The 58857-nt window shown below is 39.3% G+C and overlaps 2 protein-coding genes across 2 annotated transcripts; one reads left to right on the top strand and one right to left on the bottom strand.

The window, feature by feature from the left end:
* Nucleotides 1-3664: 3664 nt before the first annotated feature.
* LOC119744919 (semaphorin-1A-like) lies at nt 3665-36463 on the bottom strand. The gene is made up of 19 exons (XM_038221118.1): nt 36154-36463; nt 28312-28445; nt 26181-26326; nt 25378-25449; nt 23230-23325; nt 21548-21653; nt 19787-19936; nt 19111-19247; nt 18022-18133; nt 16867-16924; nt 15858-16008; nt 13646-13856; nt 13056-13135; nt 12467-12663; nt 10578-10612; nt 8753-8893; nt 8227-8382; nt 7337-7437; nt 3665-5304 (listed from the first exon to the last, which is right to left on the bottom strand). Exons 1-19 carry the CDS (start codon nt 36165-36167, stop codon nt 5239-5241), a joined length of 2163 nt encoding a protein of 720 aa, XP_038077046.1. The 5' UTR covers nt 36168-36463; the 3' UTR covers nt 3665-5238.
* A 3759-nt stretch (nt 36464-40222) lies between these two features.
* On the top strand, nt 40223-41322 carry LOC119744918 (type-2 ice-structuring protein-like). The gene has a single exon (XM_038221117.1). The coding sequence runs from the start codon at nt 40254-40256 to the stop codon at nt 41037-41039; it is 786 nt and encodes a 261-aa protein (XP_038077045.1). The 5' UTR covers nt 40223-40253; the 3' UTR covers nt 41040-41322.
* Nucleotides 41323-58857: the final 17535 nt, after the last annotated feature.

Raw genomic sequence — 58857 nt, 5'->3', positions numbered from 1 at the left:
ACGGCCTATATTTAGAGAACTACAACGCCGATTGGGTTGAAGCTTTGTGTGTACATAGTCAGGAATGGTTCATATATGACAACTGAAGTGACATCATGAAGACGTCATCTTGTGATTTTGTTTTATGATTCATGAAATCTACGTATCTCAAGAACGGAATATGATACATTCAAAATCCCACTTGTACTAGGTTTGAAGGTCATAGATAAATGCAAAAAAATTTGGAAAATGCAAATTTGTTTGCTTTTTTTTGGCTCATTTTTACTAATTCCACTGCTTATTTGCTATTTTTAAAACTTTTTTGTTCCTCAGTTAACTCATTAAAAACTGTGGGCAAACGTAATCTTAAAAGAAACCCTAAAGGGCCTGTTATTTGCAATTTGATCCCTGATCAACATTTGCTTGAATTGATATTTTGCAGGAAGAACCAATAAAAAATCTTGAGTGAATGTTATGAATTAAGATGGGAAGAACAAAATAAAACATGTTAAGTTTGATAAACCCATGGAAGAGACGAGCATAAACCCTTCCTGGTAAAGAACCGTATAAAGAGTTTATACCTCTGGTTCTTTTCAGAACCATCTCTCAGTTGAGAAATTATTCGAACATGGTGTTTCCGCAAACCTTTCATTATTTAGTATCTCCACCATGCAAAGCCTCAAATCTTACTTGTATAAACAGTCTAGCATTACCTATATACATGTATACCTTTTTTCTGGAATCTGTTATCCAAAACGCCACCAATGCATATCTAAAAATTAACTCGTCTTCCCTTTCTTTTGAAATGGACACACAGACCGAATTGCACGAAGACTAGCATACGAAGGCTCAATGAAGGCGGATTCAACTTCATTAACATGGAAACCCAAATGCAACTGGATTGTTAAACTACTAAAAAATACGAGTATTAAATGAACAACTCTGTGAATATTTCCTAGACTCCTGTAGTCCTAAACTGCATTTTTTTTTGAGAAAAGAAAATATGGGTGAAAACACAGTGGTTACCACGAGTTTATAACGAGCTCATTCTGTGTGTGCACAAACATGTCAGTCCCACTGAAATAAAAAAACTGAACTTATAAGGTTTCATAAACACTGTACTCTGTAATTGGATAAAATCTAACATTAGTTATGTAAATGATTTGATTACTTTTCCATCTTGAAACAAAATTGGCCACAAACCATAACTGCAACTAGTAAGTCAAAATAATCATGTTGAGAAGGAAGTGTTTTACCAAAAGACCGCTTATCAATCATGGTAAACAATTAAAAAAAAATGATTTTGATATTCATGTTAATCCTAGTCTGAGTAATTTAGAAAAATAATCCTACAAGAAAAAAATTACGAAATCTCAAATTCAATCGTGGTGGGAAAACGGTGGGAAAATTGGACTTCAACATGGAAAAGAAAATAGTGGACATTTAACAAAAAGTGCAGTGCGCGTTCAAAACACGACCGTTTGGTATATTGCTTGGCCTTCGATATACCCGCAAAAGTGACGGTATAGCTGCAGCGCGCCGTATCTGCACCTTTCCGTTGCTCGACCGTGCCCTGAAAAAAAAAATTAGTCGAAGCCCACCTGACCGTTGCGCAACCTGCCCCCATTCAAGAATGGTACAGCCCGTACAGCGACCTTCCCCCATTCAAGAATGGTAGAGCCCGTACAACCCAACACCCATGGTTAACCGTACCCGTGGCGCGGAGAGTGCAGTGCCCTTTCAAAATGTGCAGTAGTGCGGCTGCGTGGCGCGGGCTGTAAACACGTTTGTAGAGTCTATACCTCTGGTATTGCTGCTTTTTTGCAGCTTATTTGACAGTCGCTATTCCAAACAACTTCAAACTTAAACACTGTACATTCTGGGGTCATGAGCAATACACCTGCCAATTTTCATACAGTGCCCAGTTCTGGAGAAAATTGAAATACACACAGACACACAGAGATTCCTGGAATTATATTTTGATTATCAGTTCAGAAACTTCAATTACAGATTCATGCATCGTTTAATACAAACGAAAGATTTGTTGTATACATGGACAATTGAGAAAAGTCCTTTATACTCAATGTGGGACACGATTGACTATACACACGCATTCTTAAACTGTTTACAAACACTGAATTCTAGAATTAATAAAAGGTTTACTATCAAGCAAAAACAAAAAAAAGTAGTTTTATCACACCAACATTGTTAAACACATTAACGGATCTTGATCGAAGACCTGAGGGTAGTAGTTTAATACTTATGATACCCGTGTTTTAAATATATAAAGCAAGAATCAAACGAGTATAGAAAATTGAAGGATAAATGTTTGACATTTTCATAAAATGTTATTATTCGGAGCAAAGTTGCTAAACTGAGAAAAACAAAGACTTTCGGCAATCCCTTATGACTACGTAGGTGTGTATATCGCCGTAATTTATAAACATACTGCTATGTACACTTACATGTAATTCATTACATTCTGTCACGATAACATAAGTTGATGATTGTATTGTTACACCTTTTTCTAAAAACTGTAATGCGAACCTTTTTTTAATATGCGAATGTTTAAATATTAAATGTCGTTTGTATGATTGTTCGCGCCAACTATGAGCCAGGTAAGATATCATATAGGGCCAACAAGTTTATTTCTCTCTGTTTCAATTTTATCAATAATATAAACAAAATAAAAGTCGTTTCCTGTTGTACGTTTGCTGCATTGGAAAAAATCTCGATAGTCTTTCTTATGTTGCCAAATTTGACCCAACAACATACGGGGCATAGACTAGTGTTTACCATCCAATATCGAGTATCTCAATTGGTTTGTAAGCCCTCCCTCGTGGAGTCTACCTATTAGTATTTGTTGTGTCCAACATCTCCGCGATGTTTCTCCATGTTTCCCTAAATTCCAAAGAGTGAAAATTCACTCCATTCGAGTGACTGAGATTAACTCCCACAGTCGGAAACTAGGGACTGGACGTTTTAGAGTGAAATTCCTTCCAGATTGAGTTTTCACTCGAGCTTTGACTTAAGTGGTTCTTTTTTTTCAGACTATTTCAATCAAAAATGAGAGTGATTTTCACTCTAAAACGTCTAGTCTCTAATTTCACTCTTTGGAATTTAGAGAGTGGCTTAATGTTTACATCTTTTTAATTCTCCCTCCGAGAGAGGGAAATTTCCTTTTTGAACAAGTGGCACTGAACAATTTGCGATATTGAAAACGATGCATATGAAAATATTATTTACTCGCTCTATGAACTGAAATTTTAATGTAAAATTTCATATAATAATAAAAGCAATGACGCTTAGGCCTACATGAGACTTTACAATAGAATCTCAAAGTGCTTCACATATTTTACAGGAGAATTAAAAAGTAGGAAGTAGTTCTTAAAAAGAACCTTACTAAAAATTAAAACTAAAATCTCCAAACTTTTGAAATACACACCCTTTTAATCTCACTACTCGGTGATTAATAACGATGCGGTGCAATAATAGGTCTTGACTGAGAATGGCACCTGTTTTTGTTGCTCAGTCTGTTTTAGTAGGCAACATCGAATGCCTCGCTTGCAGGATCTTCCCAGCAACTATTTAATCTGTCCACCTAATTCTAAATGGTTATTTGTAACCAGTTAACAGGACGAGTTACCACAATGACTAGTTTCTTATACCCTTACTATTATTTGTACGATAAAGTGACCATGGCTCTACGATCTATTGTATGCCACCTTCATGATTTACGGCGTAATTATTTTGCGCGACCACCACTTTTTATTCTGCATCAGTCTAACTTCAATACGACTGGTTAATAGACTGGTTAACTTTGTAGCAGTCACTTTAGCTGTTAATGCATTGCAATGGTCCGTTTGGGTCAGGTTCCTGCCTCTTCCGACACACTGCTCTTGCGCGCAACAATTGTTCCAGAACGCCCGATATCGCTTCACTCTTTGAAGGCAAACTTGGGATGACGCAAAGTCAGCTTGCCAAGACATGGGAGGCAAAATGGCCGCTCCTTGCTCAAGGGCAACCACATTATTTCTACAATGATTAGGATTGTGCTGCAATAGCCTCACACCAATTATGACAGATTTGATGACGGGTACGGTGGGACTCTTCACTCGGGTTTCTGCGTGGATCAATTACGACACTAACGCCTCTCTATACCGACAATCACGGCTCAGCCTCGACTCCATGGGCGCATGCGCGTTGTCGCGCAAGGCATGATGGGAAACAACATGGCGCAGCAAGATCGTACCCATGAGGAACGAGGTCGCTCACGGCTGCATTTTCAACTCAACATGGCTTGTCTACCACAGCATACGCTACAAATGAACGCGGAACGCCCAACATAATAGACAAAAAAAATTTAGTGTACAAAACCTATACATAGGGTTGTCTATTAAAGGGGCGTGGCCAACTTGCTAATGGCGATAGGTCAATAAAACAGGTTAATTCAACAGAATATTGTTAACAGTATTCTAAAGTAAACGTTCCTTTTACTTGTATGTAACCCTTTGGCCAGCAAGTGACGACACATGCAGTAAGTAATTTAAAGAAATATTAAAAGTTACATGGCAGAGGTTTTTGGATAAACTAAACAAGTTGCATTGAAGTATAAGAAGTGGTAAAAGGGCTGTACAAGAATGACGAAGCTATCAAATCAAATCAACAAAATCAAAATACAATCGCCAACAAATTAGATAATAGAAATCGGTGTATCATGGAAGGTGACGGTTTATGCATTTATGCAATCATCTTTGTGTACAAGCTGCGTTCTCTGCGTAGGCAATTTTTTGCAAATAAACGATACTTCCGACTATAGTTTAGTACTACTATAGAGTAGTCTGTACTTCATACTTTCCAACAGACTAAATTCCCAAACAAAAACTGAAAAGTTTAGTATATAGTATTGACTGTACTGAAGACTTTCCAATAGACCAAATACCCAAGCAATAACTGAAAAGTTTAGTATATACACAAATGTAGTACTAGACCAAATGCCCAAGCAAAAAAATGAAAAAATAGCCTACCACAAGTTGCAGCTTATTGTGAAATTGTGCATGTTTTTATCAATCAAAACAAATCATTTTCTGCGCTTGGCCAATTTATGTACAAGCAGCTCCAAAAAACTGATCTTTTTTTGTTGCAGTTCTGTATTATTCCCAACGATTGTGTTTGCGAATCAACTTAAAATTAAAGAAAACAAAATAAACATGCAAACCTTCACAGATTTATAAATGCACAATGTTGAAGAAAAAGTTATTAAGGCGATGTTGGACATGTTAAGTCCACAGTTGCGCAATCCTGGCGTTTTACAGAACACATTTCCTGGGGGGAAAACACACAGGAATCAAGATGTGAAAACATTTGCCTGGCCAGAGAGTTTCAAACTTACCGAAGTAAACACTAAAACTGTTTTATTCTAGTGACCGACAACAGTTTGTCACCGTTTTCAAGAAGAGCCACATTATTTGGATTTTGAAGAAAAAGCGTTTTCAAGATAATCGCAAAAGAAGTTCCTCATATTTTAAGACTGCACAAAATATCACTTAGCAACAACTTTTTGCAGCAAAGAAGCCATCACACGATTCTATGAGAGCTGAATTTTTACATGAACCCAGTAATTAGACTTAAAGGGAATATACATCATTTGCTTTTGCTGTAATTTTCAGAAATGGATGGAATTGGGGGGTTGGAAATATAAAGCAAATATAGTTACACTGACTTTTTGGAGATTTTGGGTTCGAAAATGCTATAAAAACCAAGAAAAACGATCATTTTCCTGTAGTCTGGTTCCCTGACTCCATATAAGAAGAAACAGAGCAGTTTACATACATTGGGGAATTGTAAGGTCAGGGAACCAGTCTAGCTTGCTCGTACCCGTTCATAGGTTTGTAATCGATTGCAAACAAGTGCAATGGTCAATTGGGGCCAGTATTTGAAAAAAAGCCAGTTGTTTCCAACGCTGATCGGCCGATCAGCGTTGGAAATTGATACAAAAATACCACTTTTCTTGAAAATGACAGTATACCAGGTGCCATAATTTTACAGGATGCTTTAGACTGTCATTTACCAACATCCTGTTAAGGTATTTCGCAAAAACTTGGTAGTTTTATTTTTCGATGTTTGCAAATGTTGTATATTCCCTTTAAAATAGCAGTTAATTGGTGAAAAATAATCAGAAAAGATACGTGGCTCTTCGTGAAAAGGAAAATTAAGGTTTCCGACATTTTTGCCCTTTCTGCTCAACGTGTATTTGCATAGGTGCGCGTGAGTACGCGCGCGCAGCTGAAAATGTAACAAAGATTGTGGCTCTTCGTAAAAACGGAAATCTCAGTTGGCCTACTTTTACGGATTTCCGCGCAATAGGTTTGTTCACGTCCAAGGAGCCAAAATGTATGTTGCTCTTCGTGAAAACGCAAAATGCATTTATCGAGATATCTGCCCCTTGTAACATTAATGTAACTTGGAAATGAATGATGTTTTGCTTACAGAAACATGTCAAAATGGTTAAGTACATTGTTTTAAAGCAAAATATTGAGGAAAAAAACCAAATCGAAAAGATGGTAATTTTTGACATATGTGGCTCTTTGTGAAAACGGTGACGAGTTGTGTACCATCAAAGGAGAAAGGAACTGTGTGCTGCTTAACCACCACAACAGGAGGCCCAACGTTACATTTTCTTCCACACCAATTTAGATCACAGGTCTATACTTAAAAAAGCAACTGCTGAAAATAATAAGTCCATAAGATATACGTGATATACAAGACCTACAAGATCTACAGCGCTGTATCTAAAACGCTATATAAGCACTACAATACTCTTTAATTTAGTTCAATTTATTTATATATTTAAATTACAAAATTCCAGGGGTTGAGATCGGGCAAGGCATGAGGGGACTAACTTTCTGTAGCAAGATCGTACCCATTGATCCACACTTAATAATGAATGTTGTCCCTATATGGGAAAGAGGTTAACCACACTCTCCATTATGTGGTTCTTACTTTAGTCATTTTCATAATTAACTGCTTTTATTAGGCAAAGTGGTCTTTTTTTTATCTTGGCTGAAGCCAAATCTTTCTGCTTAATACTTGGCCCACTGATCATGCAGTGCTTCCACACAATTTCAGGTTTTTTTTCCTCCTGACAATCAGTATACAGACAACAACATTTCTCTAGTTATTTTCCCCCAAAATTGGACATTTGGACAAACAGAAGAGAATAAGAATGATGGTCTCTTTTGAAGAATATGTTTAAATATTGTAATAGAGTTTAAATTAGAATTAGCTACTCTCTCCCCTTTTTAATAAAAAAAATATACATATACAAACAAACACATTTACTTTGAAACCAACTTACATTTCCGTTGCCATACATCACGTGCAAAGCCTCATTCTGCGATTTAAGAGTGTTATACTCTTTCAAGCGTGCACTTAGATTGTCACATGTTAAGCAGTCCGCTGGAACAAAAACCAGAGTTGTCAAATAGATCGGAGAATATTAAGTTAGGACAGAAGGAGATATGTATGCGAGTGTATTTTTATGGTGTAAATCGAGGACACACATGTGCAACATCATCGATATATCGAGGACAGAAACCGGAATGAGAACTCCTCGGTTGGAAAACGTGTACATAACCAATGAGAGCTATTGCAAAAAAGTTAGAATGCACACAAAGAAAAAGGGAAGAGGAACAACAAAAAATATCCTCGATTTACACCATAAACAAACGTGTGTGTCTGTGTAGGCCTATGCTAGCGTTTGTTTACGGTGTAAATCGAGGACACACACGTACAACATCATCGGTGAATTGAGGACAGGAACCAAATGGAGGACGACCTCGATTTGAAAACGTGTACAAAACCAATGCGAGCTGTTGCGAAAAAGTACTTACTAGCACAGTTACCCTTATAAAAATAAATGGGAAATTAAGTGAGAAATTATAACGTCTTGATATTATTTTAGGCTAAAAAATAAACAGGGGGGAAATTGAGGTGTCGGTAAATGGGCTAAAAATTAGGCGAAGGGTTGCCTTACGTTGAGGACTTTAACAACTTCAGCACCCCCAAATTACCAATTTCTACTCAAAAAATCTCTTCTTGCCCTAATTGAGCCCCTTTTTAATATTAAATATCACCTAGACTGTTGTCTGAGTTTATTACTATGATCACACATATATATATATCCGATATTTATGCTTGAGTAAATACATTTTGGAGAACACAGTGAGAAGCTGATTATTGACTTACTTTTCATAGAGAGTTCAACTTGTTTAGTCACCACTCTGCCTCCAACATCCGCCGTGCAGCTGTAGCTTCCTACGGTGCTGCTCTGCACAATGACGTCCAATTGAACCAGTTCCTGTATATCTTGTATGTTCGTCATCGTGATCTCCTCACTTGCCGCTGAAGATAATAATACAATTTAAAAATATTTATTAAGCAAGATTTCCAATACTTGACCAAAAAAAAAAATCGAATGTTGCGGGGTTTGAATCTGCGAACTCCAAATTACCATTCCGGTGCTCTACCAACTGACCTATGCAACCGAATGATGTTGGGGGCTCTGTCGATATGTCTTTTGTTCAACAAGTTTGCAGATGTTTTTCTTTTTACAATTTGCGTATTGAAATTTAAAGTTTACTTCATGCTTTACGAAGCAACAGTGAAGCTATTTTCAAGACGTCAACAATAACAGTTTCATTACCACATTTGCATGACCTTACGAATTTACTTTGCACTGAGATTTGTGTGAAATAACACCCTTAGTACGTACTTATATCCCATTGAAGAGTGAATGAAGTAGAACCGATGGCAGGGTTGTCAATGTCTAGATGGCAAAACCAGTACACGTGGTCGTTCAGGCAGGCCGATACATTTGCGTTTGGCAACACTGTCAGTACATCCTCAGGAAGTTCTATAAAAGATGGAACACATGACAATTACTGTAAAAAAGAAAACCTTTGGCAACATCTGTCATTATCCGATAAATTCTCGTTATGTAAGTTTCAAGGAGGTCAATGCAACTGTTTTTTTGGTTTACCTGCCGGTCCTAGAGGGCCAGTCTAGTGTCCTCTCTGTGCCTTTCTGACTGACTGCACTGGCAGACCGACTGACTGTCACTATAGACCTTTATTATGTTGCCACCATTTCAGTCATGTTCCCTGTATCCAATAACAGTACTTAATTATAATGTCTTTTGTGCAAACAGGAACCAGACTAATTTTCCTTCAATCTTTGCTTTGGTTGCGTTAATTTGAATGGGACAAAATCAAGATGGCCGCTACATGATAATGGTTTATAGTGACTCAGACTGGTTATAGACTGTTACCATTTTTGGGGGGCAAGAGTCTTCTTGATCAGAAAGGACATAATAATGGAGCTGTTCGGGTCAATTTTTTTACCAATATCATGCACTTTGTGGTAAAAGCATGACATTTGGCTTGCAGGGCTGCATTGTGCTACAAATAATTTGAAGAGGTGAACCCTTCTCGCATTCTTTTTTTCGGGGGGTGGGGTGCAGCATGATAAAAAAAGTGCAAAAATCATAAAAATTGTTTTTAACATATAATCTAGCATTTTGATACCTGTTATTTGTCACCCATTTTCAAAATGGTTCACATGATTTACAGCCCATTTCAGCCCTGTATGCCAATATTCAGGATTTTACCACCGAACTTAACAATGTTTTCCACATTTCAACCAATTTGCTCATATATACCGTCTCTCTTACACATTTATACCACGCTAATAAAATGGTTCAATGGGCCTATTAACGAGTTGGCCATTTTTGTCGAATTCCCTGAATGTATTTCATTAATTGTGAAATGTTAAATTGGATGGTGCCAAATTATTTATGCAGGCACAATGCAGAATTATTATACAGTCATTTTTTTAAAGAAAATATCACTGCAAACATTAGGGAATGTCTAATTACACATTTAAAATAATTCATTGAGGCAGACTGCCTGCTTTCATTTCTCTTCGCAAGCTCAAAAATTAACATGTTACCTAACTTTCAATTCAATATGGCCGACTCGTGAATAAGGCCCATAACAGTTGTTGAACCACTCCCCTCTTAAAAATGTCTCAATTCAATAAGGCCTCAGTTTCCCCAATAACATACTAGTATTTTTTTATTTTATGTCTAGGAATATTTTACAGCATGGTAAAACAAGGACAATGGATGTTAAATAATGTACAGTTTTTAGGATTTATTTCGTATACCCCCGTTTTAAAAAATCACGTTCCGCCCCAAAAATGGCAATACTCAATATGAGTCCACCTCTTAAAATGATCTAAGCCCATTGCGACCCTAGATGCCAAATTTACCACAAAGTGCATGATTTATAGATAAGCAGCTCCGCTAATATAACTACCTTCATTTAAGTCGGCCCAAAACTTTGCTACATAACTTATTTAAGCTGCATGCAATTAACATGCAAAGTGATCTTTCAGTACAAATTGATAATGCGGCTCCATTTTGACGATGTGTTTAAGTATACAATTTACTTTGTCATGATGTTATAGTTCATTATTTTAAGTGTAACATTTGACAAAACTAAATGTTAAAATTGCATACTGAAAAGGATTCGACATACCTGTAGGCGGGTCTTGAGGGACCGAGACTTTTGTACTGGGAAAGACAATAATTACAAACTGATTGACTAAGAAAATGACAATCAAATTACACTTTGTTAACTGGTGACTGGTGCTGTAAATAATTGGGCCAAATAACTTATTGGAATTTGATCACTGACCCGCCAATCAGATGACAGGGATTTATTCAGGGGTTATTGTAATTTGAAACAGTACAAAGGACGCTGCTAGCTCGATTCCTACGAAGTAAAGTTGTGAAGTTTATTTCCTACAACCTTTTTTTGTAAAGCCGCGAGTTAAACTGCTTATGACATAATAACAAAACTAATAATTACTCTAACATGCTTTAATATAGGACGACTTTCCCGTAGACGTACTTGAACACAAACCTAAACTGTCTCCTAACCCAAGTTTACCTTACCCTTTTTTTCCCCACGAAATTCGGTATTTTTACTAATTAGACCACGAGGAATCGATCTAGATGGTTTGCTGCGCAACCATAAAATTCCTTGTCCTAAAGGTCGTTTTCACAAAAGGGCGACAGTTAAAATGTCGCCTTAATAAGGTGTGTCGCCCTATTGTGGACGCAATTAGCAAAATCTGTTTCATATTTATAGCATACAGCGGAATACTACTACTAATAATTAATAATAATAATAATAATAATAACAATAATCATCATTACCGGCAATGGGTCATAAGGAAGACTTTCCCATGGACTTGTGCACACATTTTTTTCCAACATAAATGTGCCCTAACCTCATTTTCCCTTGTTTTTTTTTCCACGAATTTCGGTATGTTTACTAATTAGACCACGAGCAACAAATATAACCCAATTGCGAAAACAAAATTTTACCTTTAAAGGGGGCGTTAAGGAGACATTGTGTCTCCCTAAAAGCCGGTGTCTCCCTATTATCGAAACATAACGATAAGATTTCTCCTTAATGGTACATTTAGTAATATAATAATAACAACAGAGAATTTATAAGGCGCAGAGTATCTGGAGGACCATTCAAAGGCGCCGGTCACTAGAAAATCACTGTGGTTTAAATGAAAGATTGAAAAGATCAGTCTAAAATGGCGTTTGAATGACAACATATCAGTTGTGTCCTTTAACTCGTCTGGCAAGGAGTTCAAGAGACGCGGTGCACAGCAGAAAAAGGCCCGGTCCCCGTAGCTTGCCAGGCGAGTTTTGGGAACAGAAAGTATCTGTGATGAAGAAGATCTGAAGCCTGGTCGCAGGTTGCGAAGTTGTAACAGGTCTCTTATGTAGGATGGAGCTAATCCATGAAGGGCTTTGAATGTCAGGAGCAGGATTTTGAATTGTATTCTGTATTTAACAGGAAGCCAATGAAGATTTATGTTATGTGCTCGTATGATTTCGTTCTGGTCAGTAAGCGGGCAGACGGCGCATTTTGGAATTCCTGAAGGCGTATTAATGATTGTTGAAGCAGTCCTGTTAGTAAGTTGTTGCAGCAGTGAAGTCTTGATGAGATGAATGCGTGGACATAATATGTAGGGGAATGTGTAGTGTGATACATGAGGTCGAGACCTCTAGGAAAAAAACATAGTTGTGGAGGATTCTAAGAATAACGGGGTTATTAAATACAAATTGCAAAGGGAAACCAAACAGGTGCATTTTTACAATATCAATTTAAACAAAAACTTGACTGGAGGGATTTAAACCTGTGAACTTCGGATTATACCAAATGAGCTAGCCTCAAGGAGGCTCGTCTGAAGCAACAGACCTGAATATATGTATGTCGTGTAGCCGAAGATTAATAACTAGGTTTACCGCATGATCGATAATGCTGAGGATTAACTAAGTCGGTAGAGTGCAGTTAAAGCAAGATTGGGTCTAATTTGGATTAAGTACTTCAGGAGGACCTACCTTGTACATTCGGATTCGTTGGTGAAGTAACAGTAAGGGTACCTGAGCGCACACTGCTCTCCATTTCGTGCTGATTGGCATTTGGTGTTCAAGGGCCATTCAATGGAGGCTTGGAAATCGGATGTGCCCACCAGGAAAGTGGCAGCAGAATCCGCACTCCTCAACAATTCCAGCCCATTTATGGGACCGTTGGCATTCTTAAAAAAAAATAGTCACTTATTTATTTACATCTGCTTCTCACATGCGAATTCCGTGGAATCTGCTCGGTGTGCTGTTAGTTTTTTGGGGGGCAGAATCTGTTTTGTACTGCTTGTGTTGCAGGGGGAATCAGTGGCGTATATTGGGCGGGGTTGGGCAACTTGTTCCCGCCAGCATTTGGTTTTTTTTTCGATTATATTTCATGTGGATAAGCCCATTTCAGGCCCCACTCAGTTTTTAACCACACTAAAAATTCAAAATAAATAATTGACTTTAGTATTCCCTTCATTTAAACAATAAAATATATAAATGTTATCTGACTTTGTCTTTATGCTGACAGGAATATTCTGTAATAATACTGTGTACATTCTAACAAGATGGAACCACTTACTAATCCTGAAACTTCGACGACATTTGTTGTGTTGATACCGTCGCACACTCCTGAGGTAAATTTTATCACACTTCCAGCACCTATTAATGGGAAAGGGAAATAATAGGCTGAACATTTTAGGTTATTGCTCTTTGTAAAATCTGCGGCAAAACTAGAGCCTATCTTTTAACTCTCAGGCCTGCTGATATTATTATTAATCTTAAAGAAGTGGGCGAGTCATGAGAAATACATTTATTTCAGAGTTTGCAATTTTTAAAAACTTCCTTTAATGGCCTGGCTCCCATTTTAATTTGTTTTCATTGAAAGCTCCATAACTTGTAGGGCTTTGGGTCTTTGGTCTTCACAGTGTAATCTACTGAGGTCAAGAACAATATGAGCGCTTCACGTCCCCCCACCAAAATAAAATCCTGGTAATGCCATGTCTGCTATCTATCTTAAGACACTTTTGCTTCTGTTTTCAAGTTCGTGTAGCAGAAATCGTCAATTTCGGACTGAAACTAGGCGAAATCAATGATCCAATTAGGAACCCCATTTGCAGTACAGTTGCAGATAACATCAGTCATTTCTTGACGTTGATTACATGTACATACTTGTTCCAACAAAGTAGACTGGAGAAGAAAATTGCAAATCGACAGCTAGGCTGGTGAAGCGAACATCATCCACGTGAAGTATGGGCGGATCTGATTCGGGGAAATTGGCTGGCGGTGTCTGTTGAGTTCCTCCTGTTCGTTCCATGGCATTATAGCTGGGCACCGACTTGTGTAGCAGGGGAGGATAGTCAGTGGTGTGTATTGCACTACACTGGGAATTTAAAAACCAAAATAAACGCACTACAGATTTAAAAACAAATAATCCGAATAGTGTGGCAATGAGATGTGCTCTCACATTAATGGTACAAGACAAGGCAAGACTAGTTGTCCCCAGAATAAACATAATTTAATTCCATCGATTCAGAATGGACACAATTTTTTTTTTTTTTTTGAATCTTGCGCAAAGGAGATAAAAAGTACCCCTGCGTCTGATTGTCCCCCACAAGGAAAGTTCAGATGAAGAGGGATAATAAGAACAATGCAAGTGTCAGAGTTGTGACGAGTCACTGATTTTTATGTTTTGTGACTCGAGTCGAGTCATTTTAAAGAAGCGACTTGAGTCGAGTAGTCGAGTCATTAGGTCAAGAAGGTCGAGTCGAGTCGAGTCAAGTCAAGTCACAGTGTGAAGTCGAGTCGAGTGAGTCGAACCGAGTCCGATGGCGGACTTAGGCCCCTACCGGAATTAGCGTTAATATTTGTGTATACAATTGACAGCATTCATTCAGAGCAGGAGCAGTAACGATAAAAAAAGGGGAAATTGTACGTGGTTATAGAGTGGGCTTGTCAGCCTTGTCCTTGTCACTTTTTTAATAGCTGTTTCGGGATTTCAATTATTTTCATATTAATTCAATTAATTGTCCCTTCTTTCCATTTGGCGTTTTGATAGGGCGGTTGACATCTTGAATTTTCGCCCAGCTGCACTCCACACGCACTCGGGCGTTCGAAATCAGCAATCCGAGAAACACTGTTCGCGGGTTACTCGATACCAGGTCTTCGAAAACGCCGATGCCTTTGCTATCTGGTTTGGCTAGAATTTCTTTTTCGCTAAACAACATCAAAACCAAATTGCATTGTACAAAACTGTTTCTGACTATTGCATCTTTAAAAGGAGGGCATAAATTTAGCTGGCGTCCGAATCAAAGAGCTTAATAAGAAATCGCGCAAAGGCAATGATGAAACCACGAGTTGGAAAAGATGTTCGCTGTCGGTTCCAGGATAGTATTTTGTGCATTCCATAACCACAAGGTGTGAGTCTGTGGGTGGACATCTGTAAATAGGCCTAAATCCATCCGCCAAGCTCATGAATAATCAAAATATTCTATATTAGAGAGATCTGAGAGCTCTAAAATTGGGGAACTGAAGAGATATGACAATTTACCTCTGGCCTGGACTTAGGGCTTCCAATTCTGAGCATTTTGGATGCAATTGGGCTCGAAAGTGGCGCTATTTTGCCATGTCGTGGAGGGATCTTTTTCAAGATGGCTACCTTTCTGCTTTGGCCCAAATAGGGGTCGTCTTCCTTGGGTGAGAATTTCTCGAAAAGTAAATGGTTAACCCACCAAAAATGAAAAGAAAAGAAAAGATGACATGTTGATCATCTTTTTCTGTGCAGCTTAAATACCTCTGAGAGTTCTGAGTATATTAAAAAGAATTTTTGAAGTATGGGCATTTAGCACTAGTGTCTATTGGAATTTTAATGCAGGGTTGCACCCCTGTGACACATTGTATGTTTGTACACGACAAGAGTCCGCAGTGTACCATCCTGTAGTTGCAAAGTGCCGTGAGCATAAATATTGCACCGTAAATTATTGCAAATAATTTCCGCGAAATTTTGCTTCATTTTTGGGACTCCAGTCTTATTGGCCTCGAGTCGCATCGATTCATTTGTTGGCAGGGACTCGATTCGAGCTATTGCAAATATTGCATTGTAAAATGTTGCCTTTATTAGCCTTGAGTCGAGTCGAGTCGTGTTCTGATGAGGGACTCTAGTCGAGTCGAGTCATTTGCTCGCAGTGACTCGGGTCGAGTCGAGTCCTTTACCCAAAGGGACTCGAGTTGAGTCGGGTCACCAAGAATTGTGACTCGAGTAGGACTCGAGTCATTGCAAGTGTCCCACAAATGTATAGTACTGTGTGTTCTCATGGGTGACAGTGCAATCTGCAGCTTCTGCACAAAGCGTATTTTAAATTAACATGCACAGTGATGGACATACCTTCCCAGGCCTAGGGTTCGGTTGCGGATCCGCTAGTTTCCACAGAGCGTTGACATCGCCATCATCCTGTTCCTGGAAATAACCGTTATCGAACAGATTCATGATATCCTCCATCCTGTACTGGCAAAGGGCTGACGTCGCAGGTCCATTTCTGAAATAGTGATCATGTGCATGAATTACATAAGGCCTTGGGAAAAATACTCAACGTGAAAATAAAAAACATACCAAATGTATAATTTTAAAGGTAAGTAGTTGTTCTAAACAGTAGCCATTCTGAACAACTGGGACCTATACTTTCGACTGCCTCCAAAAGAACGATTTCAAAGAGGCATCGAAATCTGCTTGAATGCGTACTATGGAAATGGACAAGTCAAAAGAAACCTCCCCCACACACCCAAACCAGCACACAGGTTGGCTTTAACTAAGAAAATTGAAAGAAACTGAGACAACTGTTCTTCGGATATGCTTTCTCGACTCGGAAAGAAGCATCCTTGTATTACATATATACATTCTCTTTAATTGAAATCACGAACAAGTGTATATTTCTTGCTTTACGTAGTTCTAATTTTAATGTGGCTGAGGAATCCAGATTCTCAGTTGTTCATGCAAACTATTCAATATATTCGCACCGCACACGATAACACTTGTGGCATAGCATTCAGTTTTTTGGGGTGACAGAAAATTGCTATGCATTATTAGTCGATTATCTTGCTCACGAATCTGTGTAAGTGGTTTAAAAAGATTCGTCATGTACAAAGGAGTAACTTTGTTGACACTTTTGAAAAAAAAGAATAGCCTTTTTAGACTTCACCCTTCCAGAATTTTCCTTGTATCAAAATAACTAACTTATTTCATAACTAAAATAGTTGTGCTAATCCACTCCTTACTTCATAAACATTTAGACTGATCTCTTAATTCATCTTTAACTTTTTTCTTCTTGTCTTTTCTTGATAATTTATGAATAAAAGATGTGAATTAGTAAAATAAGCACGAAATACTTTGAACTTACTCTTGATTCGTGAATACCGCATATACTCTCGTATTATTGGCATCCCAGACAACATCCTCTGTATATTAGAACAAGTATATTGATTAACGTTTAATTATAAGTATATATATTGATTAATTAATATTTCCTTGATTTAAAATTAAGAACAAAAGACATACTACGTTAAAAACTTAAAGTTTAATAAGCCTAATTCGGCAACGAAACGCGTTTTGAACAAAATGCGCTTATGCGGAAAGAACATTTAAAAGTAGGATATAAACATCCACACAATTATCCTTTAAAAACTGGGCGGCGTTGTATTATTCTTGTGTTCGTGTGAGGACTAATTTCGGGGTCCAATTTTGCGACCCTAAAAAATCGGGCTCTTCAGCGATGGTTGTGATTCCAGCCGTAAAGTTGTTCGCCTTCTGAGGGCGTGTTAGAACCACATTATATTGGTGCTGTGTGTAATTTATGTGACACACACAACGTGTATCGTACATTGAATGAAAATGAAAGGAAAAACGTATGCGTATCCGTCGTGTCCGATGTAGACAACCTGGTTTTTCCCCGTCTTTTCTCGGGAACCGAAGACATTGCGTTAGTTTCATTTCAACTAGACCTGTTAATCCAAAACATGTCATCCAGGAAGAATGGCTTGTATTGTAGGTGTGTTCAACCACAACGTGTATTTATCAAACCACTCCTGCCATTTAGGCTCACGAAGAGAAACTGATCTGCAATACATGCACTGCACTAAGCTCAGGGGGTCTCTTCCATCTAAAAAAAAAATGAGAACCATCACTGAGCCTGTACAGGAACTGGTATTACTGGGAAACTATAAAACCATTTCTGTCGGTCAGTTTGAACTAACATTATCTGATTTATGTGGAAGTTAAAATCAGTGCAATTCAAATAACACTTTTCATCTCTTTACTGAAACGTATTTATTATTCTTCAAAACCCTCATAGATTAAGCTATGTGTAACAAGCTTTGGAATCTCTGTGTTCAACGAAAGGCATGTTTTAAAAAAGGAGTGAAATATTTCGATCCGTTTATCTGTTGATGTTGCCTTTCAAAAAGTGGTAATTTTTTTTTTTAGTTATTGCTATAAATTGAAAGCGAGGTATCGTTATGTTGAACTGATAAGACATAAGACTAACGTGAATACTTACGAATATAATCATATTCAAATGCTGGCTCATCGCCATTGGGTACGGAGCATTCCAAACGAGCCTTGATGAAGGTGACAAACTTCATATCGTTGACGGTGCCTCCTGTATCATTCTATACGTGGTGTAACAGTAAGTGGATAAGATGGGAATTGGGGAACAATTTCACAATGAAGTTTTTGGCCGACACTTGTTATTCTGTTTGACACTGCCCTGGTAAAAAAAAATGGAATTATTTAAGAATGACAAGATGTTTAAATGCCCTGGACCGTGCTACAGTTACAATTACACTCAGCCAACCGGTTCTTTTCGAGAACCACACTTCTTTTAAGAAGACGTTTCTTTCCACATGGTGTTACGCGCATATTTTCTATTTTATCTCATCCGCCATGCAAAGCTTCAAGTCATATATAACGAATGCTTGATGTTCCAAATTTAGTAAACTTTTTATAAAATCTTCGTCAAGAAAACCCAGACACCAACTATATCAATTGAAAAGTGTTTCTGCACACATATATTGTTTGCTCTCCTTGGGAATGCGTGCGCCATTCAATATGAAACCTTACATGAGAAACTGGTACTCCAACTCGTTTATTTAGGTTGGGAGATACCTATAAGATGTGGTGAAAACAGAAACTTTAGGCTGGTTGACTATGGGTCTAGGCAGGCTGAAGATAAACTTAAATTAATAAGTAAAGTCTTATACGTAGCTGCCAACTGACAGGCAAATTGTGAACTTGGCATATTCAAACTTATTATTCCACCCATCTTGTTGGGTTTATTGGGGAAAGTAGGCGTGTGGTCTAGTTCTTGGTTTGTGACTCTAATAGTGAGAGGGTCATTGCATCCTGGTGCTGGCCATATGTTGTGTCCTTGGTCAAGCCACTTCTCCCTCGCTTGCCTTTCTCCACACAGCAGCTAAGTGTACCATCATTAGCCGGGCAGTAACCTGCAATGGACTGGCATCACTTCCAAGGGGGAATAGGAATAATCTCAGTCATTTCATAGTATTAAAGAAACCAGAGATAAACACCAGACCGATGGGCCACATTTGGCTCACGACAAACTTGTGTCTCCTGGTAAAGTACGTACCTTGCACACTCTGGCTATGCGTGAGTACACTTTGGTTCCAAGGGTGAATTCCAGTGCAGTTTCACGGTAGATCAGGAACACGTACTCGTTACCGTCATCGTGAGTGTATTCAAAGGGTCTCCCTATAAAGGTTGGATCTGCCAGCGTACGAGAAAAAAAGAAGAATTTTTTGAGATGTCAAATTTGTATTTTGTCTGGCACCAACATTTTCAATGTTATCTCCTAGAATGTACACACTTTATTTTATATTGATTGCAAATTTAAAATATAATGTCATTAGTGAGGTTGCTGAAGTGAGGGCAAACAACATTAAACCCAATCTGGAAAACGCATAATGAGCGACCAATTTATTAAAACCAGGTAAAGGTCTTTAATGATTGCCACACTGTTATCAAAAGGTTTAAGTTTGTGGTGTCAATGAAGTATTACAATAGAACGCCATTATAACGAACACGATGGGATCTGTAAAAAAATTTTTTATAATGGTTGTTCATGATAGTGATATCGAAATATAATATATTTTAATATTTGGGGAGCCATAGGGGATGTTCGTTATAGCCAAATGTTCGTTATAGCGGCGTTTTACTGTATATTCAACTGTATACACGTGTGCACACTGAGCTACTTCACTGATTTCCTTGTCGTGGCACACTGAAAAATATCATATCCAGCTTACCCTTTATAAACCCTTCTCCAACAGTGACTGTATCTAGCTCAAACTCTATGGGGTCAGCAGTATTTAAATCTGCATCTACAGAATATCTGTTGAAGGTTTGTTTCCTGTCACTACCACCAAAAAGGGTATCCACACCTGCAGCATTACTGCCTGAAATGAAATAAACGTTATAAGATCAGAACTATGCAAAACGTATTTGTTTGTACTGTTTTGGGTTACCAACTCAAATAAACATCCGGTAACCGTATTCTAGTTGAAAATAATGTTATTATTATTATTATTATTTGTGGTTTATTAAAACACTGCTTATAGCAGCCAACAGGCTGAATTACAAGTCAGTTTACATACAAATTTCAATAAAAATTAGATGAGGTTAAAATCACAAAGAGAAAACGGTAAAAACAAAGGAAAATTGTAAGTACAAAAAAATATAGTATACATATCAAAAATTGCACAGAAAAAACAATACATGTACTATGCTAAAAAGAACCGGTAATTTCATTGGGCTGGTGGGAGTGAACTGAGTGCGCTATTAACAAGTCTGTTGAGATATGGGACTGGGCTATTATAAAAACGGGTTGTTTTACAAGATGGAACATGAAGCGTTCGTTTGGACCGGAGATTCATAGTATGGGTGCTTTTAGATTTGACAAACCACTCATTGAATTTGCTTGAGTTAAAGGATTTCATTGCAAATTTGTTACAAAGGGAGATTCTGCGCATGTCCAAGGGTTTCAAACCAAAACTAGTCAAAGCTTGTTCATATCCAGTATATTTTTGACCCAATATAATGTGGCACACTCTTCTTTGTACTGATTCCAATAGATTAGAAAGAGTTGTGGTGATGCCCGAGTGCCACAATGGGGCAGCATATTCTATAACAGGCCTAATATAACCTTTATACACGGTCACAAGCTCTTTGTCAGTTAACCCTGTCATTTTGAGTTTCCTAAGCATGAAAAGTTTCATGTTGGCTTTTTAAACAATCTCCATGACATGGGCATCCCATTTTAAGTTGTTTTGCAATGTAACACCTAACAACTTCACACTGGGAACCTGTTGAAGATGAACATTAGAAATGGAATATTGAACGAAGGGAGGATCTTTTTTCCCATAGTACACCTGCATGGTGTTACATTTAGAAGGGTTCAATTGGATTTTGTTTGCCAATGCCCAGTCATTGAGATTGTTTAAATCTGCCTGAATCCTGCTTACACCAGTAATGTGTCTATTTTCGCTGAGAGTGAGATCATCTACATATTTCCAGCATTTATTCTGAGTACAGTCAACGGCGTTATTAATATAGGCAAGGAATACAACAGGTCCGAGTTTAGTACCTTGGGGCACACCCCCAGAAAGAGTATGCCAATCAGAAAATGTTTGTTTATACCTAACCCTTTGTTGACGACCAGTTAGGAAACTAACAATCCATTGCACAATAGCAGGCGATACACCCAACTCCAACAGTTTGTCAACAGCAATTTCATGGTTTACCAAATCAAAGGCTTTAATAAAATCTGTGAGCACCAGGGTACTAACATTATTTGGAACACAAGCAACAGAGACTAGGTTATGATAAACATCAACCAGGCAATGGGTAGTGGAGATTCCTTTCTGATTGCCATATTGCCTTTTATCGACATTGGGTTGGATAGAGTTCATGATCCATGTGCATTAGGATCAGTACAATAAACCTATGTAAACTTCAAGAATCCTTTGTTTTTGATACCCGTACAATGAGTTAAAATGAGGGATACTTACTGAAAATAGCGGTCTCGGCGTTAATATTGTTTTGTTGAGGAACCACAGTCAGTTGGGTATAATTTGTGGACAATTCAGTGCACATGTTCAGATTCGATTGTGGGCACTGTGAAATAAATATATATACATGTGTATCAAACGGAAAACATTTACAAGTCGGTCTGCAAATCCTCAGCCTGTATAGGTATATTCACAGGGCATTTTTTTTTTAAAGAATTGTCACTCTGATCACAACTGACAGCATCACAAACACGTTATTATACTTCAAATCACCGTACCACACAGCAACCAACTGAATTGACTTCGTAGTTCCTGAAGTTTTTATAAACAATTAATCCAAAATGATTTTCTCTTCTCTCCCCCTATACCAATAGTGTTGATGTATGGAGTTAAAGCTCGCCGCACACGAGAGCTGAGCAACAGTTATTCGAGGCCGTATGCTTAGCGCGTAGCTCACAAAAATATCCCCGTGTTCAGTACATTTTTGCTCAGTTTTCTGGACGTTAGGCCGTGAGGCAAATTTGCCCGGAGCACACCTTTCCGATTTTCCCGGTTCACCGGATCATCGGGCTATCGTACAGTGGTGTGCGCTGAAAATTCGTACGTATCTGATCGTATACCAGGCGACCGATTTCACCGGATCCGTCCCGCCTCAATATTTGTGTTAACCAATCAGATTTACCAAGGAAGGCACGTGATTGTCATCATGTGCCTGGTCATCGTGTGACCGATTACATGTGTAGAACGGAGTAGGGCACGTGTGCAGGTAACGTTGCGGTCTAACCGCAACGGTGAAAAAAAAACGTTCGTGTGATCCGGTGATCCGGAGAACCAGCAAAATCAGAAAGTTGTGCGCTGGGCTTATCCCGTTAGATTTTTTTTCGCTTCACAAGGCGAAAAAAATTACTGTGAGGGCATTCTGAGGTACGTGCTGAGCTAAATAGATTAAAAACCCAATGAAATCACATACTTGATCCGTTCGCGTGATTTTAAAATATTGTTGTACAAACCTTCTAAATCCTGTTGACGTTTGTCCCCATTTTGGAAAGCACACGACCGATAAACAAGAATAAATAATGTTCTTTCATTGTCAAGTTAATCTTTCTAGCTTAGCACTAAGCTCAGATTGCCCGCACACGGTGAGTTTGTCCTCTCGAAAAAAAAAATCGAATAGGATAGATATTTGCCTCACGGCCTCACGAGGCAGGACACTCAGCAAAAATTGACCACACACGGGAATATTTTGTTATAGCTTCGTGCTGAGCTAGCAGCCTCAAATAACTTTTTGCTGAGCACGTACCTCTCGAGTGCGGCGGGTTTGTAGATACTTCACTATACTTTTGTTCTCCTTTCTGTTCTCAAAATCTCAAGCTCACTAGCATATACCGTTTGAAGGGAAGTACAGAGTGGTTCTGAGATTTCTAATGACTGACTCGCCGGGTCCCATTATCCCTTACATGTAATTGCGCGCATTTTGAAAGTAATAAATAGTGCCCCAAACTGGAACTGACTATTTAGCCCCAAACTTTTTAAAACGCTGTGGTGTCACTGACACAAAGTTTATAGTGTCCATTTCCGACGGGGCAGCCCAGGCCATACTTCAATAGTTTCATAATCATAAACATCCAACGTCAAAAATATATCCCAAACGGATGATTAAAACAGATAATTATGACACCTACCTGATAACACTGCCCGCTAAACGCGTTAGTGCCACACACCAGGAGATCACCAGAACTAGTTTTGTCTGCAATACGTATGAAGTTCCAACAGACAGTCTGTATAGAAAAGGACGGGTTTGCAAATAAATGTAACAAACTGGAGTAAAACCTTGACTTTTTTTTCTTGTTTTCACCTACAAAATGGTCGGATTAGACCCATAATGCCTTGATTTTTTTTTTATCTTGTGGAAGTAATGAATAAAACGCTAGTCATACACAAAACTTAAACTAGGGATGTTCATTTCAAATACTTCAGTATATTTTCACTTTTCCAACTTAGACTTGAATTGATCGAATATTCAGATATTAAATTTAAAATGGACTGATCATGCGCTCGCTAAAACTTGCCGCTTATTGGGATTGTACATGCACCTCCATGCGCTTAATATCGCAAATTTACATAGAGATGATTAAAATAGTATAAAAGAAGGGGTAGTGGTGGCTGATATTTGTCCAATTGTAAAGAAGAAATTTGAGCTTATATTCCCTGTGGAAGCTCCAAAGATATGTGCAATAGTTGTTAAATGGTGTTCGCAGGGTGAATCTTATAAAAAATAATAACACTTTGTTTAAGACCGTTGGGAGTCTAGATGCTGATAATTACCCGAGACGAATTGGAGTCTGGACGCTGATAATTATACCCGAGCCGAAGGCGAGGGTAATTTACCTATTGCCGTTTGTGAGTTAGCCACGCCACCTAAACAACCCTATGTAATTAATGTGTGTATACTAAGTTTTGCTTGTCTCAGATTTTGCGCGTTCCACGTCCATTTGTATGTCATGTAATTGGACAATATTTCACAAGCTGCGTTGACGCAATTCTAATGCGATCCTATACCGCAATAGGTCAATTATCAGCATCCAGATCAATTATCAGCGTCCAGACTCCAACCGGTCTTACACACAGTGTTTAATACCGACCAAGCACACATTTATTCCCTTTCATAAATACCTTTTCGGTCAAATAAATCCCAAAGTCAAAACAAGTCAAAAATTATAAATTTTCATCGATTTCGATCATCAAAATTTTCCTCTAGCTATGTGGCGCCTAACGCAGATGTTCTGGTATCCGGTTCGTTAGTGCAAACGTCATACACGCGCGCGCGCACTACTGATTACCTGCGCCCATTAAACACTCAAGTTGCGTTAACTTCCAGTTCCAATGGTTCCAATTCTACTTAATGGCAAGTGGGCGTGGTTTAGACTGAACTGACGTCACACTAACAAACCGGATAGTTTGAATTTAGGACTTATGAAATACTGTATTGACTCACTATAGTAGTACTGCACATACCTACGTGAGGATTGTGAACATTCAACCAATAAAACGGTGCTGGCACAAAATTTAATATGAATTAAAATGTTATGTGACACTGGAAAAGCCAGCCATGTCTATCCAACAGTATTTATGAATGAAGAATAAAAACATTAATGAAAACATATGAATAACCATAGAAAACAATTCAAAACTTAATTCCAACAAACACTTGTTTTTGGACACACACAAATCGAATAAATAAAAAAATGGAAAATGGCGGCTTTTATATCAATTAAGACAACATACAATATGAAATTAAATAAAAAAGAAATAAACAAAAAAGGTGTCACATTTTGACCTTTTTTTAAGGCAAATACTCCATCTATGACAACAAAAACTGTTCAATGTCATCTCTTATATCCTGGAGCATTTGTTTTGTAACAATTTTGCAACAAGTCTCTTTCCCAAGAAGTGGTTTTGCTTAAAGTTTATTAATATTTCCGTTTCAGGAAAACAAACAAAATGGTACAAGTGGAACGTTCACGATGTCAAAGTGACGAAATAAATGTCTTCCAAAACGATGAAATATATGTTTGCCGTCTTGCAGCCTTTGAGAAAATATGTGCAATACGGGTTTTAAGGCCCGTTATCACGCATCCACCCCCCAAAAAAAATGAGCTCAGAACAGTCGTTCATCCTTATGAGTAATAGATCCGTAGTTTTACATCATCTCCTTGTGACCACTTTTTTTCACGTAATATTCGCAATCGAAACAAATATTGCTTGGATATTTTATTGATTATCAAATATTTGAATATCTTCTGCACAATCCTAACCTATTTTTAGCTCACCTCTTTAGTGGTTGGAGATACTGTTTCACAGGTTAAGACAAGGCCTTCGGGTTCCATTGTTCCCAGTTGAATCTGAGTGGAAAAAGAAATGAGAGTATTAAGACAAGAAACAATATTTTATTTCGTCTTATACCACTGTGCCTCTTTAACGGCATCCTATAGTAAGGAAGATTGGTGATGGGATTGTTCATTTGATGATAAAAGCATGGAATTTGGAACACTGTCAAGTACATGTTTGTCATGAGAAAGATATTTGGCTATAAAGCCATCACAGATTTGTTCTTAAAAAAATAGAGGTAGAATAATAAGCAGTTTCAACCATTTTAAAAGTTCTCCTATCTATATTTTTTCAGAGGACAAATATCTTTCTTGAGACGTACTCTGACTGTGTGTTCAATGCCATGCTTTTATCATCAAAGTGAACAATCCCCCAAATATTTCCCTTCCTGCCCAGGAGCCAATTAATGATTTCTCTCCTTTGTTTTACTTTCTGTACTACTGTTGATCACATTCTGAAATGGTCAAGACAGGCCTCAGTCTAGAGATGAGTCTTGTAACTAGCTGTTGCCGGTCCTGAACTCAGTCCCAATACCCCTTGGTCACTTTCCTGGTCTCCGTCTTAAAGAGTTATGAGGTCTTGATATTTTTGCTGGTCTTGAGCTCAAAACCGCCACAACGCCCTCAAAACAATACTGAAATGTAGCCCCTATTAAACACTTGTGGCCTTTTTTTAAAATTAAAAACCATACGACACATTTCTTGCTATCAGGTCATACAATATAAACTTAATGAAAATGTCCTACCTCCTCCATTTCCAGTTTGTTGTTTACAAGGAACTGTCTCCTGAGGGTTTCATTGGCTCCAATGTAGACGTTCTCATCGATCTTATTGATGATTCGGTAGGCTGGCTGGCCAGACGAGGCACTGGTGTCACTTGTGGCATCCAAAACTGATTTTTTTGTTTTGTATGAAAATGAAAAGTGGGAATTTGAAGGGAAGAAATGGATGACATTATTTCAATACAGACTTTCACCAATGGATGCTTTTACGCAAATGGCTGCACTCAAGACATCTGCAGAAACAGGTGGAATAAGATTGAATTTCGTTTAGCCCAGTATAAAGTAGGCCGATACAATTAGTTCTTGATTTTATAGATCCACAGGCTGATTCTTTCTTTGCATCGCTAAGCGCCCAAAATGGAATTTGTTTGATCGCCGCATGCAGGGTGCTTCCCATTACTCTGAAAGGAAGTCTTCTTTTTCTCAAAGTGTTTTTCAAGCAATTCACATTTCAAATCCTTCTTCATATAAACGACAACAAGTAGTAACAAAATATATTTTCCAATAAAATTGTCCCCACCATTTAAAGGGAATATACATCATTTGCTTTTACTGTAATTTTCAGAAATGGATGGAATTGGGGGGTTGGAAATATATAGCAAAATATAATTACACTGACTTTTTTGACGTTTTGGGTTCGAAAATGCTATAAAAACCAAGAAAAACAATCATTTTCCTGTAGTCTGGTTCCCTGACTCCATATAAGAAGAAACAGAGCAGTTTACATACATTGGGGAATTGTAAGGTCAGGGAACCAGTCTAGCTGGCTCGTACCCGTTCATAGGTTTGTAATCGATTGCAAACAAGTGCGATGGTCAATTGGGGCCAGTATTTGAAGAAAAAAAAGAGTTTTTTTCCAACGCTGATCGGCCGATCAGCGTCATTCACTGTCATTCACTAACAGTCCAGCAAGGTATTTCAAAATGATTTGGTAGTTTTATTTTTTGATGTTTGCAAATGTTGTATTTTCCCTTTAACTCCATGTTTGCCATTGGCGCGTGCAGAGTGAGTGGTGTGCCCAGCAACTGCCTATATGGATGTCTTTGTCAGTGTTGTTTTTTTGCAGCGTACATCGTATTTTATCCAAAACAAAACGAAACCCAAATGTTGGGACCATTGTTTTAGTGAAGTGCTGCATGTGGCACTTTCAAAATCAAGGATATGAAAGCCCAATTCATGAGCTTTCTTTTAGTACAAGAATCATTCAAATCAATTATGTACTTTTTAAGTTAAGGAATTTTAAACACAACGACCATTTTAAAGTTCTGTCCACGGATCACCAGAGTGTAAGTGTTCTTTCAGCAAAACGAATACAAATCACGAGGGATGTGTGTGAATTGTTTTGCTGAAAGAACGCACACCTTTTATGTGATCCGTGGACAGAACTTTAAAACGGTGGTTGTGTTTAAAATTCCGTAACTTGAAAAGCACATGAGTGATTTGTATGACTCTTGTACTCGGAATTTGGCTTACTTTCATATGCTAGATTTAGAAAGTGCTACATGCAGAACTTCACTATTAATCCCGACATTTGGGTTTCGCTTTTTGGACTCACCCTACCCTGTATAATCACGCACCCTTACATGAATATTTATCACGCTGTGTGGATGGAAGACACTTACATTACTGTAGTGTATCCCTTCATTTAAACTTATCCCTACCAACAAAAATGTTTGATGAAAATGGACATGGGTTCGAAATACAGATCTTGCGACCCATGGTTTATTTCACTGTCCACTAGGATTGCGGAAAGCTCGACGGAAAACCGTTCTCAGAAATGCTTTAATGTACATATGCATGACTGAGCGAGAGCAATGGTTGGACGTCATTGTTATTTTCTTATGAATACGCATTGAGCTATTGACGATGTGTGCTGCAGATAAAAACACCGCGCGCAGCACGGTGCTTATACTGCGCGCATGTGGCGTGGAGTGCGAGATCTTGCATTTTTAAACTTCGCGCTCAAACGGTGGTTTTAAACCACCCAAGTGATGGGTTCTTGACCAACAGGAATACATTAACTGTCCTAGGTATTTATGAATACAGTATTTGCAACTCAGGATGAGAAAATTAATACAGAATACAATTTTCTTACCACTACTATCGAGAATCTCCCAGCAGTTGCTCGTTCTGTATAGCTTGACTGCTGCTGCATGTTGGTATTCGCCGAGGAAGACAATCATGTGCAGAGCTGTCAACAACACAGCTGAACGGGAACACAAAACTAGTCTGGAAATGGGAAAATACAAAAACAAGAGCATAAACCTAATTACTTAGTATTGAGTTGTTATTACTTGAGTGTATGTAGGTGACTGAATTTCTCAAAGGTGGGTCGCTGCACTGTGTTTGACGAATCTGGCAAATTAAAGGTATAGCAATTTTATTTCATTTTATATTAAAAGTAAAGTATATAATTTGAGATTTGAAGGTTTACATGGTGGAAAGATACTAAGACAAGATAAGTTTGCGGAAGCAACATGTGAATAAATCTCTTTTGTGAGTATGTGTGGTTCTGAAAAGAACAGGAGGGACTCAACGTTTCGAACAGTATGCTCTACCCGTCGTCAGGAGAATGAGGGATTCCAACGATGATGCGATATTATAAGGATGGGTGAGTCCCTCAATTTCTTTTCAGAACCACACATACTCACAAAAGAGATTTATTCACATGGTGCTTCCGTAAACTTATCTTGTCTAAGTATATAATGTGTCATTCGTGCTTTTTTATTTTGATTTGAGGCAACAAAAGTGCTCGAAATCTGAAGAAGGGAGCTTTACAACTAACCTGAGGAACTTTTAGCTCTGTGAATAATGTATATTCCGAGAAAACAATTTTTTTAGGATCCGAGTCCATGTTTTTAATTGCGGCCGAAATTTGCGTCCGGGACACGTTCTTGTTCAGCTGATGTGCACGCTGATGGCAGCAGTTAGGCGATGTCACGCACTGAAACAACGAATTATAGCAACCGCGTGCACCCATGTACGGCTTCGCAGAATTGTAAACGAAGAAAAGGAAATTTCCAAAAAGACGCATCTTTGGAAATGACCTAATTGCACGGTCAGGTGGGGATGAATGATTGAAGGTTGGGTAGTTTTGTACTTCCGTCTGTTCAGTAGCTCGGCTGTGGAAGCGAGGTTGGATTTGAGTGGGGTCGTGCGAAGACACATGAGGGCTAGGTCAGGGTCGTCTCCTGAATCGCGACACTTGGATAGGATTCTCTTCACAGTCTGGATGTGTCGTTCAATGAAACCATGGCGTCTTGGGTAGTGGGGTGACGATGTCTGGATCCGAAACCACACTGCTATACGAAGGCTCGGAATTGCAAAGAGGTGAATTGGGTTCCATTGTCGCAAATGATGACATCTGGGACACCTTGTTCAGCAAACAGAACTCGCAGCACTCTGGTGGCTGTGCTGGCTGTTAGGTTCTCTAGGTTGCGAATGAAGGGGAATTTGGAATAGTAATCTGCAATGATTAAGTACCAGGTCTTGTCATGGAAGAAGAGGTCTGCTCCAAGGGTGTGCCAAGGACGCGGGGGTACTTCTATTACCATCATGGGCTCACGCTGTTGTTATCGCTGGTACTTATTCTGGCATGGCTGGCAGGCTGTTACAATGTTCTCAATATCTTGTAAATTCCTGGCCAGTAGAAGCTAGATTTCGCGCGTAGTTTGCACTTCTCCATGCCCTGGTGGCCACCGTGGACCTGTTGCAGGATGTTGTGATGTTGTGTGTGCTGGGAATTACCATTCTACTCCCGACAAGAACTATGCCGTCTTCTACTGCCACGTCGTCAATGACTGACCAGTATGCCCGGATGGACCCATGAATTTTCTTGATGTTGTCAGGCCAGCCATCTGCAATCTGCTGCTTGAGTAGTTGAAGGGTCAGGTCTGTTGCTGTTTCCTTCCGTATTTGCTCCAACTTTGTTGGTGTTACACTCACGATGTTGTGTATGCGAACTCGCATCTCTGGGATTTCGTGCTTCTCCAAGGGGGAAAGACGTGAGAGGACATCAGCAACAAGCATTTCCTTGCCTGGCTTGTAGCTTATCTTAAGTTCATATGCTTGTAGACGCAAGAGGATTCGCTGTAGTCTCGGTGGGGCCTGCATCATGTGTTTGTAGTACAACAGCCGGACGCATTTTTGCGTAACATGATACAGAACGCGTGACACAGGTATTTTTTATCCATTGTCTATGACGCGCAACGGGTGAGTGACCGAAGACCCGATATAGAAAGCGCCCGCTGATTGTAGTCGGAGATCTTAGGGATTTTTTGGTTCAGATTTTTCCAAAAGCACCACTTTTGTCACATATGTTGTCCATACCATACTTTTTCGATTTTTGACGGGCGCCAAGACGGGCGCCCCACGGGGCCGCCATATTGGCAAAATCCAATATGGCCGCCATCCGGGTCAGAGGTCAATCGAACTAAACGAGCTAGAATAATAAATAATATAATAATTTTAACGATTTGAGGCAAGACAGACGCCCCAAGGGACCGCCATATTGGCAAAATCCAAAATGGCCGCCACATATATCACAGTTGAACCAATAACGAAATAAAATCCTAAATAATACCACCTTTAATGGGTTTTCGGGGTCACAGAATCTAAATCTGATGTCATTTTAATGATTTGAGGCAAGGCAGATGCCCTAGGAGCCGCCATATTGGAAACAAAATGGCCGCCTCCCAGGTTGGAGGTGCTCGCAGTTAAAACAATACAACTAAAGGGGTTTTGGGGCGTCCAAATATCTGATTCTGATGTTATTTTAATGATTTGATGTCAAGTGCACCACTCGAGATCATTCCGGTCAAACCTCTTGTTTCTGGTGCGTCATTCCATATAAAAACCCTGGCCTATTAGCCGTACATGTCGGAAAGTTTGACATCTACACGCATGCCACAGAAACAATCTTAAATTGGAGCGAGACAATTGTCCTAAGTTATTGTAAGGATGTACAGGCGAATGTGGTGTGTGCCCGCCATGCTCAGGATGGAAGGTGCTATCAACCAACGGTCGTTTCATTGTCTTCACCACCAAAGATGTTGATCACAGATAACCAAGGCTCAGGGCAACCTCTAACTTGGTGAGTTCCAGTGATATTCCCAAAGCTTAAATATCCGTTTCTCGCATAAGAACCCTGCAGTGAAGCGGGCTCATCAAGCTTGACCTCTCCGACACATCAACTCCAAAGCTACCTGACTCTTACGTGATCCAGCCTTCCCCCCAATTGAACTCACGTCTTTGCACCCAGACTAGACATGCGAAGTTAGACCATCCCTTGATGTGCGAGTTCACAAGGTCAAAAAAGGATGAGGCTTGGATGGCACATGTACCAGCTTGCTGAAGCAAGGCAAGTTCGCAGATGGTGACATCATCGCCTGGTTGGGATACAATGAAATCAGTGCAAGCAAACCAGTCGGCAAAGCCCCATGCCAAAATCGGGATCTACGCCCTATTCCTAGACAAGGCCGCATCCACATCTTCCAATGTTCAAGCACGTGATGGAACTGCACGATGCAGGGCACTGAATTCCCCAACCCAGGCCAGACCAACATGTTTGGATCAGTCACGTACTGTATGATATCATCAAACTGCTCTCAAAAGTCAATACCACCGATTTTTTTTGAGGAGAAGACAAGTTTATACCTATGATGGGCGTACAGCGTGCTGCACATTGAAGACAAGATTCATCAATGTGATAGGGAAGCACCTGCCTCACTCTGGGAGGGCCACTGTCCTTTCTAAGGCTGAGGACCTGACATTCGCTCACAGTCTGAACTCAATGAGCATTTCATCAGCGGCACGAGGTACGCCCATTACGTCTCTCTCACGTCACCTTACCTGGTCAAGCAGACGTCTACTCAGAGCATTGTAAGAATGTAATGGGCACACCGGAGTAATTCGTTATGCGACCCACTGAGCCTGAAGGATTCAGAGTCAAGTCACTGCGATCACTTTCGAGATCATTTCAAGCTTGCTTTGGAGATCCCTTGCCTATTGGAGCTCTGGGTGGGCTTCGAAAGTGGTGAAAAGTACAGTAAACAAACGAGTCCATAGCATCTACTTCGATCTTGGTCCTACAAAATCCTTGGCACCAACCCTCTTCCAAAGCATAACATGGTGCGACACGTCTTGCTTCGCCATGTCATGCAGAGTAAGGGGTGTGGTGCAGCTGCAGGTGCCAAATGGGCCAGACATCGCTTCTTCACTACTGGAAGCAGCTTGCTGGAAGCATCCCAGCTACCTGCCGTGCTGTTAGAACATGTAAAGCAACCGCTACTACAGGCCACCTCGGTCCAGCAGGAAATTCCTGACTTCATCGGGTGGGGCTGGCACAAAAATGGTACCAGTACATGGCAACCACTATGGACCACACTCTCAATGATGCTTTAGTGGCATGCGCCATTCTCGTGCACTGCCGTCCTCAACCAATTATGGAGACATGTGCATAATTGGACGGTAGTGATGACCAGTAGAGTACTCATTTCTGGCCGGGCATCATAGAGGGCGAGTCAGAACGTAAAGGTGGTAATATCAATCACTGGTACATGTGCATATTGTAAATAAATAGCTCCATTCAAACGCACACAGCGGCATATAGCATTTTGTCACCGCAGATATCATCTCCAAATATTTAAATAAAAATAGTTCAAACAATAGTCTTTATTGACAAGTCTAATCCCTAATGACCTTTAGGACAAAATGTGACATACAATACAATTGATTCAGATTCTCCGACCCTGATGGTATTATTAATGCTTCTAGCTCGTTTAGTTTTTAACTGTGACTGACCTCTAACTTGGCAAGCGGCCGATTGTTCCAATATGGTGGCCCCTTGGGCATCCGTCTTGCAACAAATCATTAAAATAACCTGAGATTCAGATTTTTTGTCACCGAAAACCCCTCCAAAGTTGTATTACTTATGATTCTAGCTAGGTTAGTTTTTTAACTGCAGTATGTGGCGGCCATTGTGGATTTTGCCAATATGGCGGTCCCTTGGGGCGTCTGTCTTGCCTCAAATCGTTAAAATAACATCTGATTCAGATTGCTCGATCCCAAAAATACCTGAAAAGTGGTATTATTTATGATTCTAGCTCGTTTAGTTCGATTGACCTCTGACCCGGATGGCGACCATATTGGATTTTGCCAATATGGCGGCCCCGTGGGGCGCCCGTCTTGGCGCCCGTCAAAAATCGAAATAGTATAGTATGGACGACATCTGTGCCGAATTTGTTGCTTTTGGAAGAATCTGAACCAAACAGCCCCTATAACGCCCAAACATCCCTGACTACGACCAGGCATATAGTTGAAAAGATCATTACCAAGCACAATAATAAAGTGCACACAAATGTACTTTAAAAAGACAGTGTTCTTGTCAGTAATCATTTCACTGGAGTGATAGTACTGAGTCACACGTTTCTTTACAAAAATGTTTTAAACATAATTATATGAGCTGCCAGTCTAATGTTGACAGCTGTAACTTGTAAGCGTATTATAGGCATACGTCATTAGTGTAAACACTTTCTTGCTAAACACTTTCTTGCTATCACTTTCAATTGTAAACAAGTTTAAATACTAAACATGTTTAGCGTAATGACGGATAGTGTTTAGCAATTTAACACTGATGTTAAGGAATTCGACACGTATAATAGCTTCTAAAAACAACTAGTTTATTTGGCAACCAAAAAAAAACCCAGCAGGAACAAAATTACACAAGGGGGAATATCATGTTTACAAAGTGATAGCTAGATTGTGTTAAATTGCAACACATTGTTTAGAGACATACTTGTGAAATTAGCAAGTCCAGTGGACGTTCAGAGGGTAACTTAAATAAGTATTCTGCTACATGCAAACAGGTAAACCTTTTTCGGTGACTTGTATTTAAATAAGCATAATAACACCATTCTTGCGATTTTTCTAAAGATTTTATATACATATGAATGAAGAGCTATACTCTATTACATTATAAAAAAAGCCTGTTCAAATAAGTTAAGTAAGTAGGTTACAATTGTGGGTTTCAGGCGCGGATCCAGGGGTTGGGGGTGGGTTGGGGGTAATCCCCCCAACTCTGTCTAATTTTATTATAATTTTATTGTGCATGCCGACCATTATTCGCAGAGGCGGATAACAAAAAGAATCGGGACTGTCCCTAATTTACATATTGGACAATGGAAATGGGCTTTCGATGAAAATGGCTGCCTTTCCTTCGTCCTGTACAAAGAGTGTGACCCCGCCATTGTGATCTGAACGCCACTGGAATAAGGATCAATTTTGGGCTAGGAAGTTCTAGATGAAATTAAAAAGAGAAATATTCTGGTAAACCAAAAATGTATTTTGTGTGTACGGCATCAAAATTAATGTATTGACATATTTCTCTGAAGTACATATTAGCGATGTTGAAAACCAACAGGAATGTAGGTTGTGTTTTTTTTGGCTGGGTTTTTTTTTTTGGGGGGGGGATTTTTTGTTAAAAAAAGAAAAGTAACACGAGTAAAGGTAGCGATCTACCTATAGCGATCAAACTATTCTGGTAAACCGAAAAGTGCTTTTGTCTGTACGCATCTAAATTAATGAATCTACATATTTCTGTGAAGTACCATGCGGTAACTGTTAGCGATGTTGAAAACCAACAAGAATGTCCAGTGTAGATGCGGTGTCTTTGTTTTTTTCTTAGGGAACATTTTGGGTAAAAGGGCGACGAAGACAGAAAACGAAGCACGAAGCGTTGACTCGCATGGCATCAACTGGAAACTCCGTAGGAAAATAACATTTTGTACAAAATATACTGTACACAATTAAAAAATGGGTCCTTTGAATTAAATCTGTGTGACTGTTTGGTTTAAGAAGTAATTTTGGAATGATACAAACACACAAAAACAACTTGACGAAAGAGGGGCACAGTAACTTCGCATTTGCGATTTTTTAAAGAAAAAGAATTCTAAAGAATTCTAATAAAGTGATGGGCCTAACTGCATAACTGTTTTAACGCCGAGTACCATATCTTAATAAAATGAACTAGGAAATAATATTGCATTTTGTTTGTCGGTTCGGGACCACATCTTCCGAAAACTTTTCGATGAAAGCCTAATTAAAGACGAAATTTGGGTAAACTGTGTTCTCAGTATGAATCTTATCAAAAATAAATGAGGAATAACAGTATTAATAAAAAAAAGAATAACCATAGAAAAAAATCAAAAACACTTGTTTTCGTACACACACACAATAAAAAAAATATGTCACATGATAAAAACTAAAAAAAAAAATCCAAAAATGTGTCACTTTTAAACCTATTTTCCCCGGGGAAATACTTCAGCTATGACAACAAAGACTGCACAATAATTTTGTAACAAGTATATCTTTCCCAAGGAGTGGTTTTGCTTAAAGTTTTATGAATATTTCTGTTTCAGATGCCATGCAAAAAAAAGAAGAAACAAAGAAAGAAAAAAAGGCACATGTGGAACATTCGCGATGTCCAAGTGTTGAAACAAAAGTCTTCCAAATGATGAAATATGATATGTTCCTACCTTGAAAATCACAGATGTTCGCCTTGTTACAGCCTTTAAGAAATTATATACTGTACCCAAATAAAAATTGCGAATTTTCTAACGATATATCTACCGCAACGAGCTCGCGAGATCTGACAGGTTTTGACGAGATTTCATTTAGGGCGCCGGGTGTTGGCGATTAATAACATGCCAACGGGTATTAAGGCCCGATATCACGGATCCGACCTACATCTACATGATTCTTTTTGGCCTACTGTGTAGGATCCGTGCTATAGGCATAACCGTGTTCAACTTCAAACTATATCATACTACATGCCCACAGATATTGAAACAGCAATGAACTAATACCTATACACAAGTAATTATACAGTGTCAGTTTATAAAAAAAAACGGTGTTTAAACAGTAAACATATTTTACCAACCTTGTGCGAGTCATCGTAGATGAAGGTAATTATAGTGACAACTATTCAAGGTGTGATTCCGTAAAGTACTGTGGTCAGAAGTGAGCTGTTAGGACATGTCGTTTCCGCCTTTACATGGGCACTGGTTGAACAATACTTGTACAGGGTGCATGCAGGCTGGTGCGTAGGGTTATTTTTTGGCCTGCACCGTTCAGGTTGAGCGAGCAGTTTACAAAACGGGCGGAATTTATTTTATTGTCATCAATGCGTGCGTCACCGCGTGCTTCACTGCATTGTAAGCCACAAGTTCATGTGAACTGGGTGAAACTATAGTGCTGCGTTAACTTTTTGTTGTTGCAAAGTCTCCTTTTTTGTGGGAAACATTACGACCTTAAGGGTGCAACCTAGTAAATAGGCCAAATTCCGTCCGCCAGCCTCATGAGTAAAAGTTACACTCAAATCCTTCTATATTGTATTAGAGAGCTTATTGAGCCATGGAATTGGGAAATTGAGGGGATTTGACAATGCAATTCTGGCCCGGACTTTGGGCTTCTAATTCCGAGCATTTTGGATGCAATTGGGCCCGAAAGTGGCGCCATTAAGCCATGTGGTGGAGGAATTGTTTTGGTCACGATGGCTGCTTTTTCACTTTGGGAAACATCACTCGTTTTTAGGGGTCGTCTTTTTTGGGCGAGAACCGCCAAAAAATGAAAAGACTAGAACGGCGAAGCCGCCATGGCTCGCTGTCCAAGGCAGGAAGGGAGGCTGAAGGTAGGGTTGAGGATGGGCATGATGAAAGGGGATCAGGATTCTTGTTAATGTGCCTAGGTGTAGGGGTCAGTTTTTAAATGTCAACATAAAAAGTTAACAGATTACCTAATAAATACATATGTATATAGGTTAGCCGTCACTGTATTATGGGGGAGTTTTCCATTGTTAGGGTAATTAGGACCCACTTGTGGATTTTTGCAGCCCCAACAGTGTCTTCTGGTCCCCATACTTGTAGTACCATGGGAAAACTCTTGTGTAGTCGCCACAAATGCAGAACAAGAATGGGTATACATGTACATGTAGACACAGCACCATCACCACCTCCCCCGAACCTTACCCCATCCCAAAACCTTACCCCATCCCCAACCCGCCCCCTCCCCCACCCAACCCCCTACCCACACCCATTCCATCCTCCCCTAACCATCCCCACCCTATCACCTACACATCCCAACCCCACTCAAACTCCAATCAATATCTCCTTCCCCCTCCCCTGACCCGTACCCTCCCCTACCCCAACCCCCTACACCCACCTACCCTATCTTCCCTTATCTGTCCTTACCCACCCTACACATCCCCATCCTAACCCTTACTCGAATTCCAATATCCCGCCCACCCCATTCCCCCACCCATACATCCCCACCTGACCCCATGCAACCCCTACTCTGATCCCTATATACTGCCCCCTCCCCTTATCCAACCCCTACAACCCATCCCTACCCATCCCTACACATCCCCAACCCAACCCCTACTCCGATCCTATATCCCGGCCCCTGCCCAACCCCCTCCTAACCCAACCCCTACATCCATGCCCATCCTCTCCCTACCTGTCTCTCCCTACCTGTACCCACCCCACCCCTACAAATCCCCACCACACCCAAACCCAGTATTCAAACCCCTCTCCCCACCCCAACCCACCCCGCCCCACCCATCCTAGCTCCCCTACTCATCCTACTCACACAAACCCTAACTCCAACCCTATACCCCACCCCACCCCACCCCACCCCACCCCACCCCACCCCATCCCCACCCCATCCCATCCCATCCCCACCCCACCCCACCCCACCCCACCAACCCTATACCCCACCCCACCCCACCCCACCCCACCCCACCCCACCCCATCCCCACCCCATCCCATCCCATCCCACCCCACCCCACCCCACCCCACCCCACCCCACCCCACCCCACCCCACCCCACCCCACCCCACCCCACCCCACCCCACCCCACCCCACCCCACCCCACCCCACCCCACCCCACCCCACCCCACACTGTACAGCTCCCTTTCATTGAAAAACTGCCCGAAGTTTCAGACTAATCAAATAATGTCATGGGGTAATGCTGCAGCTCAGAAAAATATACAAGGCAAAAACAGGGATGCATGTGTCTAATTTTTCTCCAGGTTTGCGGACATCAGACTTGTTACATAGAATGTGGCCACACTATCCAGCTCCCTCCATGCACAAAAAATGGTACAATACAATTGACAAAATGCCCCCATATCGAAACTTGCCATGTCATGGCTGGCCAAGCCAAGCTGACAGGCAGTCAAACACAAAAATAAACCCGGCGAGAACAGGGATGCCTAATTTACTCGATGTAAATTGGTTTGCGGACCTCACACTTGTTGTAGAATGTAGCCAGACTATCCAGCTCCCCATCCATACAAAACCATCGGCACATTTCCATTGAAAAACTGGCCAAAATGCCAGACTGGGCAAGTCATGTCATGGCTGTCAATGGCCCAGCTGACAAGCAGTTAAAAGGGAAATGCTGCACAGAAAAATATATTCTGCACACGGTCAAAACGTGGATGCGCATGTTTAATTTTCTCCAGTTGTATTTGGTCTCCGGACAAAATAATTCGTATGCACAAAAAAAAAAATTATGTTTTATTGCAGACAGGATCAGCTTCATTACTTTTAATAGTCTAAAAATGCTGAATAGCTCAAGAATGCCAAACAATTTTTTCTATTTAACAACGGATACTCGTTAGTTGGCTTTATATCAAGTCTACCATGCTTGCAACGCACAAACACTAGGCCTACAATGAAGCAGCGCAACCCCCCCCCAAAAAAAAAAAAAGAAGAAGAAGAAAACAAAACAAAACAAATAAATAAAAAAATTAAAATAAAAAAATAATAATAATAAAAAAAAAAAATAAATAAAAAAATAAAAAATAAAACAAATACAAATACAATAAAACATTAAAATAAAACCGAGCATCACAAAAGAGTATATTAGGGAAACTTTTCATGACAATATGGACACATATCCGAGTCATGTCATCGGGGCCGAGGCCCCGACTGACAGGCATGGCAGTCAATGGGAAGAGCTGCTCAGAAAAATATTATCCGAGACATGTCGGTTTCCAGTCATTAAGAAAGTCATCACACGTATTAATTTCTAGCTATATATCACTTCCATTGTCCCTCCAAATTTCATGCTGTATCATCTAAGGCCAAAAAAAAGAAGTCGCCGTTTTCTGGTATGGAGCTTGCCCAAAAAGTGGTGCGGCGACGCGGCTTTTTTTTTTTTTTTACCTTTTTTTTTTGCTTCAAATGTCGGCTGATGACTGCAAATGGTGCCCGACTAAACTTAGTGCAAATATTATGGGAGACCAGACAGGCCACATAAAGCTTATTCTCGATCATAAACCCATCTAAAAACACGTTAAAATTGTGCAGCAGCAGGATTCCAGTCAAACCAGTGAGTTTGGCGGTTTTGAGACATCATCTTTTATTGAAAAAAAAACCTTTTTCATTTTACCGACGCGCATGGCTACGGCGACGCGCGCGCATACCAGAAACCGGAGACATTTTTTGTTTGGCCTAAGTCACAATTTCTGCACGTATCTGCCATACTGGAAAAAAAAGCCTGGAGAAGACCCTAGTGGCAGAGGAGAGAATGTTATTGATCAAATGGGAAAAGAACAACAGGCGATGATACTCAAACGAAACGCCAAATTAAGCGTGTCTGTGTACTATTATGTGAATTTACGGTCAATGCACACTATGAAATTTAAAATCAATATCAAAGAATTCGCTTGCAATTGAGTCCCCACACTGTTAAAAACAATCTGCTTGATTGTAGATGGTTGATTCGAACTACCGAACTGTTACCATAGAGACTAGTTTCCCCTTTGTATGACGCAAAAATAATGCGACCATAGCAACAAGATATATTGTCCGCCGCTAAACTTGTGCGCATTTTATTTCGTGCCACTTTTATATTTCTGCCGTGACCACCAGTATTCATTTCATTCAACTCGACTTTACGGTTGCAACACTCGACGTTTGTGCCGGAAACACATCTGATACCTCGATAAACTCTACAGTCGTCCTTACGAATCACCATGTACTTGTTTCACGTTTTTGGCATTGTAGCAATCACTTCAGCTCTTAATACTCAATTTGGGTCAGGTTCCTGCCAATCTCATCTCACTGTCAAACGCTCTTGCCCGCCAGAGTGGCAATTTTGGGAAGATGAGTGCTATCACGTCACTCCTTTACGGCATAACTGGGACGACGCCAAGTCAGCTTGCCAAGCCATGGGAGGCAGGATGGCCGCTCCTCACTCACTCGAAGAAATGGAGTTCATGGCAGATTTGGCACAAAAGGAGCACGGTGTAAACACGGCATGGATTGCTTGCAATGACAAAGGAGTGGAAGGCATTTGGGAGTGTAACGGTCAGGAAGGGAGTGAGTCTTTCTTGGAATGGGCTAATGGGCAACCAGATAATTCAAACAATCAAGACTGTGCTGCAATAGCCACAGCCTTTAATAACAGAATGGATGATGACCAATGTTGGAGCTCTCACGAGGCGATTTGTGTTCGTCAGGCAACCGGTACTCATCCTTCAACCCAACCGCGTCAATACTGCCTCTCTACCGACACAGACGGCCGCATTCTCAATTCAACCTGCCTCCTCGACCACGGCATCCGGGAGTTCATCACCGAGGGCATGGCCGCCTGCGGCTCGGCCTGCGTCAAGGAAACCGGATGCCTCTCATTCAACATCAAGAAGACCGAAGACGGGAAGAAAGTATGCCAGCTGAACAACAGCACGAGGTCCGAAGATAAGGACAAGTTTCAAAAGACCGGCTATTTCTGCATCTACTCCGAAGTATGCATCGGCTAGTGATGGGAACATTGGAACAATGTTGGAGACGTAGTCTACAAACTTGAACAATCACCAAAACAATTCGATTTGGTTCTGATAGAGACAGCTGCTTCACTGAATCAAACATTTAGGTAATATGAAAACTATTTTGGATTTCCCCTCCAGAGAAATAAGGCGACCGAGATGTGCATTTAGGTACGCAGGGTAAGCAAATGGCTTCTTTCTTTGTTCTTACACATGAAAAATGAATTTAAACTAACATGATTAGTTTTGAAGTATATACATGTGGCAAATACATACGGAGTTTCAGTGTCATTTTATACTTACCATTATTTACCTAACATGTTGAGACTGCGTAATTGCAACTTATCACATATTTACCTTTTACTGATTTCATAATATACCATGTAAATATGCTGTAAATACATTCTTTACGGTATAAAACCACGCCTGACTGTAAATTAACACAAAGTGTGTATGCGTTAAGGGTCAGTGGAGTTCTAAAAACAAAATTAACTAGAATTGTGTTTGTGGACAAACACATTGTTGTTTGGACAGTAAGTTTAGTGGCATCTGGCATGTAGGAGTTTCACTTGTACATGTACAAGTGTATGGTTATGAAACTATTGGGTTGTGTAGAAGTGAATTTGGTGTATAAATAAACACAATTTAGAAATCAATAACAATCACATGATAACGGTTAAAGTGTACCGGTAGAAGAAAAACATGTACAAACCCTGTGGAGAAAAAGTCTTAATAATAAGAAAAACAAATCTTAAACGAAAACGAGAGCTGTTTCGGAAATTCTCCGAAACAGCTAAGAATGAATAATTTTGGTGAACGATCGGTGTTGCATAACACATGAGAAAGGACTGTTAAGGTAAACATTCTGATTATTACACATTACAAGAAACAAACATTACACCAATATTTTACGTTTTCGTACATTCACGAATGGTCAATGTTAATTGACCACTTACATTTTACTTGAAAGTGTAAATTAATTATGAATTTAGGGTAATTGTAAATATGACTGCAGTCTGTACATAGATTTCCTTTAAATTAAACACGACATTTTGAAGCAGGATAATGTTTTTTTTATAAAGCGCCAGTGCATTGCAAACAAATGCCCGATTCTAGAACATGCAGTAATTGTTTCAATTTAGTATCAGTGTTTCAACAAAATATCAATGTTTCCATTTAATATCAATATTTCAATTTTAATGTCAACGTTTAAATTTACAGGTAATATACAACTTTTGCAAAACATCACAAAACAAAACTGCGAAATAATGAAATACCTTACTAACTGAGTGAATAATAGTCTCAAGCATCCTGTGAGATTATGGCACCTGGTGTGCTGCCATTTAAAATTAAAATAACGAAGGGGAATTTTTGTATCAATTTCCAAGGATGGTCGGCCGAAAATCGCCGAAAATGCTGCCCCAATTGTCCAAATTTAGTTGGTCCACATGTTGTTTACAATTGATTACATATCAATGAACGGCTGAAAACCAGCTAGCCTGGTTCATTGACCTTACAATGGACCGATCCAGTAAGCACCACCCCATGGTGTTCTGACCAGTCACAGCCGTGATTTATGTCCGACGTGCGTGCACAAAAGTCCGACATGCGTGCATGCGCGTATGATGCGCGCGGAAGGAAAATGCAGCGTGGCATTGGAGAGGAGCACGTGTTAATTTGCCCACGTGCGCACTGGGCGGAGCTTACTGGATCGGTCCATTCCCCTAAGTCTATAAATTGCTCCGTGTAACAATGTGTGCTATAAAATACCTAACCCCAAATCCATCCATTTCTGAAAATAACTGTTAAAGCCAAAGGTTGTGTATTATCTTTCATATCATTGTTTAAATTCAATAGTTGCGAACATATCGATGTGATTACTAATTTTGAATGTATTATCTCTTTGTAAGTTTACTAATTGTCAGGTGTTTCTGCTTTTATTGTGCAAGGTATTTACTATTAATCGGTTTGAACACAAAATTTGAATCACACTTCTTCGTAAAGTATACTCTTCTAGATTATAATTCAGGGACAATTCAAATATGTTTGTCAAGATATCCGTCGGGGCTCACACAATCGATTTTGAAATCTCTAAATCATAAAAAAAAAAATATTTGAAAGATCGTAACTTTGCATCGATCACCCGAATTGTTTTCTGTGCCATTTTATTATGGCTGTACATTTTAGTCATTTCAACAACTACTCGAATGCATTTTGTACTCACCAATCACACTGAAAAACAAGATGGTTGACTTGAAAAAAAGTTGCTCTAGGTCAAAGGTTGCGCTTTAGCCTCTGTCAACAACATTAAAGTCTTAATGCACAACTAATATTAATCTTATTTTAAGGTCGATTAAGATTGATTTTATGAAACAGAATTTTGCAATTAATTGTGATCTAAGGTTAATTCGGACTTAAGGTTTCATGTAGGTTTTCCCGGCTAATTTAAAAGATTTTTTTATTCAAAGTCACCAACTCTCTATCATTCAATTCTTTCCTCAAAAAATTTCACACGCTTTTAAGAAAGCGAATTTAGTCATTAACCATTCAATTTCAAAGTTTGGTCATCCTCTTTAGTCACCGGGTTAAAAATATTCGTCATTACAGATCAAATTCGTCTAAGCTGTTGTCGAATGGCAGCATTCAGAGATCGAATTCGTCTTATATCAATTAATTAGACGAATTTGATTGCTGAATAACAAGGTTTGGCGTAGACGAGACGAAATCGAATACTCCCGGATGAAAACGTGTGCTCATTGTTTGAATTTGCTTGAACTGATTTTGAAATTGTCTGACAAAAGACGAAAAGCATTGGAAGAGCACTAAATCGATGTTGATGGGCGAATTTGAATATTAGAAACGGTGAATTTGAATGATAATCGTTTTAAAATAGCCGGAAAAACCTATAGATAAGATTAATTGTTTGACATTCTTTAAAAAAACACCCCCCTGGTTTTGTTTTAGTAATTTTAATAGTATTATTATGACTGCCCCTATGGTTTGCACTGAATTATTTTGGAGGCAAATTAAGTTGTATCAAGTTAGCTAATGAGGATGTGTCAATTTGCTTGACAAGTACAAACCAAATTTTGAACAAAAAATCAAATTGCGTGGATTTTTAAATGTATATTACTACATTCTACGATAGGACAAAAAACGGATGGTTCTGTAGACTGTATTTGCTATGCACGAATATATTATATTATAAAATAAAATACTTGTTGGTGTTGTAGTTACAGAACATTCACAACTCTCACAACTTCTTTGTTGTAACATTTTAGCAACTCAAGTGGCCTAAATTGATCTACGGGAACGGAAAGGGCGTGGTCAGGTGATCTGATTGGTGAATATGATGGAATGCTACGTCATACACGGATCTAGGATGGAACATTGACAAAAGATGGGACCTTTAATTTTGTCAGGGGAAAAAACGTAGAAATCTCCCCACAATATAATTTTAGTAATTTCATATCCGCGCCGCAAATAGTTTGCGAAAACGCACCTCTGGCACGGCAGGTACTTGTGATGAGATTGTGCATGGGATGATACAAGCATTTGGCGCACAGTCAGAGAATGACATGAGTAAAACATTTGGCTGTAGGGCCATTGCAGATTTGTCCTTTGAAACAAATATCGGTAGAATAACAAGCAATGGGAGCCATTTGGACAATTTTGAAAATTGCTTGTTATTCCACTTTATTTGTTTTTCAACGGACAAATCCTATGGCCCCATAGCCAATAATCTTTCTTAAGACGTACTCTGACTGTGTTATGCCATGCTTGTATCATCAAAGGCACAATTCGCCCAAATATTTGCCCTATCTGCCCCACTACTCATTTCGCATCAAATAATATTTAAAAGGGCGCAACGGTCACTCCTCCCCCCCCCCGCACAAACATACAGGTTTGTTTATGGTAAAAATCGTTTTCTAATCAAGGTCGTCCTCGATTTGGTTGTTGTCCTCAATATTATTCATCAATGATGTTGCACGTGTGCGTCCTCGATTTACACCATGAACACGCACACATGTTTACGTTACATACCTTACAAACTCCTTACCTCGTGAGCTCGCTCACAATGTAAGGCGTTTTTAATGCAGTAATATAGATGTCTTATTGATGCGGGTCGCTATACGGTCACATTCCCCACCCATCCTTCCCAATGCGTTAGGGATTTGTCAAAGATAGAGGGCGGTCAACGACTGGACCACAGCTACATTTCTCCGAGTGCATGCCTATGTTACCCAATACCGATGTTCCCCAAAACTGATGTTCCCCGAAATCGTTACCCTAACCCTAACCCTAACCCTGACCCTAAGGATTTCGGGGAACATCGGTATTGGGGAACATCGGTATTGGGGAACATAGGTACTGGAGAACATTGAATAAACCCCATGTCTCCATCTCCTATAGAAATCAACATACAATGATACGCACAGACTTGGCATTTCTGTTTAAGCGACAGAGGGCAGAAGACTTCATATACAAGTCATTATGCGACGATTTCATAGGGGAAAAAAATCGTTTCTTAAAGAGAAAAAAAACCTTTAGGCCTACGAGAAGAAATATAGCAGCAAATGTCGAATATGCATTTGATTTTAATATTTATTATTACTTGTTGTGATACATTTTTTAATGTAATCGCTCGTCACCTTCCGCTCAACGATCTGCAATTTAACTTTTAATGTCTCACTACGTAACCCCATCAGATAAATGCATCGCACACATTTTTAAGAGCATAGAGTTTACCATCAAATATCTATGTTGTATTTGGCTGCACGTCCTGATACTTTCTAGCTTCACTGGATAGCAGTTAATGCGCATCGTCAAGTTTATTGAAGCATGGGGGCTCAATGTTTTAATAAATATTGTGTCGATATTTCACCAGCAGTTATGTGGTATCATGGCTAAAGTAACGCCTAGCCTATATCCTTGCTAAGTCGGCCAACAAGCAATATCAAGCGCCTCCCTTTAAAGGCTTGTCCCCGCACTTATTAAATGTTCCCACCTGATTCTGGACGATTAGGCCTATTTGAAGTAAACAGGATGTGTTACTATAGAGACTGGTTTTTCTCCCCTCACTGAACGCTGGCACAAACTGGCCTCAACAAAATCTATTGTCTGCTGCCCATGCAGATACCCACATTCAGCGTCATAGATATACTCAAGTACTAGACTCTGCCCGTCATTCCACCTCAATTCTAAGATTTTGAACGGGCTAATATAGTAATAAACCCCACCAAACCATCATCCTATAACTTATCATCATGTACTTGTTAAAACTTGTTAGCATTGTGGCTATCACTTCAGCTGTCACCGCTCAGTTTGCGTCCGGTTCCTGCCAATCTCGACTCACTGTCCAATGCTTTTTGCCCGCCACAGTGGCAATTGTGGGGAAACGAGTGTTATCGTCTCAATCCTTTATCGCATTCTTGGGATGACGCCAAATCGGCTTGCCAAGACATGGGAGGCAAGATGGCCGCTCCTCGCTCGCTGGAGGAAATGACATTCATGACAGATATCGCACGATTTAGCAACTACTACATCTGGATTGCTTGCAATGACAAGGAAGTGGAAGGCACTTGGGAGTGTGACGGTCAGGAAGGAAGCGAGCCCTTCTTGGTATAGGGTGATGGGCAACCAGATGATAAAGACGGTCAAGATTGTGCTGCACTAACCTCGGGACTTAATGATAGAATGGATGACGCTGACTGTCGGAATCGTCAAAGGGCCTTTTGTATTCGTTAAGCTGCATGCACTCACAGCCTAACCCAGCTCCGCCACTAATTCCTCACCATCAACATCCGCGACCGCATTCTCAACTCAACCTGCCTCGACGTTCGGGAGATTGTCACTGAGGACGTGGCCGAATGCGGCTCGGAGTGTGTCGAGAAGCCCGGATGTCACTCCATCAACATCAAGGAGACCGAATATGGGAAGAAAATGCCAGATGAACATCAACACAAGCCAGCTCCGAAGATAAGAACAAGTTTCAAAAGACCGTATATTTGTGTTTCTACTCCGAAGGGTACGTCACTGGAACAATCTTGGAGATATAGTCCACTTACTTGACTTTATTTGAACTTGTCACGGAAAACAGTTTAAATTAGGTTCTGAAGACAACAACATATTCTCGAGGTACTTGTTTTTGGAAATTTATGGTTCTTAATTGGCAGGTGGTTAGGTTTTCATCGGTGAAAGAAAATGAGACATCTCTGCTTCAACAAGGTAAAAAGTTCTTATTTTTGAAATGAGTTTTGATGCAAAATAGAACACACGGCAAACAAATACATGCAATGGCGAACAGGACTGCTTTGAACTTAACTCGAAAAATAACTTGCTGATTGATAACTTGTTGATTACAAATCCTAATTTACATATATACCGGGTCATGTTTAAAGGCATGAAGGATCATTTTACTGTTCATGCTATTTGTTCGCTACCAATAATAATACCACTCACAAATCCAAAGACAACTGTCCAAAGTCTAACCTATTGAATTTTCAGCTCAGTAGACATTACATGTTTTGAGAAAACAGTGAACAAAATATGCCCAACCTTTTGTTAACGATACACGATTTCGTCAATAGTACTGTGACGGAAAGTGAAGTTTTTATGCCCTTGTTCATGTTATTGTATTCTAATCTTATGAATGAACTGTAGTATAGTACGCCCGTGACTGGGCGTGGCTTAGCAGTCAGGGTGTGCGTGTATGCACGCACGCGATTGGTTAACAAAGCCCCATATGTTAGTGCATCATAATGGTTTAGTGCATGTGCTATGTATGCGCGTAAGTAGATTGCTACGTACGTACGCGCGGGAGTTTTCTGGCAAGTGGCAGCGAGCTGTACAAACGTGAGTTGAGTGTGCTCTCGCTGTGGCGTGTATTGCTATATATTGATTTATTCGGTTGAGTACCGGGACGAATTAGAATAAATCTGCTTTATCATTGATATGTAAATGAGACACGGTAGAGTGGTTAAGGGCGCGTAATTTGAATAGGGAGTGGCACAGGAATGTGTGCGTGGTTGGATTGAAGGTAGATCACTTCACGCTTGCGAGCAGCAACGACAACACACAATTTTTGTGGCGCTGTACTTCCATTGCGTTATATCAGCAAATGGGAGAGTTGGCAGTTTTGCTCTCCTAAAGTCAATTCGACATCTCATTTTAAGAAGCTACATTACATTCAAGGCTACTGACAACAGAGCTCGCCCCTACATCGGTATCAATCAAGACAAGACAGTTGTTAATAGCAGATGGACCGAAGATCGGAAAGCAGAAAGCAGAAAGCCAGTTTACGAAGCTAAGTTAAATTACAGTCTTTTTAATTTGCAAAAATGTAGTTGCAGATGTTGAAATTCACAGATGATTTTTTTGAGAACGGAGAGATTTCTGGTTCCGAACGAAGAGTGTTCTGGAGAATTACTTTCCCATCGTGAATTGTGGGGACTTTTACACTAGTTCTTTGTTATAAGATGTAACCAGTCTCAGAAAATGGTCAATTTCAGAAAACCCACACTCTACTTGTTGAGACGAAATATAGGCCCTAGATTGAATCGATGTTCTGCCATATACAATTTGTTGGAAACCCATAATAAAGCCGTTTATCATTAATCCTTTGTAACTTTCAATTCAGTGACAACAGGTGAATGTCGTCCGAAAAGGGAGTAGATAGCCCTGGCATCAATCAGTCAAATTTGGTGATACGCCCATATTTCTTTGTTCCTTGACAACGTATTGATTCACGTTGAAGTTTGATCTGAAAATCTTAAATATCACCTTGTGAGCGTTTGACCAATCGGGTTTTCCTGGGTTTCACAGAATTTTTTTTTTTCCAATTTGTTCCAATTCCTACCATCATATGTGTCTTTAAATTGTACCAAAATAGTACGATCGCTGGAAAAGGGGCAATTGCAAGAACAAGGAGAGTTGTCTTAGAAGACAGTTTGGGACACTCCAGTTTCCTTCAGAAAGCCATAGAATAGAGAGCACAGTGCTCAAACCAAAAGTGGTTGGTTCTAAAATGCTCAAAACGGGGTTGAAGTGGTGAGGAAGTTGGTTCAGAAGGTGAGAAATGCAGAATGATGCATACATGTCATGTACAGATGACTTGCCTAACGATGGTTTAGAGATTTGCCAGCTTATTCCATTTTATAACAATTGCTTTCAGAAAGTCAGAGAGCACATGCTTAACTTAAGCGGAGAATGTATTTGGATTAGCAAAGTGGTTTTGTCTAGTGCGAAGGCGGAGAAGTGTAGAAATACAAGATGTCTTTTAGACGATGATTGAGTTTGCCAGTTCCTTCAAAACCAGAGAGAAGCTTTAGTTCTAGTAGGCTTGACTTGAGATTCGTATAAAGTCCAAAGGTATTTAGAATCCCGTTTCACTGATGTATTTACATCTGTTTCTCATCAAAGTTCACTAGTCTTGTTCGGAGAAAAATTTCCTCCAGTTTCAAAACTGTTCCACCGACGCTGGACGCACTGGTAGTACAAAAGGGATTCAATAGAATATTTGGGCATCGGTCAGATAGCGAGAAGACTCGAAGCTCGACTTGGAGAGAATCGAAGGCAGTGAAATTGGCCTTAAGTTAACCCTTCTATGGAAACATGCATGGTCAGCCTAGTTTATTATTTGGCCTAATCTTGGCCAAGATAACCCTATTGGTTTAATATGAAAGCCACGAGTATCACCATACTAAAGTTTAGTGGTTTACGTGGCAAAAAAGTTAGGGTCAGAGTCGTTTCTGACAGAAGTATATAACGAGATGCGTTCAGAACGCAAACAAGACAGTCTCAGCAGACTTACACCAAAATATGGTGACATCCTCAGCGGATGTTTGGTATTGTAAACGTTACAATTGATATCCCCAGCGGATGATGATTCAGATTTGGCAAATAAGCTGTTCTTTTGTATTCAGAGTATAGTTGTAGCAATAAGCAGTGGGAAATGCGCTTTTAATTAAATGCACTTAATAAAGAAAGTGTTTAGTAAGTTGACGCATGATTTTAATCTCGTTAAAGTAACAATCTTTATTATTTTCCTTTTTGGAAGCTCATCTTCAACAGCGATAATTGGAGGCAGCGGAGTCCTCAATCAGCCAAAAGTCAAGAGCTGGATATAGTCTCGCCAGTCAACTGCTTTCCATGCTACTCGAGTCACAAGCCCCATCAACAGTCTCGAGTACAGATCATCCTTCACGAGATGGCGACAATGGGCAGAGTTGCACGGAATATCATACCTACCCGCAGATCCTTACATGGTAGCCTTATACCTGATCCATATTGGAACTCTGCAACATCACCATGCACCTACAGTCACAAACTCTTTAGCTGTCATGTCATGGGTTCATCTCATGGCTAGTTGGGGACCATGATACAACCAAAGACCCTCTGGTGTCATACACCGCGCTAAAGGTCTGACAAGAACACTGGTTAAGCCAAAGAAAGATCCAATTACACCAGATATTCTTTCTGAGATAGTGCCAAAATAGGGTAAAGACCGTTCAGTACACATCTTATTTCATATAAGAATCCTGGTCAAGGCCCTTATTTCATATACCGGGTCTTATCGGCTCAGTGATTTAGCCGCACTTTAATTGAAGTATTTACGTGTTATCTCATGCACTCGGCCATGCGAATTCAGTTATTATTGCGAGGTAATTATTATCAACATGTACAGTTACAATGTTGGAATTGTATGTCAAGTGAGTCAAAGTCTTCCCTTCAGATAAAGACCTTCTTTTGTGTTCATAAACTTAAACAAATGTTAAAGAAGAGTATAAAGTGATTTCATAGAGGTATAAACCGATGAAGTACTCGAGAGTTTGAGAGGGAAGGTTAGAGTTTTCACAGAGCAGCCCCATGCTGCTGTTGGAGTCTTAGTGGCTATCAAAGCAGATATCCAACAGGCTGTTCAAGCGTCATGGACGCCATATCAGAGACAGAGAAGGATACTTTAATATATCCAAGAGAGTGATTGCAATATGATGTTAAATATCTAAATCCTTTTGGGGATTCAGCATTATAGACCCGTTCTTTATAGTTCATACCGGTTGCTGCTGCAAGCACAAATACCAAAATCAGGATGATTTGATTGTTTATTGTGTAGAATGGTGTTGAAATGATAAATATTGATTTATTCGGTTGAGTACCGGGACGAATTAGAATAAATCTGCTTTATCATTGATATGTAAATGAGACACGGTAGAGTGGTTAAGGGCGCGTAATTTGAATAGGGAGTGGCACAGGAATGTGTGCGTGGTTGGATTGAAGGTAGATCACTTCACGCTTGCGAGCAGCAACGACAACACACAATTTTTAACACAGTTGTTAAGTCTGGTTGTAATTTCATAGTTGTTCAATGTCTCAAACAGTATTTATGAGAGACGAACATTGCTACCCTTGCCTGAAGGAGTTGTCTTGCATAGTTCAGGTGTACGTTTCCATTTTTCCAAATATGGTTTTGGTTTTTCGTATCTGGCAGTCAACACAGCGATGTTAGATGGGGTACAATTCCAGAAACAGCCATAATGTAATAGATGAGTGGTATCTTGCGATTATTCAATTAAGTTTAGCTAAAGGCTCTGAAGCCTAAAGGAAAGTTCTGTGAAACTTAAAGGTTCAAATGAAATCCACAAGTGGCAATCAAGGTATGGTCGGAGTAGTTTCTGACGGAGGTATAAAACGAGATTTACAGGTTGGCAGTAAGATTCATAAAGATCAGATCTACTAGATGAGATGCTAGAATTGTTCTAGCGATCTAATGCGTTCAGAACGCAAACAAGTCTGAATAGACATGCACCATAGTATGCGTGATTTATCCTCAGCGGAAGATATCTGGTATTGTACAAAACCAAAAGAGATAATTCTGAAAAGCTTGCCTTAATATAATATCAAATGTGGAACGATTATTCAGAAATAACCATGACAATTGTAAAGAGGAGGGAAGTCTCAAGGTTAATTCTAGTATTGATTACGCAAATATGATAAATGAAAGGCTCTTACGCCTAAATGATAGACCCTAGTTCTGTAAATATTGTCTTCATCAAGACGTCTTTAAGGTTCAAATTATTGAATGACCGTTATTAAAACACTGTCGTACCTGGTAGTCATCACAGCGATGAGACTAAACATAATATCAAATGGGGTACGAATAATTAGAATTAATCATAACAATTACAAAAAGAGTGTTGTCTCAGGTATAATTCTGTATAATTAATTGATCACTTAAATGTGTCTATAATGAAAGGCTCTTACGCCTAGATAATAGATGATAGTTCTGTAAATACTATCAAGTCTTTAAAGGTTCGAATTATTGAAAGATGTAATTAAAACATTGGGTCGTCGTACCCGGTTGCTGCTGCAAGCACAAATACCAAAATCAGGATGATTTGATTGTTTATTGTGTAGAATGGTGTTGAAATGATAAATGGTGATTTGCGCTATATGCTAGCTACGCGCGGGCGAACTGTTGGACAGTTTAGCCGTACACTTGTGGGTGCATTGTGGTTGATTGGGGCTGGGCCCATGGTTTCGTAGTGCTACGTGCGCACAAACCATATCTCCACAGTGGCACTGAGCTGTGCAATGCGATATTGTTTAGGCAGTGCAGCATTGGTTGTTGCGTTGCTGGAGTGTTTCTATATTGCAGCATTGGTCTGTGCATTGCTATAGCGTTCATGTATTGCAGCATTGGTTGTGCATTGCTGTAGTGTTCCTGTAATGCAGCATTAGTTTGTGCAGTGATTATTGGAGTGAGAAGTGCGGTATTAGTTGTGTATTGCAAATAGGGCTCATATTCGAAAACCACAGGTTGTAATAAAGCTACCCAAGACAATTACTCCCAAATCATTTAATCATTTAATTGTTGTCTCTGAAATAAATCATCGTGTTACTTGAGATTACCGACCATTCAGTTGTCAGTTGTCCTTGTTATTGTGTTATTGCCTAGTTAACAGAAGGTTTAGGGATCAATTCCTGCGGCGGTAGATTTCCACCCAAAACGAGCCTGCATCCTTAGCCTTTAGACTGCTTTGTGTAGTCCCTGGTCCGAGGAATAACTTGGTTCGGGAACAGTCCCGCCACAGTACTCTTTATTTAGTAAAAAAAAAATCACTCAATTGACTGATCGTTGAAAACTAATTATTTCAAAAATATGTGGTTCGCTCCATTGCAAGGCCTCAATGGGAACCAGTTTTTAAACTGTTTGGACATACCATGGGTTAGGAACTTTAATAATTGGATAAACAAAACTTAACTACATGTGATGTAAATAAATCATAAAATATAAAGTACAGGTTAGTGACTAGTATCTTTAAAAATTTCACGTAATTTATCTCTATTTAATAGAAACTCTACAAAAGTCAGCTGTCCGCTACTGATCATTTATACCGATACGCTTTCATGAATACCTTTTAAATAGCATGAACCTTCATGGGAGTTTCCAATACCTCCATGAATGAACGAAAAGTTGCAAAGGAAAACAGACAAAAATCAGCACCATCATCTTAGAAAAGACTGGATTTGTTCCTCATTATTCAAAACACACAATCTGACATAATGTTCCAGTCTTGACTCAAATTATCAAAATCTCATTCTTATTTAGATGCATGTGTGCAATATCTGGTTCTCACTCAGCTGAATAGCTTCGAAGCATTGTTTGCACTCAATGGGTAGCTGTAAAAAGGGTTTAGTAAAATATGCATAACTTCTGATATGATGGATTAATTTCAATAATTCTTTTTTTCCACATGGGTAGAAGAACGTGCTCGTTTAATACATGATTCTTTGATATATCAAATTTAACTGCTTTTTGTTGGGAACTAATAATGAAACCAGGTCACTTTCGTTTTGACTCAACCTGCACAACAAGCCAATTGAATAATTTTAATGGGGTGTTAAGTACCAGAACGACTTTTAATCCAAGTAAGCTTTTAGATAATAATTCGGTGGGTTACTTTTGGGATAAATGCAAATGTCCTATAATTCATTTCATTTAAATAGCAGTTTGAAATTATAAGTTTTTGCGCCCATCACTTAGACTAAAAACTTTAGAGGCTTTCTGTAAAATGTACTTTGATTTCTTAAGCGGTGTGTTTGTAGAAATAAACCAGTATAGGCCTACGGCGTTTGATATTTTACTAAAAATGTTGCTGCACTGTAATGACATTAATCAAATCTTGCATGAATTTGTGGGTGTGGTGTACTAGATTTAAACTTATAAGAATTGATTTTTTTTGCACTTTGGTTTTCAGGCAGGTATTCACTTATATATAGGCCTAGAGAAGGTGACCGTAAAATTAAACATTAAAAGGTAAACCCGGAGTAGAACCAAATTGTGTATATAATTTCTGTGAATTTTTCTCTTTCGATATAGTTTTTAGGAAGTGATAATTAAACTTGTTATGAAAACAGATAAAGTAGAATTAAATCAACACTTTTGAGAACACACACTCTCGCTACAGTTTGACAAATAGACGGGACGCAAATAACCGATTCCTACAAAATGGTGACCACTGGCGGACCTTGAAAATTGGGCGAACAAGTTTTTGTTTCATTTGATTATTATGATTATTTTTAATTCCAAGGTGCAGCCCACTTTTCTTTGTCTATTCCACAAATTTGTGAAAATGTTAGAGGGAATATACATTTGCGAACATCTAAAAACAAAACTACCAATTTTTTACAAAATACCTTACGAGGATGTTGGTAAATGAGAGTCTAAAGTATCCTGTAAAATTATGGCACGTTTTCAAGAAAAGTGGTATTTTTGTATACATTTCCAACGGTGGTCGGCCTATTTTTGCAACTACTGACTATTTTTGCAACTTCTGCTCCAATTTACCATTTTTTTCAGTCCAAATTTTGTTTGCTATTGGTTATACAATGTATGTTCATGAACGGGTGCAGGCCAACTAGACTGGTTCCTTTACCATACAACTTTCCGGCATCTATAAATTGATCCATTTCATCTTTAGTAAAGTCAGGGAACAAGACTACTTGAACATTTTTTTTTCTTGGTTTTTCCAGCATTTTCGAACACAAAACTTCAAACATGTCAGTGTAACAATATTTGATCTTTTATACTAACCCCTCATCAAGTTAATTTCTGAAAATTACAGCAAAAGCCAACGATGTACATTCTCTTTAAATAAAAGGGAGAAAAGACAAACAAAAAATTGTCCTGTATCAACAATTACAAAAAATAAATGTCTATGCTCAATCTAATAGTAATTTCACGTGCCCACTCCGTAATAGAATTATACTCTATTGTTTTGAGGTTATAAGGTCAACACATTACAAAGGACGGCCCTGGGGTCAGGTCTTCATTCTTCATTAAAGAATTCACAGCCTCACAGGTGTCAAATTGGCTTATATCCAATATTCTGCGGTTTACTGCACGCGAAACACCGCGAAGAAAATCAATAGCCTACGTGAATCCTTTTGACAAAGCTTTGACTCAAAGTAGATTAGGTTTTTTAGAACTCGTAACCAGCATTTTCAAACAAGACGACACCGACCCGGGGAAATTTTTCAGATCAAATCAGCCAAGGATTTTATCATAGGGCCTACATTCAATGCTGTTGAGATCCAGGCTATAAAAATAATATTTTATTGTTGTTTTTGAAATGAAAAGAGTAATCACAAATTAAAGGGGATGAATGAGGCGTTCAGAAGTCACAAGTGAACGCATTCCTAGACCTACCTGACTCGGTTATATTTACAAATAGTTATTCACAAATCTTGTACATGCATAGCAAATGTAATTTTTTTTTGTTTTTTTTTTCAACAATTAAGGTGAATAATGTGGTTTGGTAATCCTTGCTAGGACAAAATTCACCTGTCCCTTAAATTATGTTGGTGCTGTGAAATGGCTTGAAGGAAAATGTGTTCGATAAAAAAAAATCATATCCTCGTCAAAGAGTGAGGAAAATTCAGAATTTCTCCTGGCCCCATAAATGTGGCCAATTTACTGGACTACTTCCGTAAATAAAGGCCACACTTAGAACATGTACGAAAACATGTACAACTTTGTCAAATTTTGATTTTCACATTTAGGCTTAGTTTGTAGTTTATTTGTGCATATACACACCCTCTTTATAGTCTAATCAGAAAGTGATGCCTTTTTCAGATGTCTATTTTTCGTGAAATTTCCAGATTCGTTTGCACACGTTTGCATCAAAATTTCAACATGAAATTTCACGAAAAATACACATCTGAAAAAAGGCAGCACTTTCTGATCAGCCCATGAAGAGGGTGAGTATGTTTTTAAAACAAAAATAAACTACAAACTGAGCCTAAATGTGATAATCAAAATTTGACAAAGTTCTACATGTTATTGTACATGTTCCAAGTGTGGCCTTTATTCACGGAGGTAGTCCAGTAAATTGGCCACATTTATGGGGCTAAATTTCTCCTGGTCACAGTGAATGACTTTTTGAATTTATTGAAATATGCCCTATTATGGTATTGAATACTATAATAGGGCATATTTCAATAAATTACATTGGTCAGTAGATAGCTATAATTTCCTGTAGATTTTTAAATTATTTTCTTTTAAATTAATTACCTCGGAATTTGTTTTGGAAAGAATGTAGTATCCAGTCACCACTTCTTTGGTCGTGTACATAGTCTATGGAGAGTCCAGTGCATTTTCAAAAAAATTTCAAACAAAATCCGATTTTTTTTTCAGACCCATATTCTTGTCTTTTCAACATTATTGCAATATATATCTGACCGTCATCCGACCTTCATTGAGATATTTGTTTTATTATGAGAAAAGCGGCGTCAAGATGCAACATTCTTTCCAATTTGCTTTTGACTTACCGACAAAGAAGTTGGAATTGCTAGCTGTTTTACTTCGTTTGCCCACTTCAATCCATTGGCAAATGTTGTCCAACTCGTACTGTAGACTCCATTGATTGAAATACGAAATACATGTACATTGGTGTAGTCACAAGCCGTTCATGGCAATCCACATAGTTCATTGTTCAACAAATTTGATGAAAGTTCAGCTAGCCTAAACTTTCTGTTCCGTAATAATTTTCACTCACGACTATTCCAAAGACGTCTGTGAACTGGGGGAAGTTTGAGTGCAGCGAGTCAGGGTGGAATTCCAATGGGGCACAGGCCAGGCAGCATGGAAACCTGGCCGGTGGCCGCCATTATACTTTAGTGACCCGCGTGTGTAGTGTTTATGCCGTCTCCCGTTGACATTTTGCTCGTCTTCTCTCTCACAACCTCACACGGTAGAGAATTACATGACAGAAGTCCACGTCCTTCTGCTTCAGTATTTCTCACATTGTCCCCGTCCAGTGAAAGGAATTTTCATTCCTCGGCAGTCACAGAATGCTCAGGAACCGCTGCGGAAATAATGTAATTTCGTGGACAAAAGACGAGCGCCAGCCACACATTCCAAATATAAAACTGACAACACAGTCGGCAGACGGATTATGGTGAGTGATTAGGATCAGTGCGCATTTAGCACGGCGAGTTCGAACCTGAGGGACATGTCCCTCCGCGGCCTAGGTTTTTTACCCTTACTGTAGTGAAGTACTTTCATGTGGTTTACGCTAATATTAAGCCATTAAATATAACATTCACACAAAGAAACATACCTTTTCTTGGTAATGACAAACCATGTGCACATATTAAATACTTTTTAGGCAAAATGGTACGCCCTATTTTATTTGACGCGGAAAGATATCGAGACGAGGCTGCGGGCCATCAGTGACAGCCGAACGGGGAGTAAGAGTGACTGCTATTGGTTGAAAGTGGAAGTAGGCCTATAATCAGTTTGATCATTGACAAAACTGAAATGCACTTGTTTACGGTGGTTCGTTGGAATGTAATTGTTGTGTTTGACAGTCTCAGTGTACAAAACAAATACAATGGGCTTTCTAATTATTTACGAGTCGGGCATATTACATTGAAAGCGAGCTAAAATCTTCATTTTGGAACTTGCGAAGAGAAATGAAAGCAATGACATGAGGTTAATTACAAATTAATACCAGTCTGCCCTGATTTAAATTGTGATTTAAACATACCCTAATGTTTAATACACTTTTAAAAACAAAGTAAAGAAGCTAGAATGGAAAATAGTCTGGCACCATCCCGTTGAACATTTCACAATTTATATAATACATTCAGGGCACACGACCAAAATGGCTTCCTCGAGAATACGGTCATTATAATGCAGGAAAAGATTTCTGGAAATTGACAACGGCCATATGAATGGGACTGCACTTGCACGATTCTGCAATTGCTTTGTCAGTAATCAATAATCAATAACCAGTAATCGACTTTGAAATTACATAACTGGCCTCGATTTCAATTCTCGCCAGACGAGCGTATTAATTCTACATGTATACATTATGCATAGTATAACACATGCAAATTAAGTAAATTGTTCGATCTTTATAATATTAATCACTTAGTTTTTTCTTGTTGGCAAATAAATCAAGAACTGAAGCCAATATAACTGCCCCATGCTATATTTCAAAGTACACAAGATTTATAACACGCATTTTGTTTCTCTTAGTTTTACAATAATAAGCAATTTGCGAGTTAAATTTGAATACAATTTGGAACGCTGACTTAATCCAATACTTTGCTGCACGTTTTAACTTTGCATTCTCCAAATCAAAGAGACTGTTACTATATCACATGATTCGGGGCAAGCCTAAGCTTACGCTAGCAACGCCCAGCTCCGGCATGGTCTGGTATCTTTGTGCCATTCTCACCCATTGTGAACAATGTATCGGCGCTTTGCTTAGAGCTTGCCCCGAATCATGTGATTACCAACAGT

Source organism: Patiria miniata, unplaced genomic scaffold (assembly GCF_015706575.1).
Source record: "Patiria miniata isolate m_02_andy unplaced genomic scaffold, ASM1570657v1 HiC_scaffold_7, whole genome shotgun sequence".
Classification (NCBI taxonomy): Eukaryota; Metazoa; Echinodermata; class Asteroidea; order Valvatida; family Asterinidae; genus Patiria; species Patiria miniata.
This window is presented reverse-complemented; position numbering and strand designations above follow the sequence as displayed.

Coding starts and splice junctions, on each gene's coding strand:
- LOC119744919 (XM_038221118.1), bottom strand. Junction 12,664..13,055: donor TCGTCGAAGTTTCAGGATTA/GTAAGTGGTTCC, acceptor TTTTTTTTTAAG/AATGCCAACGGTCCCATAAA. Junction 10,613..12,466: donor AACGAATCCGAATGTACAAG/GTAGGTCCTCCT, acceptor TGTCTTTCCCAG/TACAAAAGTCTCGGTCCCTC.
- LOC119744918 (XM_038221117.1), top strand. CDS start 40,254: ATGTACTTGTTTCACGTTTTTGGCATTGTAGCAATCACTTCAGCTCTT.